The sequence below is a fragment of the Populus nigra genome, chromosome 19 (genome assembly GCF_951802175.1).
Source record: "Populus nigra chromosome 19, ddPopNigr1.1, whole genome shotgun sequence".
NCBI classification, from domain to species: Eukaryota; Viridiplantae; Streptophyta; class Magnoliopsida; order Malpighiales; family Salicaceae; genus Populus; species Populus nigra.
This window is the reverse complement of record NC_084870.1, coordinates 2520260-2592348: the sequence shown is the minus strand read 5'-3', so window position 1 is coordinate 2592348 and position 72089 is coordinate 2520260. Positions and strand designations below refer to the sequence as shown.

General features: G+C 31.5%; 5 protein-coding genes across 10 annotated transcripts in view; 1 reads left to right on the top strand and 4 right to left on the bottom strand.

Annotated features, from left to right (window-relative positions):
- Positions 1-1605, top strand: part of LOC133679292 (lysM domain receptor-like kinase 4) — a 2133-nt gene extending 528 nt beyond the window's left edge. Inside the window, exon 1 of the mRNA XM_062101835.1 lies at positions 1-1605. This exon is cut by the window's left edge and continues 528 nt beyond it. Coding sequence (XP_061957819.1) covers positions 1-1516 — 1516 coding nt within the window. The 3' untranslated portion in view covers positions 1517-1605.
- Positions 1606-2346: 741 nt separating this feature from the next.
- LOC133679910 (alpha carbonic anhydrase 7-like) lies at positions 2347-5163 on the bottom strand. The gene is made up of 7 exons (XM_062102643.1): positions 4549-5163; positions 3935-4152; positions 3463-3569; positions 3255-3357; positions 3004-3171; positions 2854-2907; positions 2347-2669 (listed from the first exon to the last, which is right to left on the bottom strand). The coding sequence occupies exons 1-7, from the start codon at positions 4637-4639 to the stop codon at positions 2586-2588; spliced, it is 825 nt and encodes a 274-aa protein (XP_061958627.1). The 5' UTR covers positions 4640-5163; the 3' UTR covers positions 2347-2585.
- Positions 5164-15170: 10007 nt separating this feature from the next.
- Positions 15171-21216, bottom strand: LOC133679547 (BEL1-like homeodomain protein 4). 3 transcript variants are annotated; one of them, XM_062102169.1, is made up of 5 exons: positions 21112-21216; positions 18740-20387; positions 16576-16967; positions 16442-16502; positions 15171-15884 (listed from the first exon to the last, which is right to left on the bottom strand). In XM_062102169.1, the coding sequence occupies exons 2-5, from the start codon at positions 20270-20272 to the stop codon at positions 15390-15392; spliced, it is 2481 nt and encodes an 826-aa protein (XP_061958153.1). In that variant the 5' UTR covers positions 20273-20387; positions 21112-21216; the 3' UTR covers positions 15171-15389. The 3 variants fall into 3 exon arrangements, with proteins under 3 accessions (XP_061958153.1, XP_061958152.1, XP_061958151.1); XM_062102168.1 differs by having other exon boundaries at positions 21016-21147; XM_062102167.1 differs by lacking the exon at positions 21112-21216 and having other exon boundaries at positions 18740-20982.
- Positions 21217-28248: 7032 nt separating this feature from the next.
- LOC133679721 (BEL1-like homeodomain protein 3) lies at positions 28249-33157 on the bottom strand. Of its 4 annotated transcripts, XM_062102401.1 has the most exons (6): positions 33017-33157; positions 31620-32122; positions 30412-31487; positions 29434-29840; positions 29298-29358; positions 28249-28968 (listed from the first exon to the last, which is right to left on the bottom strand). In XM_062102401.1, the coding sequence occupies exons 2-6, from the start codon at positions 31960-31962 to the stop codon at positions 28480-28482; spliced, it is 2376 nt and encodes a 791-aa protein (XP_061958385.1). In that variant the 5' UTR covers positions 31963-32122; positions 33017-33157; the 3' UTR covers positions 28249-28479. The 4 variants fall into 4 exon arrangements, with proteins under 4 accessions (XP_061958385.1, XP_061958384.1, XP_061958386.1 ...); XM_062102400.1 differs by having other exon boundaries at positions 30412-32122; XM_062102402.1 differs by having other exon boundaries at positions 28640-28973; positions 30412-32122.
- Positions 33158-48745: 15588 nt separating this feature from the next.
- Positions 48746-49564, bottom strand: LOC133679254 (kiwellin-like). The gene has a single exon (XM_062101794.1). It carries the CDS (start codon positions 49406-49408, stop codon positions 48896-48898), a length of 513 nt encoding a protein of 170 aa, XP_061957778.1. The 5' UTR covers positions 49409-49564; the 3' UTR covers positions 48746-48895.
- Positions 49565-72089: the final 22525 nt, after the last annotated feature.

Below are 72089 nucleotides of genomic sequence, written 5' to 3'. Positions count from 1 at the left end.
AAACAGTACAGTTGATCTCTCGGATATTGCTTGCAGAATTTTCGAAGGTTTAGCAAAACCAGGCACCCTTGTCGAGGAAAACACATCTGAAGGAAATAATGTTGAGGTTGGTACTAAGCTTCATGTGCCCTTGAAATGTGCGTGTCCGGATAATTCTAGTAACAGCAGTGGAGTCAAGTACCTTGTGACCTACCCTTTGGTAAAAGGCGATGAACCAAGCATACTAAGTGAAAAATTTAGCATCTCTCCCGTAGATTTATGGGTCGCTAATAATTTTCAACCTTGGCAAACTATATATCCAAACACAACTGTCTTAATTCCCTTGAAAACAGACCCTGTCATTAATTTCAGTATCCCACGCTCTCCACCTCCAAGTCCTGGTTTTCTTCCCACAATTTTAGTTCAGAAAACCACCAACACAAAGTTACGGAATCTGTACATTGCAGGATCAGTTGTTGGCTTTATTCTGCTACTAGCTGCATTGATTGTATGTGGGTTGCATGTGAAGGCCTTGCGCAAATTTAAGGTTGTGAAGTTACAGTCCTTCAATACTAGAAGTTCTCAACTTTCATGCCCAACACCAAGTTCTCCTAGATCAGGACAATTAACAGGTCGAAGCTCAGCAACTTCTTGTTTATCTCCTGATCTTCTTGCTGGCATTAAGTATTCCTTGAGAAACTATAGCATTGAGGACCTCAAGAGAGCGACAGATGATTTCAGCGAAGAAAGGAAGATTGGGGATCAAGCCTACAAGGGGTTGAATATGGATAATGCGGAAATGATGATCAAGCTGATGAGATTTGAACAGACCCGCCAAGTTATCGATATACATTCGAAAATCAACCACATAAATATTCTGAATTTGCTTGGTGTTTGTTATGGAGAGAATGACTATTCTTGGTCCTACCTCGTGTTCGAGCTACCTAGCAATGGCTGCTTGAGGGACTTGTTATCTAATTCATCGAATCCTCTGCGATGGGATAAACGAACTCAGATAGCTTTTGACATTGCTACAGCTCTTCACTATCTACATTATTGCATTTTTCCAACTTATGCTCACTTGAGTGTCAACAGTAGAAATATTTTTGTAACAACAGATTGGAGAGCAAAGCTTACAAATATCAGAACCAACCCTGCTGTTGGATCTTACAGAGGAAATGAAAACATAGAGAGTGTCAAAGGATGTGTTGCGCCGGAATACGTTATCAATGGCTCGGTTTCTGAGAAAGTAGATATTTTTGCGTTTGGAGTTGTTCTACTTGAGCTCATCTCAGGAAAAGATGACGTTGATGGAAAATCATTCAAAGAATGTATTGCTTTTTTGGGCGGGAAAACTACTGAAGGTGGCTGTTTCGATGGATTGAGGAGTTTCATGGATCCATGTCTGAAGGAGGATTATCCTCTTGCCGAGGCCTTATGTTTAAATGTTTTGGCAAAGGCATGTGTTGAAGAAGACCCTTTACATAGGCCATCTATGGATGATATCTTGAAAGTTCTTGTCAGAATGGTACGATGATATAGTATATCTTTTTTGTAGTAGGAATTAGTCCATGATTGATGAATTTTGTTGCTAGAATTCTCCCTCGTAGGCTCAAAATCAGTTTGTTTATGTTATGGCACATTTGGATTCTTCTTCATCTTTCGTTTGTTTCATGTTTTCCCATTTACGTGAAGAAACATTGACCATTCTTGAATGATGAGAACTTGGGACCATAAGTTTAAAAATTTTCCAGGTGATAGATGTTAAACTTTGACCATCTCTTAAGAGTTAAAAGGCAAATCAATACATGGCAGTGGGATTATCTTTCCTTCTGTAGTCATTGAAGACAGTGATATTTAGAAAAAGGCATCCCATGGTGACTTCACTTGTAGAAGTTTGTGGGATTTTATGAGGGAAAAACGTAATAGAGTGGGGACTGGTTTAAGATACTTTAGGTTCTTCTTGAATCCCTAGATATAGCTCTGTGGCCTTGTTAGCTACAACTAAAGAGAAGCAGGTGAGAATGGCAAGGGCAATGGCTCCTACATGTGAATTAGCAAAGTTGAAAGTGAGAGCAGGGATCATCATTTCTTTGATTACATACACGCCTGTTAAAGATATTATGGTGAGAGATTTTGCTGATTAGCAATATTATTAATAGGCTTGTTGATGATATGGTTGAATTTGGTCATGCAAAGCAATTTAAGCAGAAAAGGAGTTTCATTGCTAGCCGCAGAAAGGAACAAGAGAGTTCACAAGGCTCTCAAAGATCAACCATTAGCATGGTTTGCTCCAAGAAGCTAGCGGTAAAGGATTCCATGTCTTCCCATATTTGTAGAAGATGAGCATCACATTCAAATAAACGATAAAAAGAAAGATCAACAATATTGAAATTCATGAAGATAGAGTATATTCATGTATAAACATATAATAGTAGGCAATAAATGAACGAAGAAATTAAAATGAAAAATAACCTAGAGCTACAAGTAAAATCAGGTAATCTACTGCAAATAACACTGTTGGTGATCCATCCAACTCTCCTTTATTTCTATATATATAGCTGTAATCACTAATGCCGGGAAAAATGAAGCTTGAAGTAATTTGTTTAGTCATCCTTGTCTTCTGGTCTAAAAAGTTTCACCGTTCGACTATTTATTGGTTGTATTTGTCTTGCATTGGTGTCTGATTCCTGCAAAATGTTCATCAAATGATATCAGCATACATAATAGGTCAAATACCAATAATGAACAAGCAAGATTGGAAGTAAAGAGAATCTAATTGAAATAATTAATATTCAAAGAATTCTAATTTCCCATATAAATTTATTCCTGTTTTATATATGGGAAATATTCAAGGTTAGGATGGGAACTCACATCATGAACAGCTACACGAAGCATTCTAACTTGTTCTCTTGTGGCAGTCCTCACCTAACAGGGTATTTTGTAATATTTAGAACAAAATACAGTTACATCATGAACATAATTTAAAGTTTATCAATGTTTTTGATTAGGTAAGATCTAAACCTTTCTAACAATGGTCCACAGAACATTTTCAGTGCAAGGTGGAATTGTAAGGGAGCCAATGTATCTGTAATACTTTCTGCTGCCTATCTTGATGTTCCTTGGATCAACTACTCCCGCCACTGTATCTCGTTCATAGGTGCCAGCAACCGATTGTAATTGTTTTGTCAACTAATTAATGAAAAACATGATTAGAGAGAATTAAAGAGAGATAATTACGCAGAGGCTGGTGTGTGTGTGTGTATGATGCTTACAGATGACAGGAAAGAGTCTGGCCTTCCTATCATGTACATAATCCCAACAACAGCAACCTTTCCATCAAGGCTCTCATGAACCATGTGCAACTCTAAAGCAAGCCTGTATAGAGTTACAGGTGAAAGATTTTGAGTTAGTGCTATAATGCTGTTGCCTGCTTATACATAGAGAGAGGGAGATAAATTGGGAAATTAGAGAATTAAATACCTCTTGCCATTGATTGTATGTTCCGAAGGTGAATGCCAGTGGCACTGTTTGAGTAGATATTCAGTTCCATTTATTTCAATGCTTCCTGCAGCACCTTCCCATTTCAGCTGCATCCACAAACAATAATAAAATTAGAATTAAACACAGAAAGATGAAACTGTATATAGTTTTGTTGATTTCAACGCTGCCTAGTTGCTTATAGGTAGGTAAAAACATCTCGCCAATAGGGCACCTTATGACATGGTTTGTGAATACAATCTTGCAACTAATAAGATAGCTGCAATTTACAAGCCTGGAGAGATGAGACGATGATCATTTCTGGAAAATCTTTCTAATGCCTTTGGTATTTATTTTAACCAGAGGAACTGGAATCAATACTAGAATGATCCATCGTATTAATTATAGCTTTTGTTGTAGTTCTACTAGTATATTTCCTAATATATTACAGGTTCGAATATCCTTCCTTCCTTACCATCATATCATGGCCCCGATTCCTAAGAGTGGCATTAGCAGGCTTGTAACTTCTACTGAGTCTCCCCAAATGGGACACCACATCGACTCTTTGGCTCAGCAGATCGATAGGAGACTGCATAGATCCATTGCTACAAGCACCCCAATCAGGGTGAATCCTTCCCCAGTTAGCAGGTCCCTTCTCCCCATTTGGATCATAATTAAAGTCTGCCTCGTCCTCTGCGCCACAACAAATGGAAAAAACAAACAATTTATCAACTTGTAAGTATAAATTATTCTCATGTTTGGTACTTGGTTTAATACAAGTAAAGAATTGCATGCTTCACCAAATAATTTCAAAAAAAGTTGCGAATCTTGATCTGTTTCTTGTTCAAGAAATTGAATACTGTCTAGAATTCTTTCAACTTCAAAAAATCAATAATTAAAAACAAGAAAACAAAATACTTACACATGGTACTAATTTAAAATTTGTAGTTTATAGCGAAAATGAAACAAACCCCTCATAACATTGCTAAGAAATAACATGATAGTTTATGGAGAAGTTGAACAAAAAAGTATAATAATCAAGGCCGTGTTGCCCTATAACTAGTGATGCCATGAGAACTGCAGCCTCACCAACTTCTTGAGATGTTGCCGGGAGGATACGCGAAACAAGAACGAGGAAGAAAGTGATCAAAAAGAGGAGCTGGATTGCTAGCTTTCCCATGTCTTAGATCAAACTTCTTTGCAGTTCGAAGTTCTTTCTTTTCTGGTATTCGACTAATTTGAAGTAGTTGTGTGGAGATAAACGAAGAGTTTGCCATCGGCATATTTATAGAATAAATATGGAAACAGCCAACTGCGACGCGTTGACAGACGTTCTAAATTTCTTCCAAGAGCTGGCGCTGCCGACAAGTATGAACACAGGAACCTCAATGTGAAACATGCTACTCGAATGACTGTAGTACTTGTTTCTTGAGGGTCTTATTGTTACGAGTAAATATTCTTACAAGAAATTTCAGGTGGTCTTCTAGAGGTGTCAATTTCTATAATTTCATTGGACAATCAAATGTCAATGGTGACGAATGCTGGTTTTGGCAAAATTATTTACAATAATTGATAAGTCGCTGCTCCGCGATGCATGATGGCAATGGTGGTGGGTGGGAGGCGGTGGTTTGATCAAAGCTCGTATAATGGGAAGAAGAAACCTGATTATTTTTGTATTAGTTAAGGAGGCCATTAACACCTAACCAAGAAAAACAGAAGTCATTGAACACTCCTTTTCTTAATTTATGATACATCTTCTTGAATGCAAGGCGAACTATCGATCTCGCAATTGACTTGACTGAAGAAATACAAATATATAATAATATATAATAATACATGCTGAAGCGACGTGAATTTTGACACAATGCCGTCTTTTCAATAACACGAGGGAAATAGATATATTTTAATTAATTTTTTTATTTTTTAAAAGTTATTTTTAAAACAATTTAAAATATACAAATATTAATTTAAAACAAAAAAAATAAAAATATTTTAAATTTTTTCAAAATATCTAAATCTTTTTCTACCGTTTTCAAAATATGTTTTGACATTTTCTTCCATTCAGGAATCGTCTCCGATGCTCTAAAAAAATATATTTTTTAATTAGTTACCGAACCAAAAATCAATACAGGAATTTTCTTTATCACTGTGTAAAGATGAGCTTAATTATTTCTGTATTGATTAAGGAAGCTATTAACACCTAATTAACCAAGAAAAGGCAGAAGTCATCGATCTAACACTCTTTTTCTTAATTTTTGAATCTAGAAACTAAATGCAACGCAAACTATGGTAGTTGAGTTGATCTCGCAATTGACTTAACAGAAGAAATACAAATATTTAATAATATATGTTGAAACAACGTGCATCTTCAAATATTACCGTGTTTTTTCAATACGAGGTAAATGCGCCTTCTGCTACGTTATATTCTTTACTAATAATAGTTGAATTTGTTTTTAAAAATAATATATTTTTTATTTTTTAAACTTTATTTTTTATATTATCATATCAAAATAATTTAAAAATATAATAAAATTTAGAAATATGGTTGGATCGCAATACCAAAAATTATTTAAATTTTTTCTACCATTATATGCGTTCATGTCTAAAACTTTCGAATAATTCTCTCAAAACAACTTGTTTTGACATTTTCCTTATTTGAGAAATAAAAATAAAATAAAAACTAAAATGGAAAATAAATTTACTGTACACATAGACTGATTATTATTCACTGTGAATAGACTTCTTTTTCAGTTCTGGGTCGTCGAATTTTCTTTTGTGATTGTTTTTTTTATAAATTAATTATTTTTTAAAATTTTATTCTTTATTCAGGAATTTATAATTATCTTCTATTTCAATTATAGTCATTATTTTTTTTAATTATTATATTTAGTTTTTAATTTTTTTGTACAATTTTTTTTTTAATTTCTTCTTTCAATATTTAATTAGTTGAGGACTGGATTTTGTGACTTTTTAAATATAGAGCTTTTAATTTAATAACTTTGATTACGAGTTTAAAAAGTTGATGCTGATTGATTTTTTTAAAATTTATTTTTTTAAAAAAATTTTTTTTTGTGATTTTTATTATTTTTTTTATCGGATTATCTTAATTTTATAATTTAAATTGTAAATTTAGTGAATTAACACAGATTGGTTCACTCTTTATTACGTGTCATTTTGACTTAGACTATTTTGTTGTCTTTTGATATTTAATAAATGAAAAATTGAGTTGTATTGTATTTTTTGTTTGAAGAAACAGTTTTGTTTTTCTAAGTTATCGTGATAGCTTTCTGATCCTAATGAATTAATAAGCTCGATCGGTACAATTTTTGTTTTTAAGAGAACCTTCTACTGCCTTCAAGATTGATAAGCAGAAGAAATCAAATAACTTGGAAAATTCAATATTTGTATTATATGATGGTTTGCACCTGTGGATGACGACGTACGTATCTTTGAATGATGTATCGATCCTCAAATGACCTAAGCTCGTTGAACTGTGACTAGAAGGGGAGTGGCGGAGCAGCCATTATTGTCAAATGGAAGCTCAACTGCAAAACAAGAAAACTATGGTTTCTTGTTCGTCGTTGGATCTTCAAAGAAAGTTGCTGGCTGGAAATGTCAAGAGCCTACAAGGAAATTTTCAAATTTGTACGCGTATACGAGTCAGCACTCTTGTTGGTATTTGCCTTCTGATGCAATGAATTTATATATTTTGTGCATTGCTCGGAAGAACCACTTTTTATATCCAGATAGTTGAATGTTGAAACAAAGAGAAGGACGAAGCTGCCTTTCTAGCTTTCCACGTTACTTGGGGAACACATCCACGTGGAATTGTTGCCTTCTCTTTGATTTGGCTAAACACACAGCTGGTTCTTGAACACAGACAGAGTTGGTTCTTGAACACAGACAGAGTTGGTTCTTGAACTCCTTCATTCATCTCTTAAATGTGTTCGTGTCTGTCTGTGTGTGAGATGGTTTTGTACGCTAGGCTCTGTTTCTAAAATTGTTTTTTCGTTTTTTTTTTTTCAAAATATTTTTTTTAATGAGTTGTTTTTAGTATTTTTAGATTGTTTTGATGTGATGATGTTAGAAATAATTTTTTAAAAATAAATAAATATTATTTTAATATATTTATAATAAGAAAAACCTTTAAAAAACACCAACTAACTACCTAACTAATGAATTTCCAAACACCCTTTAAATAACTGACATTTTCTAATGTAACCAAACCACCACTAGATGGCAAACGCGTAAACTAGCACTCGGAAGAAAAGGTTAGTTCAACAATGTAAAATAACACACAAGTCACAAGGGGCCAAATAAATAACATATTTACGAAGTTTGTCATAGAGGCATTCGTTCCACCCTTCCAACCTACCAATAATTATATTGTCACCATTCCATCACTTTCACACCTTTTATTTTTCTATTTATCAAATACAAAAAAAAATGTTTTATGTAAAGTATTTCATTGGAAGAGAATTTTGATGTAAAATAAATTCCTTCCTAACTATTGATGGTGTAACCGTGCTGAATTTTTTTAAAGAGATAAACTAATTTTGGCATAGGATTTTTACTATTTCTATTACCATGAATTTACTGTTTTTTTTTTCTCATCTTTTGTTTTTTCTTTTCATAATCATAGTTTTTTTTGTTTTCTAGTTCAATCCTTTTACATTTATCTTATTGAGAATCGACTTTATAGTTTAGTATCAGTTCCTGTGTTAGACAAAAATCTTGATGGTGAGTTTATATTTGATTTGTAAAAATTAGTTTGGATTTTTCATTAGACAAATGATTGAAAATAAATGGATTAAAATTAAGCTTCAATTAAAAAGAAAACCTTTTTATGTGACAAAGAGGAAGGAAGCACGAAAATCAAGAAAGAGAAAGAGAAGAGGAAAAGAAAGGAAAGAAAAATTGATTGTCAAGAGGTTAATAGGGTACACACGCCGTCTTAATAGAACACTCATTACATCACGATTCCAATGGAATTAAGGAAGGAGTACTTCTAAGGTCGGAGAAGACTGTACAGATTTTCTTAATGTGACAGCTTTTCTCATTTGTTGACATATATATTGCACATGTCAGATCTTTTTTTTTTCTTCGTTCAATTTAGTCCTTAAATTTATAAATTATGAACCATAAATTTCTTGATGACTTACAATATTAATTTTTTTTTGTGACTTGAAGAAGAACACAACAAACAACAAATAAATTGTTTTATTTAAATCTAAGCGAACGAAGGCTAAAATATATAATTTAAAAGAATTAAAGAGTTTTTTTTTACCTTTCATAGTAGATAATATTTGGGACATCTCAAATTAGCAAGGTGAACAGACTCTTCAAAGAGAGGTAAAGTATAACATTTATCTTCCTTTGTTTCAAAGATTAGGTTTCGCAACAAACATTCCGAAATCTGTCCACTACCAATTCGCACCGTCATTATTGAATTATTAGGGCAACAATATGAACACATGTAAAACTTGAGCAAGCTATTTATCCCACTTCATCTCTTGATCTTCAAGCATGGCCTTCGCCGATAAAATTGTCGAGATGCATAAAAATCTGTCTAAATCTTAAATTTCCAAGCTTTCGAAGAGCACATGCCTGGTGTGTAGAATGTGAAATGAAAGCAACCAATTCCTCGGTGGTTTTTGTCAAATTAATATTTTCAAAGTTGAAGCCTTTTTGACTTTGACATACGAGTGAGATGACATGACAAGCAATCCTTTCCCCTTGAAAAGCAATCGAGTCCTCTTAATTTGAAGAAGGAAATTCTTGCTTAAAATGGTCTAAATATCGTGATGCAACTCTTGACCACAAGGTGGAAAACAAGTGCCGTTTCTTTTTCACCTCTTTATTTGTTTTTTCTTCATCATGTGGGAGAGAGTAGATATTCCTTCTTTAAGCCCGTGATTTTCATTTTAGAGTAATATCTGCTGTGTATGTTTGATAATATATTTGTGGTATGTTTTTTTTTTTTTTACATGTTTATTTTTGTGTTTAAAAAATATTTTAAAAAAAATTTAAAATTTATTTAAAATTAATATTTTTTGAAGTTTTCAGATCATTTTAATGTGTTAATATCAAAAATAATTTTTTAAAAATAAAAAAAATATTATTTTGATGTATTTTTAAATGAAAAACACTTTAAAAAACAATTATAACCACACTCTAAACAAGCACTGGGTGGTTTCTTATTCAAAATGCTGAATGATCTCTCTTGTACTCTTTCCTCACATATGAACAAACAATTTCCTATAAAAAATCATTTATATGGAAAGAAAGGTAATAATTTCTTATGTCTTAGGATTGATTATAGGAACAATTGTTTTATATTTTTGAATTTCAAAAAACGTTTTTACCAAACCACTGGAATGCATTACCACCCCCAATCTAATATCTTTTGATATAAGAAATAAAGAAATCACATCGCATTACTAAGGCAAACGTCATGCTTGACGAAAAGTGGCAGGAGACCACGAGCCAGGTACGGCATGAATGTTGAAAACTTCCGGGAAATTCTACAAATCTTCAAATTGTGTTTTTGATGCTAAGAATTGCCCGGTGTGCTGCACTCCATTTTATGAGTGACGGCAGGCATGACGCTTAGTAATCTTGAGAGACACCGGCTACTTTTTAGCCCAAAAAGAAGAAATGACATGTTGCAGAACCTACTGGAGAATATTTTTTTTAATGGTTATAAAAAATATAAGATTATTTTAATGTGTTGGTGTAAAAAATAATTTTTTAAAAATAAAAAAAATATTATTTTAATATATTTTTAAGTAAAAATATTTTAAAAAATAAATGCTATCACATTTCCAAAATAAAAAATAATAAATGTTAAGTGATTTCTAGTTTTTGGAAAGATGACTATCAAATAAATGTTAATAACAAATGCTATCAAATAAATAAGAATAATGAGATTCGAACTTGTGATCGCTTGGTCATTAAAACTTTGATACTATGTCAAAGAATCAATTCAACCAAAAAGCTTAAGCTATCAGGTGAGATCCCAAGATATAATTTATATTATTCTCTAACAAACATTAAAATTTTAAAGAAAAAAATGCTAAAAAAATAAGGACAAAAAGGAATAGAACCCACAATAATAAAACCATAATTGTATATGTGACTTGCTGGCTTCCCGACTTTGTTTCTTTTTTATCTTTATATATACTTACATTTCATCAAAAAAAAAAACCATAAACAAAAAATCTTTAAAGATTAAAAAAACCCTTAACCATAAAGTACATATATAGCTACAATCACATGTATTGTTATCAATTGACTTTCTTTTACCTCACTTTAACTTTAGTTACACCTGGTCTATATTATCATAGTTGGCCTGACTACCTATTTAATCCCTAATACCCGGTGCCTTGTGTCGCACATCCCCGCGTGGTGTTTGTTGGCGATTTTCATTTGTTATGTTGATGATTTGGGAGTCGTCACCTAGTATTTCATTGAGGGGTTATTAAGAAACCCAAGTGTATTGGTCTTATCAGAAATTCACGGGTACGAGACTGGTTGTGACTAGGGAAGGTATTAGCACCTCTAGCACACCCTACCTGAGGGAAGCTGTTTCATGATTTGATGTGATAAAAAAGTTTTAAAAATTTTGTCTTTTCATCGGATATTAGGAATACGACTTACATGTAAGTTCATAATCCTTAATCGTGAGTAATTAATACATAAAAGTGTATTTTTATCAAGGTTTTATATCATCATTTTTTGCACTTAAAGTATCAATAACTCCTTAACTAGAGTATGCTTTACAATAACAAGTATGATAATATAAGATACCTTTAATTTATGGTAAATGTTCATTTTAAATGCAGGCCTATCACATAAATCAAATGATTGATTGATGAGTTTAACCACTAAAATTGAGAAGACAAAGAGAGGGTTAAGCTTAGAAAAGAGATGCTGGTTGAATTCAAATTGGAACACCATTCGGTTATTGGATCATAACTGGATCTTTAGAACTTGAATTTAGGTCTGGTTTACATGGATAGAAAGTTAAGACATATGCCTAAAACTTTCATGAAGAGTCCAAGATTCAAAAGGACTGTTTTCAAGTTCGAATTGTAGCAACAACAGAGAAGTTGGAATCTGTCCTGTAGCCCAGACACTGTTCCATGTTCAACCCATATCTCGAGTTCTAGAAGTCCAAATGACCTCATTCTTGTTTTGTTGGAAAGCTGAGACAATTCCCTAGAACTTTCATGGGGACCATCTGTTCAAATTCTGATGTTAGCAATGATATTTTCTATAGATAAGAAGATAAGGCTGGTTACCAAGTCAAGAGGTGGTCACCCACTCAACAATTAGTCATCAAATCAATAGTTCTGAATTTTGGCCTATAAAAGGAGGCATTTGCCATGTATTTAGGACCTTGGTTTTTAGATCAAGATCTTGTTCTTGCGCTCTCTCTCTCTCTCTCTCTCTCTCTCTCTCTCTCTCTCTCTCTATATATATATATATATATATATATATATATATATATATATATATATATATATATAATGCTTAAGTTTTGCTTTCATTAATCTCTTGTTTATGCCTTTCATTTCCTTTAGTATACTTATATAATCATGTTCTCCTTTTGTTTATCTATATTTCTCTTATTCTTAATGTTCAGCTAAGTTTATTATGTCAAGGTGAAAAGGTTACACTAATGTTGTAAGAATAAGTATAGTATAAACTCAATATGGACTTTAATGTTTGATACTAACATGTTTTGTATTTATTATCTTACTCACTCTTAATACCTTGCTTGTTAAATAGTTAATTTAGGAAACTCAAGTGTACTGGTTTTGTTAGAAATTCACGGGTACATGACTGATTGTGACTAGGGAAGATATTAGCACCCTTAGTGCACCCTACCTGAGGTAAGCTGGCTTCGTGATTTGATGTGATAAAGAAGTTTTAAAGATTTAATCTTTTCATCGGATATCAGGAATGCGACTTAATTGTTTCCAATTTATCTTTATATTTTATTTTATTTTTCAATATATCCTTTTAGTAGATATTTTTATGCAAATTGATGAAAATGTCCTCACTTGGCAAATTCAAACCTCCACCTAATATATTAAAAAAAATAGAAAAAATGATTGTCATATATATGATGTTAAAATTCATTTATTTTCTTAGTTATTTTTTAACAAATTAGGTTAAATTAATTCCTCACATAGTATTTTTATTAATTTACATGAAAATATCTGCTTGATGATAAACTGGAGAATAAACTAAAATATAAAGACATATTGGAAGCAATTAATCTTGTAAAGATAGATTGGAAAGTAAACCTAATATACATGGACATATTAAATTAATATAAAGATATATCGGAAGCAATTAAACTTGTAAAGATAGATTTGAAAGTCAACCTAATATACATGGACATATTAAATTAATTTCCTTGAGAATATCTCTAAATTCATGATTATTTAACTATCAAAACAATTGATTTTTATATTAAATGATTTCATATAATGATAGGAATTCAAATTAGATGTTTCTTTACCTTAAAAGCACATAAAAAAATTTAAGCTCAGAAATTTTTTTTATTTCAAATTAATTTTGGGTTTTAGGGTGTTTTTTTTTGTATTTTTTGGAGGCCATGAATTGGTTTGATAAGGTTTCTAAGATGTTTTCTAGGTATTTTAGGTTAAAAATAGATTTTTTATTAAAAACAAGAATCTCATTTTTTTCGACTACTAGAAGTTCCAGACGACGCATCGTCTATTTTATTTTTAAAGAATTAGAATGAATAACATGTCATCTACTCCTATTAAATTAAAAATAAATAAATAAAGGCCCCAACACGGGCCGTTTCTTGATGAGTCAAGTGCTTGGCTTGATTTAGATGGCTTAGCAAGGCCTAACCTCATTATTTTCTTTTTTAATTAATACTTTTTGTATGTTTTTTTTTTAAATTTATGTTTTAATTAATATCATTCATTTATGATTTTATTTTGTTTATTTGGTCTTTTTAAGATAGCAATTATTTTTTTAATTATATTGAGTTTAGTTTTTTAAGAGGTTAGTATGATTCATCTATATATATATATATATATATATATATATATATATATATATATATAATATTTTTAATATGTATAGCCTTATATTTTTTTTTTCAACAAATTTTATGTGTGTTGGTTTCTATTACAAATCGATTTTAATAAACAAATTCATTAAGCACAACTAGGTAAATAACCTATGTTGCGATATTAAATATTTTGATCTATATTTGTCTCTTAATGTTTTCCAATTACATTCTTATATTTCGGTGATGACTTTTTTTTATTTATTTACACAATGGTTCATGATTTATTTAATTAGAAGCATGCACAAGTTTTTCGATTTACATTTACAGTTTTTTATGTAAAAAAACACTTTGAAAAAAAAATTCATGTTCAATTGTTTTTATCATGTATTGGTGTTTTCAATTTGATCCATATTATTTTGATTTCTTTTTTTTTCCTTGACTTTTTTATAAAACTTTTATTGTTTTTAATTTTATCCTTCAATCCAAGTTGATTGAGTAATGTTTTTTCATTTTAGTTTTCATTCTTTTTATTTTTGTTCTATTTGTTAATGTTTTTATTCTTTTCAATTTAACTATCATATTGAAAATTTGTTGTTGTTCTTTAATTTATTTTTTATTTCGATTTTAACCGTCATTATTTTGATTGCTTTTTTTTGGATTTTTTGTGTAATTTTTTTTTTATTTCATCCTTCAATGTTTCATTTTCTAGGGATTGGGCTTCATGATTTTTTCATGTATAGTGTTTTTGGTTGATGACCCGAGTCACGGGTTGAAAAGTTAACAAGGGTTGATATTTTTTTTTGTCTTATTTTCTTTTCTGTTATCATTGTTTAACATTGTTTTTTATATAAAAAAAATAGCTTTGTGATTTTCTTTAATTTCTTTTTCTATCAAATTATCCCGACCTTACGACCTAGGACTTTGTTTATCAAGTTAATCCAGACTAACTCATCTTTTAATGTCCAAATTATATGTGTACCGTACTAGCTCGAATTGGCTCATGCTATTTTTTCCTTCTATGTTTAATTGGTGAAAAATTAAACAATATCATCTATTTGCTCTTGGATAAAGGTTTTTTCTCATGTTATCGTGATTGCTTTATATATATATTCTTGTTTGTTATCGTTGTTTCTCTTTTTTTTTCCATATGATTCAAATAAAACCAACTTTTTTAGTTGGCTGAGACTATAACCTAATTTATTGAATTTCTTTTTTTTAAAAAAACACTCTAGTAACACCTTAAATATTTTAGTGGAATGATAGTGCAGACGCGACACCAGTCTACTAAGAACTAAATTGCAATGTTTTAAAAATTATAAGGACTAAATCATTTTAAGTTCATGGGATTCCAATAAAATAGCCAAGAAGGATGATGACATTCAAAGAGTTTTGAAAGGATTAACTTCAAAGTAGAGAACAAACTTGTTATTTATCATTTGTTTCCAGTTCCGAGACTTTTTAAATATTATTAAAAGCCTTCTTCTGCCCCCTTGGGTTTTCCTTCATCTTCACAACTTGAGAGTACAAATGGCGGCGTCTTCTTAAACTCCTGGGATTCAATATCTCATTCTTGTTGATGAAAATCTTTATTTATGCCGACATTTCTTAGTTTCTCCGTTCTATCAGACTAATTAAATTGGCTAAGCAAATGTAAAACCAAACTAAACATTTATTCAAGCTATGTATTGTTTGATGGCAAAATGGCAAAAAACCCGCCACCATGTATTGAAAAAACTGTAATCTTCAACAGATATTAAACTGTAATTTTCCTTGCCAGAGCAGGACACAAGGTGGCAAAACAAGCTTCCTCTCACCACCTATTTTCTTTCTACTCCCACTAATCAGAAGACACTTTAATCAGCCCACAAAATCATGAATCGTCTGGCCTCCAGTAATGCCGTCTAAGCTGATTCTCACTGTGTTGCAATTGTTCATGTTGAGCATTTTCAGCACCATGTCTGAGACCCAATGTAAGTGAAACTGCGCCAAGGCCCCCATTTTCACTCCCAGGTTTTTGATAGAGCATAAAATTCATCAACGATCTATCTGCACGTATCGGAGCCTGAGATTCCACTCTCGATCTCTTCTCTTGATTCCACTGCTCTGCATCTAGTTGATCTCTACTGCCCCCTGAGGAGCCAATATTACTAGAGCATTCCAATTGTTTACTAGGCATGTAACTTGTACCTAGCTCTTTGGAGGCTCGGTGATCACCATCTGGCTGGCTGGCACCCTCAGCAGAATTCCCACCATTCTTCCCGGAACTTCGATTGTTTTCCAGCAAACCTTTGGTTTCAAGAGTGTGTATTTCTTCAACCATTGGTTTCCAAAGGCGCACCCGGGCATTTATGAACCAATTTGACACCTGAAGCAATCAACCAACGTTTTTAAAGGGTAACAAAAAAATCAAATAAAAAGCAATCCAATCGATGTTTCTCTATCAAATAATAAATTTTCATTGAACTTCGTCATTGAACTTTCCGGACCAAGCAGGAAGGTGTACATGTAAATAATAAATTTTCATGTGATAGAATGTGACTGATGATACCAAAAAGCTTAATTTCTTTAACTTTGATGTCAATATTATTATGAACATCACGTTCAACTTCATGAACTTGCAAGAATTATTATAAATTGAAGGAGTAACAGTTCAAATTAAGGGGACAATAATATTCTCCTGATAAACGTCCATGCTCAATGAGATAAAATGGGGATGTGAACTAATATATGAAGGTCTAATGTATAAAAAATTAATATTTTGTTTTTGTTTTGTAATATCCAAACTTAGCTGAGATTTCCGTTGCTGTTCTACAGGAAAATGTTCATGCAGAGCCTAGCTAGAAACGTGTTACTTCAATCATCCAAAGTGCCTTAGATCCTTGGAAAGAAATGATTATAGAGATGATGAAGGAGCAGACTTACCTGGTATCGAGATAGACCTGTTTGAGTGGCTAGCATGTGCTTATCTGTGTCAGTAGGGTATCTGCACAAGGAAAACTTGATTTAGTAAATAGTTCACACCAAACTACAAAATATAGATGAGAAGGGGGGCTCACGGGTGAAGAAAATGCTCAAACAGCCAAGCTCTGAGAACCACTACTGCACGTTCTGGTAGGCCTCTTTGAGGCCTCCAGATGTGTTCTTGGGGCTCAAGGTAACCCACGTTTGTCCCACCAGAGTTGTTCTTTTGAAAGCTTTGATCCTTGTATCTTAAGCTCCCCGCGGTTCTGCTTCCATATGTATTTGGGGAGAACAGATTCTCTCCTAGGGCTTTTGTGACATGCTTGAGCTGATCAGAGATGGCATGTTTCATGGACCTAAAATTCCCTGAGACTGCCTTAACAGCCATGGAAATGTACTGGGTGGCAGCACTAAGACCAGCAACTGATTCAAAAAATGAAGCAACCATTTCCATCTGCTGATGATATTGCTTGTACCTTCTGAAAACCTTTTAATAAGCAGTGCAACAGAGTCACTAAAATGCTTTTTAAAGTATGAATGGCAGCAGGTGTTCGAAATTAGTCTGAGGCAAAAATGCTTCAATATCATTAAAAAGCACATGCCATGTACTTCAAGCACGGCAATGATTTCAATAACAATTAAGAAACAAGTGAGAATTAAATTAACTACTCTTGAATGATCTTTGCATAGAATCTAAAGTCCAAATCAACAGGTAACTGTATATTAAATTTGATTGTGAACTCCTTTGTAGCAGTTGATGTATAGAACTGAATTCATCATTCCATTGTATATATTCCAAAGACAGAAGAAACAGTATCAGAGTAAGGCAGCAACCAGTAGATACTTTGCTTGAACCTAATTGAAGAATCATTTAGCGGGTAGGTGTCCCAATGTGCAAGCAAATGTCCGAGTAGAATCCAAGGCAGTCAGCATCAGACATACCAGAATCAAATGATTAAAAGGACTTCCCAACTTCAGGACTGAATTAACATATTCGAATAAAACAAACAAAAAATATTTAAATTGAATAGTATAATTAAGACTTTAAGATGAAGTATTTGCATCTGAACTTTTCTACTGTTCCTGCAATGGTTTAGAAAACACCACCGAGCAAAGTGAATATAATCCAATCCAATGTAAAAAAAGACTTGGGACAAGGTCATTTCAAAAACAAAATCTTCAAAAAGGTTTTGAAAGTAAGGAAGAGCATAACGGCCCTTACTATTTGCTAACATAAATATATAGTCTTGAGACTAGTTCATAAGGGTAGTGAAGTTCTGCTGGGAGCATTGACTGAGTTGTCTATATAACCATCAAGATACTAGTTGCCTCATTGATTGATAAAAATACCCAGCGCAACCTATGACATGAACAATCATAGAATATTCTGTGTGAAGAAGATTGTATTCGAAACTGATCCTCAAGTTCATCATACAAAGGAATGTCAGATTTGATGTTGAAATTCTTAGGAAAAAAAAGGTCTCATAGGAAACGTTTCCAGATTTCCAGCACATAATAACACAATATTCTGCCTTCAGTTTTCTATAACCATCTCATAACGAATTAGCATTGACTATATAATCAGAAGCTTTTGCTTTACTAGAAATGAAACTAATTTCCACTTAACAGGTTTATTTTTCAGCTGAGATTTGTTCGTGTTCCTTACTGTTTAATAGAGCTTGTGACTTGAGTTTTATCCAAAGTTAAAAGTTCCCAACATGTAAGTTTTGAGCATATTTTTTTATACCATTATTAAACACAATTTATTTTTTCTAGTGGTGTTAGAATATTAATTTTATACCTATAACATTATTGGTAAGGTGGTACAAAGTCATGCTTCCTTCTAAAGGTTTTATAACCAGTTCATCTAGCCTCTTAACCAAGATAAATGTGATATTTCCAAGTGCTCGGAAAATTGAACTCTTAGAACATAGTCTCATGGAAAACCTTCTGTTCATTATATGCAACAAATGTAATATCAAGCAAGAAGTAAAGCAGTAACTCAACCATCTCCAGAGAAGTTACAGATATAGTTAAGCGAAAGAGACTCCAACAAGCTTGTGTCATCCTTCTTCTCATAAATGTAATAATCTTCCATTTTGCCAGAAGAGCAAAAAGGAAAAGTATGATGGCACCATTATTCTATATATATTCACTTAAGAAAAAAGACCGTGTGTGTGTGTGTGAGAGAGAGAGAGGGAGGGAGGGAGGGAGGGAGGGAGGGAGGGAGGGAGGGAGGGAAGCATAGATATAACCAACCTCATCCTGCAAATATAGGAGCTTTGCCTTCATTTGTTGGTACTCTGGCATATAAGGTTTTGAAGAACTGTTTCCTACGCCACATTGACCAATTTCTTCATTTGATCTACGAGAAGTAAAGGGTGAGGCACCTAAATTATTGTCATCATTAGCTTCGTCCCCTGTATCAGCTTCATTAACAGAGTCTCCCAAAGCTGGAGGACTAGCTTCTCCACCTATCCTCTTGGGCAACTCAGATGTTCTTATGAGCCCCAGACCCTTAACACCACAGAATTCGTCCATTAGCTCTTGAGCTGGCTTTAAGAATCTAGAGCTACTTAGAATAGTTGCATATCCAGTGAAAGGTCCAAGAGGACCAGCATTTCGAAGAATATTTGTAGCATCTCCTGGTAAGTCATGTAATGATTTTCCGCAACCTTTACTTAGAATTGATGGCCTTGGCAATGGACACATATAACTTGCCTTGGAAACTTTTGAAACATGATGAGGTTCTTTGGAAAGACCATTCTTTGATTGCAAACACTCAGATTCATATGCTTCTCCAAACCGAGTTTCATTGACTTTAGATGACTGATTTGACGAAAGAGACAAAGATAAGCCTTGAGTGTTAGCATCGTTTGGAATAGTCCTCAGCTCTTGGGAACTCTTCCTTGTAATAAGACCCAACTCACAACTCCACTGATGAGAGTTCTCATTCGGCCTTCTTATCCAAGCATTGGGGTCATTAAAATGTAAAGTGGATGATTGATTTTCAAATGATGGATGGAGAATAATTTCTCTAGTTCTCCCAACCAATCCTGATGTAACAACATCTTGCAGTGTATTTTGGTTAAGTGGATGAGTGGTAAACTGCCTTTCCCTGAGCTGCTTTTGGTTATCTTGACTAGAAAACTCATCTGAGGGGTCGGCTAGAGAAGATTGAAGCTCAAAATCTCGGTATTCATTGTAACTAGGCTTGAAATATTGTGTATACGTAGAAATGTCGGTTACCCTTGCATTATTTGACAGGACTTCCACAGCAGACATCAGTTTCTGATTCCTCTCCCCAACAACTGACCCACCTGTGTAATCAACAGTCAAATCATAACCTTGCTCTGAACCTAGCTTTGTCCAGTTGCCACATCCCTGAGCATCACCATTACTGGCTGTAGGTGAAGCGTTTAAATTTGACAAAACTGGGTGAGGCATGTTGGTGAACGAAGAATCCTCAGCTGCAATGGGGCTATGGAGGTGCGCTGGACCTAGTTCTTGATCAACCATTCCACCCCTTTGAGCTGACAAAACATTAGAACTTGTTGCAAAATCCAGCATTGCAGAGGAGAGAAAAGTAGGGTCATACAGCATGTTTCCGTTCCTAGAATGTCGAACCTGGACAAGATCTGGGGTTAGCAACGGATCAACTGCCAACTGATCCAAATCATTACCGAAGTCCTCTAGATGCTGGACTGAAGCTAAACTTTGCTGAAATCTCAACTTATCTCTCCGGCTTCGCTGTGCTACATGTGTTTCAGGCTGAAAACTTTTTGTTTCCATCCAATCCAAGGAAGCTACTCGCACTCAAGCCTTAATTTGCCAACCTTGACTCCAATCACTTAATCAGTAACCTCATTAAAAACCTAATTAAATGTCATGACATTCTATCTACTTCCTGCAATACAATCACATTAAATCATCACGCATTGCTCTATATGCCACCTTATTGGAAGATAAGATTATTCTTCTAAAACACCCACACAGCAAGGGACACGGTGCTGACATAGATCATACAAATAAAAAGAAAAGCATAATGATCAGTCAAAAAGATCACATAAATCTAGAAGAAAGGAAACTAAACACAACTGGAAGCAATCCACTGAAGGAGCTTCAGCTTCATCGCTTAGATACTACAAGAACGTGTCCACTTTTTTTCTCATTTTTTTTTTCCTTTTTGTTTTCTTTTTCACATCCATATTGTGTTACAGTACAAGAACTGTAGACCTTTCCTCACCAGAGCAAACAGTGCGAAAGTTCTTCCACTTTCAGTTCTCACCAAAATGAACCTTAAAAATTATTCCCCGAAACTAAAACATTACTCGAATATCATTTTGATTATACTTCACGTCAACTAGTAATAACCCTAATCCCATAAAAAAATAAAAAATAAAAAGAAAACCTTCTTGCATGTCATGATCATTTCACATAAAAAGAAAGAGTAGATATATAAATACAGACATAACGATGGAGGTGAAGGTCGATTCAAGAAAGAAAAGGGTAAGCAAGACTGGAAACACACTTACCCAAGAAGCTTAGACAGTAAACAAATTACCAGCATCAATCATTAAAAAAAAAAATATATATATATATATATAATAAATAAGGTGGTAAAGTTGTACCTGAAGTAACTATATATATATATATATATATTAACGTCAAGATTTTTGAGAGATTCCGGTGAGGGTTCTTTTTGGTAGGAGTAGACACGCAAAGAGCTGAAGTACAATAATTGCCAAGTTTTTATGATTGCCGGTAGCTTTTAACGTTAAAGCGTGCTTTAGCTTCGTCCAGTAAAATTTTGAGGGTAATTTGTTTTCTTAGCAATAATTAACTAATTATCAATGAAACTAATACGTTTTTTAGTTTAAACTTAAAACTTGTCCTAGTATTTTTTTTTTAAAAAAAGGTTTTTATTCAATTAAATTACCAATATCAATTCTTTTATGGAACTAGCACCTCTTAAGAAAATTGGGAAGGCAAGAGTGTAGAACATGCCAAAAAGAATTTTAAAAAAAAATCACCATAAAAAAAATAAAGGAAAAAAAAACGTTGGTCCAAACAGCAATTTTTTCAGTGTCTCATAACTTTTAAACTCCTTATTTCCAGGGCTTTTTTAATATCTGATAGGTTTAAAAATAACTTGCAATCACAATACATTTAAAAAAGTCTACATCCGTGGATTCTACTGGATCCAAAGATTTATGGTTTGGATCTTTGAAAGTAAATTAAAAGACCCAACAGATGAACAAAAACAAACATTTTTTAAAAATCAAGGGACAAAAAAATTACATCAAAATCAACTAACGTAAGAATAAAAAATCTAAATCTATAATTATTATAACTAAAGCTAAAAGGTAAGGGGAAAATATTTTTTATCCAGACCCATTAGCATTGTACAATATTTTATTTTTTGTATTTTGATCTTTTTTTTATTATTATTGATTTATTTTTATTTTAATCCTTATATAATATGTTTATGGGATTTAGAGTTGATAATTTATTTTAATTTGTTTTCTATATGATTGTTGCAATATTAAAAAATATCTTAGCATCTCAGTTAGTATTAAAAAAATATCTCAGTATTGTGATATGATTTATTTTTCAAAAAGTTTAGTTAAATAAAAAATGATTTAAAAAAAACTAGGTTAATAAATTTTGTGGAGTCAATGATTTGGTTTGTGAGTTTGACGAGGTTACTCTGGTTACCCTGGTTTACAGGTTTAGCGGGGAATTTTTTTCTAATTAAACTTGATTATGTGATTATTTATTTTTCTTTTTATCATATAGTTAAAAAAATAATTTAAAAAAAAACATGTTATTAAATTTTAGAAAGTCCATGAGTCTGTTGACGGGTATAGCAAGTTAAACTTTTTTATATATATAAATTCATTTTTTATTGATTAATAGTACATTAAAAATATCAAAAAAAATACCTTACAAAGTATTAATTTGAAATTTTTTCAAGTAAAAAAAATTTTAAAACAGATTATAATGTAAAAACACTTAGTCACTTTGTTGAAAACCAACCTTATATCAACATAGAAAATGATGGTTCCGCCGGTGTTATTTTAAAAAAAAAAAAAGAAGACAATTTGAACCAACTTTTTGTAATACCCGTTTGATGGTGTGGTTGCACTTTAAAAAAATATTTTTTAAAATTAATATTTTTATGTATTTTTTAATGTTTTGACTTACTAATATTAAAAAAATTATTTTAATATATTTTCAAGTAAAAAATAATTATTATTTTAATATCAAATATTACCAAATAATATTGGTCTCTATAATATTTTTTTTAATTATGATATTTTGTATAAAAAAAAATTATTTCATTGCTCCTTTCAAAATCTATCGCTTGTGATAAAAAAAAAAAATTTAATTCTCAAATCATACCCATATACTTTTCACAATACAGTGACCATAAAAACAATTGAGTACATGTAGTGAAATTTTTAAGAAAAGTTAACAGGTAATTAAAAAAAAAACATAAACCCCATCAGCCTTTCACTGTAAAGAAACATATAATGCAACCTGTAGCGGATGCATGCCAAATTGCGAATCTCTAATTTAATTTATTTGGAGGTAAATTAGTCTTTTTATATTTTTATTAGACAAGTTAATTATTAATCTATCCATTAAAAAAAATAACTTGGGGACAAGGGGGTTTTTGGTTTTTTAATTTTTTAATTGTGTAATTATTTAAATACCCTTGCAATTTTGGTTTTCTTTAACTTAGATCTAGAGATGTTTTAGTCATTTCTCCTTAGCTTTTCTATAATTATCAATTTTGTTTTTATCTATTTTATTTTTTATTTTTTATACATTAGTTTTTTTTTTTCAATTTCATCTCTCATCATCTAGTTTCATTTAGTTTTTATTTCAAATTTAGTCCTTATTTTTTTAATTGATATTTATTTAATTTTTAGCCTTTTTCTAATTCCATTTTATTTTCAATTATATCTCTCAATATTAGGGATCGCAATTTGATCTGAACCCAATAGATGCTGCCTCGACTCGCCTTGAGCGGGTTGGTGTTTTTTAGATTGTTACATTATCTAATGAGTGATGAATAGGATATGAATATTATCAAAACATACCCGGAACCCACCCAAACCTAAGCCAAATTATATATTTATATTAAACAAATATAATTGTAAAACATTTTTAGATTCTTTATTGATTTTTTTCCAATCTAATCTTTCAATGTTTGATTTATTGAGAATTGACCTTCATGTTTTTTTTTTTTTGCTCTTTTTTATTAGATTACCCTAATCTTATGTCTATGATCGCAAGGTTAACATATTGACCCAACTTGACTAGGATCTGTTTTTTTTTTTAATTTAATTTTTTTAAGTTTTGCCTTTCAACATTGGATTAATTGATAATTAAGCTTTCAATTTACTTTTGATGGGGTTACTTTAATGTTATAACTAAGTCGCAAATTTTACGTACTAACTTGAATGAATTCGGATTGTTTTTTTATTTTTTTTTATTTTTTATTTTTTATTTTATATATATATATATATATATATATATTATCAAAATTATACGATTTTATTAACTTGAGTCAAGACAATAACTCAAGTTTTGGGTTTTTTTATTTGAAAATGCTTGTGTTGCATTAGCTTTCTTTTTTATGTTATTACATGAAAAAAAATAACACGGGCTAGCCACCTATTTAGGGTATATTTGGGAACACGGTTTGCACCGCATTCTCTCAAATTTAAAAAAAAAAACATATTTTTTTGTTTAAAATAAAAATAAATTTATGTTTTTTTATAGTTTTGATGTGCTGATATCAAAAATGATTTTTAAAAAATAAAAAATAACTTTATTTTGATACATTTTTAAATGAAAAGTACTTTAAATCATCACCACTATCATAATCTCAATAATTGAACAGGAACACATGCCCATGTTAAATAGCATATTGGCTATTGTCATATCGATTATTGAAGAGTATGGTACATCTTAACTACTCTTGTAGGGAATAAAATTTGACTCTTCCCATTAAACTTTAATTTTTTTCATATTAAAAAAAAGACAAACATGAATTTAGTGGGGTAGGATACAAAGGGATTAAAGGTTTAGGTTAAACATAATAATTAAAATTATTGCCTTTATTTCAAAAAGAATAATACTAGAAGCATTATGAGGTTATTTTCTAAATCATATAATAATTGAATAACCTCTATATTTATTTTACAAATGTCTTGTTGATGATACTTTTTTATTAATGTAATTTCTAAAAAATCACCATTAAGAATGTGTTTGTTTTTTCAATTCAACTTGTTTTTTAAAGTATTTTTTAAATTGTTTTTTTATCTAAAAAGATATTAAATTATTTTTTAAGTATTTCAATGTTTTAATTTCTTCATGTTAAAAACTAATATGTGTGTGTGTGTGTTATTTTAATTTATTTTTAATTAAAAAATATTTTTACAAAAACATACATTACCAAAAACACACTAAAAAAATGATAAAGTAAAATTAGCTTATCTATCATATTACTCTTTAGTGGAAAGAATTATCTAAATTCTCAATTTTTTTTAATTCTATCGGAGTATTTTTTTTATGGAATTCATGAGATGTGTTTAATGTTTATATACTAAAATTGATCCTAAGATACTTATAATCATAATTTTTTTGAAAAAAAAACTATTCAAATATGACTAAGTAAATTATCTAAATTCTAACTTGGTGTACCCGTTAAATTTGACTGACCGTAATGATAATATGTAATCATGAATTTTCTAGGAAATCATTTGTCATCACATTGAATAATCTTAAAATATAGATATAATCAAGTCATATTCGAATTTAGTTTTAAAATGGTTGTTGACGAGTTATCCAAGATCACACACACACACACACACACATACAGGATATAGCTGAAATTTTATAGAAAGATATTAGATAAGTGAAATTATATTTTAATATATTTTTAGGTTAAATAGAATTTAGGAACAAATTATTTTAAAGAATTAAAGTTACAATATAAATCTGATTAAATTTATCAAACTAGAACTCCGTGTTATTTTTTGAACATATCTAGAGATACAAGTGAAATTTTGTTGCGACTCAAGTTAGGCTAGAAACTAGATATCTCAAGTTTTCCAACCATATATGGTAAGCCTAGTAATTCATTCATATAAGAGAAAACGACATGTTTGAAGTCAGGACTGAAATTTACCAAGAATATACGTAAATTGAAGATTCAGACTATATGAAAGAGTTTTAGCATGAATATTTTATTTTTATTATCCTATTTTACTTATTTATTGAAGGTTGAATAATTATTTTTAATTTGGATTTGTTCTGGCCCATTAGACTATATTATTTTTTTTAGCTGCAAATTTGGGCAGCAAATGAAGAATAAACATGAGTTTTTCTTTTACTTATTTATGGCAAAACAATTTTTATTTACCGGGATAAAAATCATACTATCAAATATTAATTGGCTTCGTGGCGTCATTCGCATACTTAGAGTTCTTAAATAGAATGTTATCTTTTAGTTCAAGTCTTTTTTCAATACCTTTAATTCTTAGGTACAATGTTACATCTAGATCAGGATTGTATCAAGCCTGATTTTTAGCTTTTTAGGTTATTATTTACTTTATTGCGGATTACTTGACAACATGATCAAGAAGTTTGCATCATTTTATATCAAAACCAAGCTCTAAATTCATGTTATATACTTTATTTTCTACTTATTAGTTTAGGTTTCCTTAGCTTTAGTTGTTTTCAATTTGGTTTTCGATTATTTCATGTCTGGAACTTAGAATGTCCAAAGAAAAACAACTAAAATTGAAGTAGGGAGGGATGGTTGAGAAGGAGAGCTTATTTATTAGAAGGATCTTTTTTGCTAACAAGGTTCTTCTTGGTTTTAATGATGATGATAATTTTCATTTTGGTACTAATTTGTTAACCATAAAAGATGTTTTTCATGATACAAATTCGAGGTTGAATCTTTTTAAAGAAAGGAAGGATGATACAAATCAAGTCATGTCTGAATTTGGCTTTAAAATAGTTGCTAACCAGTTTTAAGAGGTCATGCATATCTCTCAAATCATTTATCGAATCGAGTTGTAATTTTATAGGGAGATACCAGACACATGACTATATTTTGGTAAATTGTTAGGTCAAATAGAATTTGAGAACTTATTATTTCAAATGGTCAAAATAACTAGATGAATCTTGTTACATCTGTCAAATTAGACCTTTGTGTACTGTTTGAGACATATCTGGAGCAATAAGTTGAAAAATAAACATAAGTTTTTTTTTATTTGGTTCTGAGAAAACAATCTTTCTTTATAGGGACAAATATTGTACACTGACATATCAAAGATTAACTAGCTTTATGATGTCATTTGTATATTTAGGGTTCTTAAATACAAGGTTATCTATGGGTCCAAGTTTTTTTTCCAATACCTTTGGTTCTTAAATACAGGGTTACCTCTGAATCAGGGTTCTATCAAACTTGATATTATGTTGCTTGACCACATAATTAATAGATCCGCATCAGTTAATAATAAAGTCAGAATCCAAAATTAGGTTATTTTATTTATTTTCTTCTTCTTAGTTTTGTTTTTCTTAGCTTTAGTTGTCTTTGATTTGTTTTTCAATTATTTCATATTTAGAGTTGACAGTTTGCTTCTAGGTTTCTAAAAAGAAGGATTATTTTAGTTTATGTTGTCTTAAAATATACAAGTATCATAAATATGAGCAACTAAAATTGGAATGGAGGATGGCCGAAAAAAGAGCACAAATATTAAGAGAATCTTTTTTTACTAATAAGATTCTTCTTGGTTTTAATGATGATGATAATTTTTAACTTAATACTAATTTATTGATCTTAAAAGATGTTTTTCATTATTTAAATTCAAGATAAAAATTTTTTTTTTAAAAGAGAATGATACAAACCAAGTCAGGTTTGAATTTAACCTTAAAATAGTTGTTGACTAGTTTTGTGAGGTTAGACATATCTCTGAAACCGTATATCGAATCGAGAACTATATTTTGATAAAGTTTCTAGTCAATGGATTTTGCAAACATATTATTTTAGAGGGTCAAAATTATTTAATGAATCTTATCAAATCTATCAAACCAGACATTTGTGTATTGTTTGTGACATTTTTAAAGATACAAACAAAATTTTACTCTGATGAAAGTTAAACATTTCAAGCTTTTTAATTTTTTAATTTTATATTGTAGGCCTAATAAATCATTCATACCAAAAAGAATAACATAATTGAAATTTGCTAAAAACATGCAAGAATTAGAAATTTAAGCAACATGAAAAACATTTTCCATAAAAACTTAATTTTTATTATCTTATTTTGTTTAATTAATTAATGTTAAATAATTACTTTTAATTTGAGTTTATTTTAGTTTATTTAGAAGTTTATACTATTATTGCAAGATTTGGTTTATTGCAAAACAACATTTTTTTATAAAAATAAAAATCTTACCCTTATTTATTAAAAATTAATTGGTTCCATAACATCATTTATAAATTTAGAATTTTTAGATACAAAATTATTTCTAAGTTTTTTTTTAATATTTTTAGTTCTGAAATAGAAAATTACCTCTAATTCAGGGTTCTATCAAATCAAAATTATCTAATTCAGAGATCACATCAAATACCATCCTCACTTGACTTCCCTCACCATCTTTGCTTCATTGGCTGGACACATTAGACAGCTAGGTGCTAGTGGGGAGCTCTCCCCATATCCATCCATGATTAGGGTTAAATAGAACGTTCAAGAAACAGTTAGCCATAGAAAACATTTGCCACCAAGCAAGCATTAGTAAAGATACATGTAAGCTGCAATTTAAAGCCTGAAGAAGATATTCAAGTATTATCCACTTGTCACTTGCCTCGTCATTCGAGATAAATGGTGGAAAAACGAAGCCATTCTTCTGTGGCTAGCATTATTCAATTTCAACTTCCATTTGAAGATAAAAAGGATATATATGTGTATATATCAACCGACAAAATCATGAATCATCTGACCTCCAAATGACTGCTTAAACTGACCATTGTGCTGTTGCAATTGTATTTGGTGCTGCGCACTTTCAACACCTTGCCTGAGACCCAAAGTAAGGGAAACAGCTCCACCATTATCAATCCCACTTCTCTGATACGGCAGAAAATTCATCAATGATCCATCCATCGTGGTGGGAACCTGAAATTCTACTCTTGACCTCTTCCCTTCACTCCATTGCTCCTCATCCAGTTGTTCACCGCTGCTTCCAGAGGAACCAATACCAGAGCATTCCAATTGTTTATTTAGAATGGAATTTTTACCAAGTTTGTTTGAGGTTTGCTCATCATTTGACTGGATATTACCCTCTGCAGAATTTCCATCATTCTTTCCAGAAATTTCTGCCAAGCCTTTTGTTTCAAGCATATGTATTTCCTCAACCATAGGTTTCCACACGCGAACGCGGGCATTAATGAACCAATTTGACACCTGCACTGATCTGCCAACTTATCAAACATCTAAATCTAAAGGAGTATATCTCATGCAGCAAATGCAGTTGACAAATTTCTAACCAAATAGGAGCACATGAATACAATATCATTGAAGAGCTCTAAAAACGAGATCATTGAAAAAAGCAAATGTGAAAGAAGAGCTTCACGGTCTTGGAATACCAAGACAGCAAGATATCTAGGCTAATTCATATACTAACAACTCCAATTAAACCAACACATGATTGTTTCAATCAATCCAATCAGCTAAATTGAAAGCGAGACCCTTGGCCAGAAATGATTAGAAAGATTAACAAGCAGCTGACTTACCTGGTTTCGAGATAGACCTGTCCGCGTAGCTAACATGTGCTTATCAGTGTCTGTGGGGTACCTACAAGGGAAAAAAGTTGATACAGTAAAATATTATAAGAAAATTACGTATTTCGAATGGTGATGGGAAACTCACGGGTGTAGAAAATGCTCAAACAGCCAAGCTCTAAGAATTGCAACTGAACGTTCTGGTAGGCCTCTTTGGGGCCTCCATATGTGTTGTTGGGGTTCATGGTAACCCACACTAACCCCACCAGATTTGTTCTTTTGAATGCTTTGATCCATGTATATTGACCTTGATGTACTTGTATCACCCTTACTACCCACTGCAACTGTATTCCGGGAGAAGAGATTGTCTCCTAGGGCTTTCGTCACGAGCTTGAGTTGGTCTGAGATGCCATGTTTCAGAGACCTGAAATTGCTAGAGACTGTCTTGAGAGCCAAGGAAACATACGGGGTGGCAGCACTGAGACTAGCCACTGATTCAAAAGAAGAAGCTACCATTTGCATCTGTTGATGATATTGCTTGTACCTTCTGCAAACCTTTTGGTAACAAGGTGCAGTACAGTCACCAAATATGCTTGTTTTAAGTAGCAGGTAAGAATTAATGCAATAAAAATCTTGAAAAATAGACAGATTATAGGCATGCGTATTCTAAAAAATTAATCTCCACAAGCATAATTGGTCATGATGTAATCGTAGTATTGGTGAGGTAATTACTGAATGATAATAATTAAGTGCATAAACAACTTCGTTGGATGTCAAAAGGAGAAATTAACAGCGATTACACTGTGCATTCTTTTTGGCTTACCAAACTTTAGCTAAACTTGGAAAATCAACAGTAGGAAAACTAGCATTGTGAAGCTGCTGATCACACTTTTCTTTTGACAACAATAATGCTGTCATTACAAGATAACAACTTGTTGGGTTTTGGCCTTGTGTACGATGAATTTTTTTAATCAATGCCATCATCTTGCCTTTTCAAAAAAACAAACATGGACACACAGAAGGATATTTTCCTTATAATTAGTGGTAAGGAGAAGATTGGATGTATATTAATCTAAAAAGAAATCCTAAAAAGAAATCGAGAGATGTGTAGAGTAGACAAACCAACCTCCTCTTGCAAGAACAGGAGCTTTGCCTTCTTTTGTTGGTATTCTGGCCCATAAGATCCACAAGAGCCGCCGCTTCCACCTTCATCATCACCACCACTTGCCTTATTTGAACAGTAAAATGAAGAGGATGGGATGCCTGAGTAATTCTTGGCGTTAGTTCCAGAATTTTCATTGGCTTCATTAACAATGTCAGCCAAAGCTGGAGCAGTAACTTGATCTTCAGACATCTCAAATGTTCTCGTGAGTCTTGGACCCGTTCTACTAGAGAATTCTTCCAGCAGTTGCTGAGCTGGCTTCAAGAATTTTGAACTCTTTAGAATAGTTGCATATCCAGTGAAAGGTCCAAGAGGACCAGTGTTGCGAAGAGCATGCGTAGAAGTCCCCACGATGTCATGAATCGATTTTCCACAACTTTTAGTTATAATTGATGGCTTCGCCAAAGCACACAGAGAACTTGACTTAGAAAATTTTGAATCTTGATGAGATTCTTGGGAAACACGATCAGCCACCTTCAATTGCAAATGTTCAGATGCATATTCCTCTCCAAAATGGGTAACTTCAACTTTAGATGGTGGATTAATTGATGAAAGCGACAAAGATAAACCCTGAGTATTAGCATCACTTGTAATAGTCATCATCTCTTGGTCACTCGTCCTTTCAACGAGACCCAACTCACCAGTACTCCAGTGATGGTAGTTCTCAAGTGGTCTACTCATCCAAGTACTGCCATTATTATCAAAATGTGAAGCAGTTGATTCAGTTACAAAAGATGGATGGAGAATGCGCTCATTCATTCTGGGCCTAAAACAACCAGAAGGAATGACATCTTGGGCTGCGTTTTGGTACGGTGGAAGAGAAGGAACCTGCATCACCCTCAACTGCTTGATGCTATCTTCACTTGAAATTTCACCAAAGGTATTTCTTAAAGTAGATGGAAGCTGAACATTCTGGTTTCCATTGTAACCAGGCATCAAATATTGTCTAGATGTTGAAATGTTGCTTACCCTTGCATTATTTGACAAGACTTCCCCAACAAACATAGGTTTCTGATTTCTTTCCCCACCTACTGATCCACCTGCATAATTCACCATCAAATCATAACTTTGCTGTGAGTCAAGGCTTCTCCAATTACCACAACCTTGTGGGTCACAGCTACTGGCCTTGTGTGAAGCATTGAAGTTGGATAAAACTGGGTGAGACGTCATACCAGTGAAAGAAGAATCCTCGGCAATTATAGGCTTATTGAGCGGAACTGCACCTAGTTCTTGATCAACAATTGAAACTTTAGGAGCTGATAGAACATGAGAACTTGTTGCAAATTTGAGAATTTCTGAGGAAAACATAGTGGAATCATAAATCGTATTGTCATTCCTATTATTTCGAACGTGAACAAGATCTGGGCTTAGCCCTGGATTGACAGATATACGTTCCAAACTGTTAGGGTAGTCATCTAAATACTGAACTGAGGTTAAACTTTGTTGACCTCTCAACTTATCTCTCCGGCTTTGCTGTGCTACATGTGATTCAGGCCTAAAACTTCTTGTTTCCATCTAATTCTTGGAAGCCACTATCCGATTCTGCTTATTTTCACTGGAATCTCTCTAGTGAGTTCACTAACCAACTTAAGGCCAAGATTGCCTCCTTGTACAAGAATCCGTAGCTTCGAACACCCATCAAACTTAGTCCTGAAACTCTATGAACTTAAAATCCCTGCAATACCATCATGTTACAGAGATTACATTACATAGAATATCAATTAATGCTCTACATTTTACACACACTAATGACGGCATAAATCTAGAAGGAGGAAAACACATTCATCAGACTAAGGAAAACAAGAAAAGCATTAACAATTCTAGAGGTTCATCGCAACTGAGAGAGAGAGGGAGGGAGGGAAGGAGGGGTCTCTGCTCTCAAATCTGTACAAAGACTTTTTTTACTATTCTCGTCGTCGTCGTCATCATTTTTCCTTTAACTTTTGGAGTGGTTACAGCCAAACGGTAGGGCTTTCCCAACCAAAGGAACAGTGCAAAAATCTTGCAGACTTGATACTCAACAACTTGAATCAACTCAGTCTTGGTCTAAATAAGAGGCTAAACCACAAAACTTGTCATTAATCCGTAACGTTTCACCCTTTTCACTGCATGCGTATATACATATATATAACATAGAGTACATGAGTATATCATAATTATATCTCACGTAAACCACTGTAACCCTAATTCCAAAAAAACACCATAAACCCTCATGCATGTCCGCCCTCTAAACAGGTAAAGAAAGAGACTGAATGATAGAGATCCGATTGTTGAAAAACATAGTGGAAATCTCTTGTCACTTTAAGCCCTTCAGCTTTAGTTACTTCTTTACAACCCGCATAGAGTAGGAATAAGAAGAAGAAAACAAAAGAAAAAAGCATGTTGACATCAACCAAAAAATTCGAAACATACGAAAAGAAGAAGAACAAAAGGAAAGGAAAAAAAAACGTAAAGAGTTTGCATAAAAAACAAAAAGAAAAATTTCTGAACAAGATTTTGATCAATTTTCAAAGAAAAAACTCGAGGAATAATCAATCTTTTATCTAAATAGACAAGTAGTAATAATTACCTTTAAGATGTTGAAATCAACCATAAATAGAGGAGATTGGTACAATTTCCGGTAAGATTCCGGTGAGGTTAATTTCTTGGGAGTATATTTTGGTGGGAGTAGAGTTGGAGACGAAAGAGGTGGAGGACAATAATTGCCAGGTTTTGGTATTCACCGTTAGCTTTAACGCCTAGCCCGCGCTTTAGCTTTTTCAAAGCAATGTTTTAACGTGCTTTGGACGTTAAATTTGACGGATAAAAAATGTCACGCTCGTGAATTCAATTTGTGTCTCCCCGGTATGGGTCCCTTTCCTTCCCTTAGCCAAATTTCACTATTTTTCCTTTTTTATGCCTGGGTAAGGGTATAGTTATCGAGCCAAATTTCAGTATTTTTCCTTTTTGGGTGCCTAGATAAAAAGTATATTCATTAAACTCAATTTGTTCTCATTTTGATCTAGAAAATTTATTATTAATTTATGTTGTAGTTGGGCTTATAATATCACGTAATTCTTAATAGTTAGGTGTGAGTCTGCCACAACTAGATAAAAATCTGTACTAGATAGATTATATAGATGGTTTAGTAGAGATATTCATGGACCAATGGGACAAATCTAGATCCAAGAAGAGTTTCTAGTTGAAGTAGGGTTTTTGGTCTATTTAAGGCTTCGTAAATCTTCTAAAGAGGAGACTTTATCATTGTTATTCTAGAGAAAATAAAACCTACGAACTTGGGGTTCACATCGACAGCCCATTTCGCTCATTAAAATTTTTGTGCTCTTTCTTTGTTTTGCTAGCTTCAGCTTTCGCCTCTATCAATTGGTATCAAAGCCCAATGATCTCAAGTTTATTGCATGTTGTATGTTGCAATCTCGTGGAAGAGAATTTGTTTACCATTTTGTGCGCTAACAAACTATGGTAGGAAGAGGTCGTAGAGCAGGGTGTGGCCAAGAAAGTGATAAGAATGAGCATCCCTTTGAGACAAGAATGTTTGGGAGCTTATCATTGAAGACATGCAAAGGCAAATCATAGAATTAACTCGCAAGCTGGATGAGAGGGACTTGCGAGACTAGGGACAATGTGACCAGGACCGGGAGAGTGATCTTGGGTACTTTGTGAGAACTGAAAATCTGAGACAAATTCATAGGAGACCACCCTTTGAGCGAGAAGAGAACATATATGAAGATTTTGAATTTTGTATCAAAATTTCTAAGTTTCCAGGAACTTTACAAGTAGAAGAATAAATTAACTTGTTGAATTAGATTGAACGGATTTTTGAATACAAAGATGTGGCTAAACAAACGCAAGTAAAGTTAGTTGTAATCAGATTAAAGGGCAGGGCATCTGTTTTGTGAGCAGATGAAAAAGACAAAAAAGAACCAAGGAAAATCTAAAATCAATGACTAAGACAAGATGAAGAAGAAGATAAGAGAATACTTTTTTTTTCTTGGCTGCTCACGGACTTTATATCAGAGGCTCTACACGCTAAAACATTGAGGTAAATCTATCAATGATTACACCGATGAGTTTTACCAACTGGTTTCAAAGAATGATATGGCAGAAATAAAGGAGTAACCGATGGCACGATTGCTTTGTAACTTGTGACAGTCCATTCAAGATGTACTGTGTCTTTAGTTTTGTGATTTATAACCAGTTTTGTTTATCTTTTAAAGCAATAAATGAGTTTATTGAGGTTTATAAGGTGTTTTATTAAGTTTGTTTAAGTGAAATAATTGGTTGAAAATATATTTTTTTTTATCTAAAAGTCAAAAGCTCAATTTTTTATCGATTTTTCGGCCACCTGAGGTGGCTTGAAACTGAGCAGTAAGAGACTTATCGTCAAGCATACAGGCCTAACTCTCTCTTTTGTAAAAAATTTAATTAATACCCTGTGCTCCTTTATATATGTATTTTTTAGTTTACATTATTTTTTTAAATTTAAATTAATACCCTATCTCTGATTTTTTTGTAAGTTGTTTTCTTTATTTTTTAAATAGTAGTTATTGTTTTTAATTATTTTATATTTTATATAATATTTCAAAGAGATTATTGCAATCTATATTTTCATTTTTTTTATTTGATATTAATCTAAATAAATTGTATTTTTATGATGTATTTAAAAAAATTTCTTGATTAGAAAACATTATCTCTAAAATAAAAAAATGCAAACACATAATTGGTTTTTAAAAAATAGATACAAAATATTTGTATATGCATGTCTTTCGTTTTCAAAGAAATGTTAGGTTAACAATTTAGTATTTATTTAATTTGAATAATTTTTTCAGAGTTTATCGATTCATTTATTTTTAATTTTTTCATGTTAAGCACAAATAATATACTCACATTTCTCAATTAAAAAAATTATAATACAATAAAATACATTTATAACATTGATATGTTTTTTTATTATATTAAAAATTAACTTGGTATGACACGTCACACGCTCTTGCCATACAAAAATTACACCACCAAAGAAAGTCCACTCCAAGAGCAGATAAGGAAGATAAGGAAGTTTGAATAACTATGGCAACAAATAAATAATTTAACCAATTAATTTGAGCTCTCATGAATGATTCAAGATTTGGGGACATAGTGAAAACTATATTCTTTTAAATTTTAATTTTTTAAAAAATAATATTTATTTATTTTTTCAAATCTTTTTGATGTATTGATATGAAAAATAATTTTTAAAAAATAAAAAAATATTAATTTAATATATTTTAAAATAAAAAATATTTTAAACCATAATCATTATCATAATTTTAAACATGAAAACAACCCGAATCTCATTTTTCTTCACTCTACATGATATTTACTAGGAAAATAAATTATTCTTTATTATAACACTACTTTACTCTCTAGGAGATAAAATAATTTGATTAAAATATATAAATACTTCACATTACTAGATAAACACATAATTCAACAAGTTTATACAAGGAAGACTCCTACATTATTTGTTTTTTTTTCTTTTACATTATTTTTTCTTCTATAATTACTAACTTAAATATAGAATTATCTATAATTTCAATTAAAAAAAACTTGTATTTACAGAAGAGGGTAGAACGAGTGAGTTCAGGCACCCCATTAGCTCGTGAACAAGTGGTGGAATCTAATCATTCTAGCAAGCCAATCAACTAATGTCAAGGCCCCCTCACGCTCTTTAGCTCAAGACACAATCATAAAAAATAAAAATAAAAAAACAATTTAATATGAAATTTTTACAATTTCATGAGAAAACATGACAGACGAGAGAGAATTTGGTGGTGTTTTGTGCATAATGGAATGGCATGAAAAAAAAAATATTAATTTTTGTACGGAGCCATTGACGAAGCTCATTCGTTCAAATGGATGGTATCAATTGATCTTCCCCATTTCCTGAAATTTAATATAATAAAAAAATAGTAATATTTGTACTACTTTACAAGATTGACCTTCTTCTTATATGAAGTTTTATTAATTATATATTTAAATTTTGTTGATTAAATCTCTTTGCTATTTTTGTTTAATTGAATCCATGTAGGCTATGCAATATTTATTATGATATAGTACATCAATTGAACTTGATTGTTGATTAGAACATAATAATAAAAATTAATCAAGATACGGTCTTTTGGGTACTTGAGTTTTAGGACATGTTTGTTTTGTAAATTAATTAATCTAAATAAAAATTACATCAGGATTTGATAATTAAAAAATAAGATTTAAGATCCAATATTCAAAAAAAAAAAAAAAGATAAAGTGATGTCGTAAGAAAGAGACATTATAAATAATAATAATAATAAAAAAAATCATCGAAAACATACTGAAACTCTATTTTCAACATATCTAATATTGATAGAAAGATTTTGATGAAACGATTTCTACTGTACTATAGTAGAATACAAAATGAAATTGTAATTAACCCCAAACAAATTATGATTATAATTGGTGGTCTTTTAAGGTGTGGTTAGAATTATTTTATCAAGATTTTTATAACAATATTGAGTAAGTTAAAAAATGGAGCTATGTTGTATTCCTGATGACTTATTTTTTTCTTAATTATTGGATCTTGAATTTCATTTCTTGGTGATTTAGGAGGTGTTTGAGAGTGTGATAGTAGTTATTTTTTAAAGTATTTTTTGTTTTAAAATACTTTAAAATAATATATTTTTTAAAATTATTTTTCATATCAGCACATCAATATGATTTAGAAATACCACAAAAAATTAATTAATTTGAAGTAAATAAAAAAATAAATATTTTTTATTTTTTTAAAAAATACTTTTGAAATACAAAAATAAATAGGGATCTTTATAAAATTTTGGATTGATTTTTTATATATTTTAATTAAATTAACATTACTATTTTTAATAGTAATTATATTTAAACTCTGTTATTTTTGTAACATGTATATTTTTCCAAATTTCTAACAAAATGTGCTAGAATTCTAAAATACCCGAATTTGAAATGGCATAGTCTGACACGTGGTTGGTGATGCATTTAATGCAGCGTTCACACTCTTACAGAGGTGGAAAAGACGTTCATTGGACACAACACAGACTATTTACGTACGGACAACTGGAGATTACGTCACCTGGAGCTCATAGTCGCAGAGCCCTAGCTAGCTAGCTAGCTAGCTGGCTAGCTACCTACCTATCTCTAGACAACTGACTCCTTCTGTCCCACGCTATGAATGTCGACCGCCAGATGATCTTTTGCTTGGAGGCAGTAGTTTTGTGACCGATTATCGATAAAAAAAAAAAAAAGAAGAAGAAAAAGCATAGATACACTCCACTTTGTTGCAGTTTCCCAGTCTTCCATGTTCCTTTTAACGGAAGGAATACTACGTGTGTTTGATATTAATTTCTTAAAAAAACAATTATTTGAAAGTGTATAATTTTTTTTTCATTTTTAATATGAGTATATTACATTATAAAAATATTTAAAAATAAATTAATTTAATATTTTATCAAAGCAAATAATCCTTTTATAAAAATAAAAAAACAAAAGTTACCGAACAAGTTCTACTGTTCTAATTTTACACGTTGTTTATTATCATTATGAGTTATTTGAACATGTTGAATTAGGGTGTAATTGTATTTTTGGTTGAATTTATTTTTAAAATTATCTTTTACTTGAAAATAAATTAAATTATACATTTTCATATGTTCTTTTATGGTTTTGAAATATTGATATAAAAAATAAAAAAATCTAAAAAACTTATTTGATGTATTTTTTATTGAAAAATACTTTTACAGAAGGATCTTGCATTTTAGGTGTGTCTGTTAATGTTAGTATGGTGTAGGTTACTTTTTAAAAATACTTTTCACTTGAAAATATATAAAAATAATTTTTTTAGTTTTATTTTTATTTTTTATATCAGTATATCAAAATTATCAAAATATATTAAAAAAATTAATTTAATGTTTTTTCAAGTGAAACATATTTTTGAAACACTATTAAAAATATAAGCTACCGCAATTCCAAGTGCTCACTTAATTTGATGTTTTTTCAGCTAAAATACATTTCGAAAGCTATTATACATCTAATTATTTTCTTAGTGTATATTTGATATTATAATGCAAGATATTTTTTAAAAGTATTTTTTAGTTGGAAATACATTAAAATATTTTTATATTTTTTATTTTTAATATTAACATAGTAAAATTATATAAAAAAATAAAATACAATAAAAAAATAGTAATTCCATGTTTTTTCAAAATAAATATGCTTTGAAAATAAAATAAGTATAGTTGAAAACATACTCAAATCACTTACTGATATGAGGCGGTCACACCAAGCTAATTCATTGAAAAAACTTATATCCGATTATTAAAATAAAAATATATTTATTTTTAATATTAATATATCAAAATAATTAAAAAATATATAAAAAAATAATTTTAAATAAAAAATAAATGATTGCAAACCTGTATTTGCACTGACTGCTCTCCATAACAGGATATAAATTAAATTAAATTAAAATCAATTGAGTGTACGTTGTAAAAAATATTGTTGCCTGAAAAAAGGAAAAAGAAAAAAAAAGGGTGTTTAGAAGAATATCTCCAATACAAAATACTATTTTGAAAAGTTAAATTAATAAAATAGTATTTTTAATAGTATAAATATAATATTTTTTTATATTGGAGTAGAAGAAACAAATGTTTTATTATTTTTTAATAAGTTTGATGTTATTTTTTTTTTACATAACTATATTTAATTGGTTTATGTTTTTAGTGTTATTATTTTGTTGGTTTTAGTCTTTTAAAAAGATATATAAAAATAATATTTGTTAGAAAAAAAATTTTAATATTTTTTTTAATACTTTTCAGATTAAACATGAAAAGATTAAAATAATATTTTTTAATATAGAGCTTTAGATTTAGCTTTTTCATTGAATATGCTCTGAGGAGGCATAAGGGACTCTGCTGTGGGCTGCTAGAAGTGGAGTTGGGGGTGTTGTCATTCACTATATTCACTAGGCAAACTGAGTGACCCACGTGGTTCAGGGGATTCTGTGATTGGAGAATATAAGATTGACGAAGATAGGCTTCACAGGCTGACACTCTGTCTTTCCTCTTTACAGCATGGGAAAAGATGCGAACGCAGTACACAGCAGAGAGGCGTCTGTGCTACCTCCACTTGCCAGGTAGGTACGTACACGTTGCTTTTTCTTTCGGCTTTCTTATTGGTGGAGAATTGCCCCCCCCACCCGCCAAAGGTGCTGCTTCCAGAGGCCAGAGTTGTCCCTCCATCGAATGGTTGTCGTATGGGTTGTCGTCCATGGTAAGGCCCAATATGAATCGTTGACGCAGAATTAACGGATTAACAAAAACACGTGAGGCCACCCACCACTGTACATGGATTGTGAGTGAAAAAAATGTGGGTTGTAATTCTGATTCTATTTCTTTCCTCTTTTTTTCTTTGGTTACTATTGTCACAATGTAAAAAAAAACATTTTGAGCTTAGTATAATGCTTGATTTTGTGACACTAAAATTTATTAATATTAAGGGGTGGATCTTAACTGTTCAGATCCTAAGTTTACTCTTCAAAGATCATCAGTTTGAGTGTCACAAATTTTAAAGCTACTGAAAACTTATATGGTCGTTAACTTCAAGCTCTCGGATGATTAACAAAAAAAAAAATTAATTTTATTATTTGTAAAAAAATAAAAGATAAAAGAACCAAAATTAAAAATAGATGAAAAATTATTTTTCATCTATTTTTAATTTTGTGAGGGTGTTTTGGGTCGAGAGATTAATTTATTTAGATTTTAATGGTGTTTTTATGCATTATCAAGTAAAAATGAGTTGAAATAAATTTTTAGGTAAAAAAGTCAGCATTCAGTTTCTAATGACCTCTCTGGTTGTTGAAATCTATACCGGTAAATAACATGTTTTTTTTTGTTTTTTTTAAATATAAAAAGTTTGACAACTTGTTGTCTGCTCTTTAACATAAAAAATAAGACCTTACACGAAGTCAACCATCGTTATTTATAGGCCAAATGTGTAGGCCCATATAATTGGCCTATTGTGTTCTTTATTTTTCAGTTTTAGATTTTTTTCAAGATTTTTAAATTCAATCCATTAAAATAAATTACTTAAAAATTAATTTTAGAACTCTTTTAATAAATACTATTGGATTTTTTTTTAATTTTTTACTAAAACAATAACCATTTTTTATTATATTGGCAGGTACTATTTGTCTTACAACTCTTCATGATGTTTTTTTCTTAATTTTATTCGGTGGCTAATTTTTTTTAATATGTTTGATTGAATAACATTTGATTTTTTTGTTTGTTTTAAAAAAGGTTACATAATTTTTTTTTAAATTAGCAAATGCTTTTTTTAGCCTTTCATTATAATTATTTTTTGAATTATATTTAGTGGCTTTCCCATGAACGTCAATTTTTATTGTAGTATAGTTAAATAAAAAATAGATTCCCAAAACATAAGTTATTAAACTCACCAAGGCTCATGACTCAAGTAATAAGTTTTACAAGTAAACCAAAGTTGATTCGATTCAATCTAGGTTGTCATTGTCTTAGTATATAAAAAGAAATGGTTAAAGTGACGTTGTCAATATATCTCCTGTTTAAATTATGTTTAAATTTTTATAAATTAAGTATATTATATGTTTGATATAGAATCTTGTCATTATTAAACTTGTCTCTACATTCACATCAGAAATTTGTATACTTTGTGTTTTATATTCTCTTTTAAAATCAAATATATTGACTGGAAAATATTATCTTTAAGAATTAAGTATATTGACTGGAAACCTGTAACCAGATTTTAAAATCATTTTCTGGTGTAACAACACAACGTACATGTTTATCTTGGTATCATAGCCTATTAGGACTTGGGTAGTATTATTCATACTAAGGGTGAGCCAAAAAACTGATTAAACCAAGAAAACTAGAAAAAAAAAACCGAAAAAACTAAATTGTGAAAAAAAACTAATTAAAATTTTGAAAAAACAGACTAGTTTAGTTCCGGTTTATAAGCCCGAAACCGAAAAAACAAACTGAACCGAAAAAGCCTGAGTCAAATCGGAAAAAACCGAGTCAAACCGAGCCAAAATCGAGCCAAACTGAAAAAACCAAACCAAACCCGTTTGAACTAATTTTTGTCCAAAAAAACTGAACCGAACCAAAACTAGTCAGTTTGAACCGGTTTTAGTTTTTTGTTTTTTAAATTTTTTTTGGTTTGGTTACTTCTTTTTTTATAAAAACTGAACCGAACCGAAAATGATCACCCCTAATTCATACAAAAGTTATAGAAACCTAGTGAGAGCAGAAACCTTAAAAGTATAGATGAATAATATTGAATGATACAAGTCCCATTTAAGAGTGATGATAGGACAATAAATCCATATAACTTGAGTTTGTTTTCTAAATTATCTTTTTAAAATATGGATTCTGTTTTTTATAAAACAACTTCTATTTTACCATCTTTTACCTCTGATTCTTTTGAAAACAAAAGAGTTATAAATAGTAAATAGATTATTATTGAAGATTTTACAAAAAAAATATTAATGATTAAAAAATTCTAAAGGTTTAAAAGAACCAAATTTACCAAACTTCTTCTTTCAATATTTTCAAAATTGATTTTACAATAAAAACTGAAGAAAGAGATATTTAGCTTACAAAGCTTTTTGAAACTATTTATTCCAAAACATCCCTACAAAAACACATAGACAGAAACTACAAATATATCCATATTGGCCTTATACAAGTAGAAATCAAATCTTTTACTAAAGAAGGTTTAAATACTTCTATCCTAGTTGTTCTTAAAGATGCTAGATTCCAAAATTTTTAGGTTCATTACTCAGTTCCATTGAGTCCAGTTTGTGTTGTGGTCCCGTTTGTTTTGATTATTATCTAAATCTAATTATATATCTCAAAAACAAAAACATCCTGCAAAGTATTATATTACAAATAAAAACCCATAATTATAACATGCTTGAAGGATTAATTTCTAAAGCATTAAACTTTAAGATCTATTATAAAACCATGTTTTCTACTTTTGCCAGTAAACATAAATTCCAATCTCAGAAAGGTGAAACTTTACTTCTCAAAATAGACCTTTCTAGATTAAATACAGTTGTATCTAAATCTATCAAATGAAAAGATGTTACTTTATAAGAAGACTGGATCCTTAAACGTGTTACCCAACTTAAACCCTTACAACCATCACAATCAAATATCTAACTCAAACGAATAACTAAATATAACGATGGTAAAATTAGACTATCCTTCCATAGACATTTAACCAGTTCTAGATTTTCATATGAATCTTCTACATGTAGTACAATAAACAATGAGGGAATTTCTGAAATTCTCTTAGTTATAAATATACCTTGCCACACAAACTTATCTAGGAAATTAACCTTTGATATTCCTAGCATCAATTTTCAAAATGTTGATTATACCATAAATATACCCAAACCACTATATACAAACACTGACCAACTTTCTCTATACTCCTTTCCAACATTCTCATCTGTAATCGAAAACATCTAGAATGAGTTGAATATTCTTGAAACAAATCTTATTATAAACAAAAAAATATTTTTATAATTTTATTGCATTATATAAAGTCCAAATCTTGTTCTTTGATTGGTTCGAATCATTTTATGTATTGGAACAATATATCATATATCCATTTTTAAAACATGCATGTCCCATAATATCTAGAAGTAAAACCTCTATTTGGGAATTTGCGAGTGGTACTTCTATTGAGTCTAAATATCCATACTTGAGAAATCTCAAAATTCCTTATGATAGTCAGATTATAGATGCTGCTCCTTACAAAAACTCAAATGAAGACATCACCATAAACACTAAACACATTATCCAGTAAACTAACTTCACTAATACCAACCTGATACCATAGGAAAACAATTGTTTAGAATAGAAAAATAAATCCAAAACACCAAACATATTATCCAACAAAATAACTTCACCAATACAAACCTAATACCATAGGAAAACAACTGTCTAGAATAAAAAAAATAAATCCAAAGAACTATTGTTTCTCTAGTTAAAACTACAAAATTTATAGACTAGAAACTAAAAAATCCAGTATTCAAACTATACCAAATTACAAGAACTAGCCAAACTCAATTCCAAAATAATAAAAATGACTTTTTTAAAGCCATTAAAGATCATTTTAACCACCTTGAAGTTTTGTCCTCTATTTTGATTACTCTTGACACACCCCATAAGTTAGTTACAATCCCCAAATCTCTATAAGCAACATAAATGTTATTCAAAATTACCAAACTTAGACCATTGATGAAGAGGCCTTTCAGGAAGAAACTCTTAAAATTAATAAACTTGTCTTGAGAAATTATACTCCTAAAACAACCATTGCTCCTGATATAACCCTCTATAATGAACCGACCGTTATAAACTAACATAAATTCAATGCCTTTTTCCTCTATGAATGGAACATAGATGGAATATTTGAATACAATATCCTAAACACCTTATAACAAATGATCATGATTGCTAATGCTTACAAAACTCAAACTGGAACTTCAGACAAAGCTATAATTGAACTCTTTATAGCCAGTTAAAAGGATGATGGGATTATCATCTCATTAAACCTAAACCTTGAATTCCTTAACTCCATCCAAATGATTGAAGACCACATATTTATCTTTGACTTTGATGAAAACACCATCCAAGTTGCGGTTTCAACTTTTATTTTAACCATTCCCTACATCTTCTAAGAGATGCCTCCCATCTCATAGATAAAGATATTGAACTTTATTTACAACTTTAGATTTTAAAAAACTGAGTGACTTTTAATGGTATAAAAACACTTTCCTTACCCGTGTCATGCTCTAAGAAGATTCAAACCAACCTTTCTGGAAAGAAAAATTCCTTGTTGGTTTGCAAACCCTCATGAGAGAAAAAGTTAGGAACAAAATCAAAGACACTTTGTCTCCAAAACAATCCCTTATAACAAATTAACAAATGATGAGCTTGTTAGTTTTACCAAAAAAGATAGTTTTAAGAGTTATCAAGACAACTCCAAAAACATTTTCAGTGAAAAACAAGAAAAACTAGACAAGAACTATGAAGTTTTTATGAACAGTTTGACCTATCCCTACCAAAGCAAACTTATAGTGATTCATGCTCTAAATCTACCACCTCAAAGCCCAAAAAACCACCTAACAGAAGATCAACCCATAAATATAGAAAACATTTCTATATAAAAACTAAACCTTACTGCAAAAAGACCACTAAAAAACCCACAAAACCTCTTCGGTCAAAATCAAAACCTAAGCCCAAATTTGATCTAAAAAACATTACATGGTACAAATATGGCCAGAAAAGCCATACCTCTAGATTTTATCAAATTAATACAAAGTTACATGAACTATAATTAAAAGAAGAAGTCATTCATGATATCCAAACCTTTTGGTTGAAGCATTTGAGACTAAATTCAGCCCATCAGACATTTTTAAAGAACCCTTCCAAATTATTAAGTTAGCAACATCCAATTTTAACTCAGATACATCAAACCATAACACTTCAAAACAAATAAATGTCTTAACCCAAGACCAAAAAATTATTCTTAAAGATATCTAAATACTTAATGACCCTCAATTAAAAAAAACATATATGGAAAAACTTATTAGTTCCTTTGATAAGCTAAAGACACCATAGTTTATTCAAAGATAGTTATTATTGCTATCAACTAGTACAAATACCTATGACCTTACCAAAATTCTCGAAAAAAAATAATCTAAACTTGTTGCTAGTATCCTAGATCTATGATCTGAAATCAAAGCTTTTAAGATTGAACTACAAAACCTCAAAAAGCCCAATAAAAATACTATTATTTTACAACACCTTCTTACAAAGTTAGAAAGCCAGTTTAATTTGAACTAGATTTAGAAGATCAAACCCTAAAGAACCATGCATTGGATCATGCATTATCAAATATTGAGCACATTCCTTAAGATTTTCTACATTATTTAACTCAAATTAATTTTTAAAAGTACATTATAAAAATTACATTAATCTTTTCAAATGATTTTCAAATAGATATTATTTCCTTGTTTGATATAGATGCATATTTGAATTGTATTAAATAATGAATAGTTTCAAAATGATTTTTACAAAACACTCTTGGAAAACTTTCTACAATAAATAATACTAAATTAATTATTGAATACAAAACTCAAGCATTAGTTTTTAATAATGAGTTTTATCTAAAAAATTTCTTTGTTGTTATTAATGATATTAATCATATTATTATTCTTGACACTCTTTTTATTGACATGATTACTACTTACAAAACTGGTCATGAAAGTAATATTTTAAAAACCAATAGTTTGAAACTTGTTTTTTCTTTCTTAGAAAGGCCAAAGACTAGGAATTAAAATCTGATCACGATATTTTTCTATTCACACTTATCACATCAATGCATTGATTCGAGGAAAGCAAACTCATCTCATACGGATCCCTTATAAAACTGGTCATGAAAGTAATCTTCATGCATTTTTCTTCATGGTATTGCTCATCTTCACATCTCTAAAATAAAATCTCTATTTCTCTATATGAAATGGACAACTTGACTGTCTATTTGGACAACACCCATTCGTTAATTGGCCTTCACCCAAGCAGACCACCCTATCCACTAAGTATCAGGCTTTATCCCAAGAACAAATTACTATGGATCGAATCCCAAACCTATGTAAATGTATTGGTAGCCCACGTCGGCACACACAATAATGTAGTGTTATAACCTTTTAGAGGCTAGTATGGGCACCTGACTTTCTTACTAATAGCTATATAAGTACAGTGTATGCCTTGTTAGTACAATGCCAATTATTCTCGCTAATCACTGACATGCACCAACCTTTCTCACCAATAGTCATGACACCTAACCTTTTAGTATGACACGTACATAACTTTACCTATGTGGAGTAGATAATTGTTTTCATAATTACTCCACACGATGTCTGTAACTTCACATTTCATGTGGTAATTTCATGTGATTGGGGTAGATAAACATCTCAGGTCACTAGGTAACAAAATAAAAACATAAATAATATTAAAACATAAACTCTTTTAAGCTTTTTCTTTCTTTGTTATATATTTTTTCTCTCCTACAATTTACTATCTTAAGTATCAGTGAGTTTTCTATTTTAATATGCGAATTTTTTTTATAAGAGAGTTGGAAATGATCAAGCCTAGATACCATAGTCTAAGACATAGTTGTGAAAAGCCCAAATTTATTATAATTTTTTACGACTTCATCAATTCTCGATATCTGAATTTGAACAGAACTCTTAAATAATATCAAGACATTCTAAAATTATAAAAATAAGAAAAAGGAAATAATTGGCATCTAACATTTAATTTCACATGTATTTTTGCCATTATGTGCTTAGTTGTGAAAAAGACTAATTAACTCCTTGATACTCCAATGCTACAAAGAAGTCCCATCATGTAAATTGGGACAAAAAAAATAAAAAGAGACTTCATAGATAAAATCTTTCAACGATTGAATCGTTTTGCGAGTCCCCTTCTCGTGTTTTAGTATCTTCTTCAATAGTTTTTAATTTCTTTTCAAATAAAGACTTTTTTCAGCACTTTTTAGTACATTTCTTCCATCTCCAGAAGTTTTCTATGCGCTACATACCGCAATCTCTTTGTACCATGATTTTAACTAAAACACTTTGTTTGTTAGATGGTGGTGACATAGATAAACAATAACCTAAACCATGTTTGCTTTTAAAATTTAAAAATAGAAAGATGCATAATATTAATAATAATAAAGGGGATTATGAAATAAAAAAAGAGAGAGAATTAGAGGTTCACAATACCAACATTACATAGTAACAAGATTAATGCCTAATTTGTTACTTAATTAGTACTAGGTATGAAATGAGCGTTTGAATGTGATATCAAAAATAATTAATACCACAAAAATTAAGCTTCCTTGCTCGTATTACAATACAAATTTATAATTACTATACAAGTTGTTTGGTATTTTGTTTTTTTTTCTATTTTTGTTTCTATCAAGATATGACGACTTGTTTGCTTATATTTTTTGTTTTCGTTGAATTAAATTTGGCAACAAATTTTGAGAACTTTTGAAAAATAAAAAAAAAAGTTTTCAAAAGTTTTCTGTTAGAGAATAATATAAATTATATTTTGGGACCTCACATAATAATTTAAGTTTTTAAGTTGAATTGGTTTTTTGACTTGGTATCAGAGCCTTAATGACGTCACGAGTTCGAATCTCACCATCCCTATTTATTTGATAAAAATTAAGCACAAGGTAGTGTGGACTATGTAAGTTTCAAGCCCAAAAAACTTTCATTTGGGGGGTGTGTTAGAAAATAACATAAATCATTTATTGTAATGTAACATGCTTAAGCTTTTAAGTTGAATTGATTCTTTAATATTTTTAAAAGTAAATTTGAGAGTAAAAAAAAGAGTCAAGAAATAAGCAATGGATCATGCATGGGGTTTGTGCCAGGATCAAATTTAGGGTGTATATGATTTATTTCTAGACCTGGTCAAATAACTTTTTTAAAAATTAAGAATTAAGTATAAGGTAATGATAAGTTTATTTTTATTTTAAATCTAAATAACTTTTAATTGAAATTGTATTAAAAAGTAATATAAAATTTTATTAAATAACATAATTTTTTTTAATTGAAATGATTCTTGAAGCGTGAGATTTTGAAGATTCTAAATAGGATTTATTACAACTAGAACACATGAAAGACACAACATATGTTTTCATGTTTAAACCCAAGAGAGGTTTGGAATCATTAAATGATCTATGACAAAAACAATAATAATTTTAGATTATACTTAAATCTTATCAAGAGGTTTTACATGTCTTTTTATCAATTTATACTAAGATTGAGAATGCCCTCATATTAGACCTAGAAATTACTTTTTTTTATAGTTTTAATACTTTCCTATTTCGTTTTGAGTTTTGGCCTTTTGTTTTTATTTTTATTATCTTCTTCATATTTTCATTTCCTTTCTAGTTGAGGTTGGTGAGAGATCTATTTATACTCCTGTGATTATTATTATTATTTTGAGATAGTTATTAGAAGAATAATTCAATTAAAAATTAACAGTACAGTCAGGGTTTGTGTTTGATTTTTTTTCGTGATTTTCTGTCTCCTTATTTCTTTTGACTCCTAGTCTGGTTACTTTAAGCTGCACAAGTTCTATGAGATTCATCAATAATATGGAATACTAGCTTAATTAAAAAAAAAACAAAATCTCGTGCAACAATTTGGGCTTAAGGACCTGGGGAGGGAAAAAAGAAAAAAAGAAATCAACGAAATTAGGAAATGAATTACTAGTTGATCACTTTATGACGAAACGATACGAAAGTTCTTCATTCAATTAATCAGCCCAGGCTAGCGTACCTAAGCCAACGACCAAGTGACATCCACAACACCCAAATCTTTGTTCAGTTTCAAAGCTTCCCAAACCGCATCAGACCCATCGACAATATTGTTCCTACAAGGTGGCAAGCCAGCATGTTGGCTGTCGCACCCATTCTTCGAGTCACACTCATCCACCACCTTAGCTAGCACGCTCCTTCCATTTCGTGCTGTAATCTTTATCATCTTTCCACATCTTGATCCTCCAGCATACCAGCCGGTAGACAGCGCCACCACGCGCTCCGTCTTCTCATGAAAGTTCTCGTCACACTCCGATGGGGCTCCACCTTCCCCTCCTTCGCTAAAGTCATTGGGTGTTAGGCTAGCTTTAGTAAAAGATGTGACTGGAGGGGAACATGTGAACCGGGGAAAAGATTTTCCTTTGCATGTAAGGGTTCCGGAGGGTTTGCAGTCGATCGATGTTTGAAGGAGGTGAAGGACTTTCTCCAGTGCAAGTGTGAGTCCCAACATCAGGGTCATCATTGCACTTTCCATTAATGCAAATGAGGTGAAGAAATGGCAGTGCTCGAAGTCAGTGGAAAAGAGATGATGATGATATTAAACGAGGGAAAGAGACACAAAAGGCATTGTGTTTTCCATGTTTGTGTATGTTTCAAGCAAGGAGTGTGCATTTATTTACAGTACAGAGGCTTGGATTCTACATCTTACAAATTAACAGTATATCTGGAAAAAGATCAATTTTAGGTTTTTGACTCTATTGTCTGTAACACATGGATGTCTTCTTCTGTTTAGCTTGATCCACAATCAAGATTCTTCTTATTTCCTTATTTTTCTAAAATCAAGGGTACTTTTTAAGAAAAACGTGTTGTTTTTGTGTTTGTTTTGTTTCTTTGTATTTGTTTTTTCTATTGTTCCAAAGGTTTTGTGATGCTGACTGGAATGAAGAATAACATGATTGTTGTAAATTAAAACCCTTACTAATAAAATTTCTTTATAACTATGGAAAAACTTGTAAAATACTTAATTTATTCATTTTTATTTTACGTCCTTAATTTATTCATATATAGCATGTCCTTAATTTATTCATAAAATACTTAGTTTATTCATATATAACCTGTCCTTTATCATCATAAATCATATAGAAATGAACTTAATCTTGATTAACATGCAAATTAATTTTAAAATATATTTACTATCAAATCTTATATATTCGGCAGTAGATTTTAGTTTAAAAAGGAGGGCATAAATAGATTTTATTTCCTGTGTCCTCCAAAATGATATTGGAAAATCTTTTTTCAGCTAAATTTCCACGGTAAAAAAGCAAATATAAAAATTAAAGGAAGCTGAAGGATCACTCTATATTCAAAGTACCTAGCTAGATTTTAATCTTGGGGAAGATCCAGGTGAGGTTTTGGGCCTATAAGTTTGTCTTCAAATATAGCTAATCCAGTGCTCTACCTGTAAACCAAAATTATTGACTTTTTTTTCCCCTTTCAAAATCCACTTTTGTTTTGCTCATTTTGAAACTTATTTTGTTTTTATTCATATCATTATTTCAGATTCTACGTGATTCCAATGCGCCCATGAGAGACATCGACTGAAAGCGAAAAATAGTTTTACTTTATATTGTAAAAGAAATTAATTAATCATATCTTTGTATTTTATTTAATATCAAAAAATCATTTCAACTCAAAAACCTAAATTGTTAAATAAAATCTCAAGATATGATTTATTTTATTCTTTAATACACCCTTAAGTAAAAATCATTTAGACTCAAAATTTACACCGATCATCAACTCGTGACCACTTAATCATCAAAGCTATGATATCATGTCAAAGAATCATTTCAATTTAAAAATTTAAACTGTTAGATAAGGTTTCAAGATATGATTGATATTATTTTTTAATATATACGAGTCAAAATTTTTAATCAGAAGAGAAAAAAAATGATTTATATTCTTTTTTAATATATAATTTAAAATTTTTAAATTTAAGTATTTTTTTTAATATAGTACCACATCTTTTATTATCAAACACTCAATATATAGTCTAAATCTCATCACTGATATTCTTTCAAATTAAATTAAATCTCGGCGTCATTTAATTATTGTTTTTTTTTAATTTTATACTGAAACAATAGTGTTGTTGTCTTTTAAAGATTTTTACAAGGTTCCAACAAATCTCGTTATGTTGACATATTCAACAACCTTGGGGAGTTAATCAGAAGAGAAAAATGCATTGTAAAAGATGCCTCACCATGAACCAGAAGTTGGTCTTCTTTACCAGTGACTATTTAGTATGAGATAGTTTTGTGTCTCGTTTGAAAAAATAAATTAAAAATCAAAATTAAAAATTATAGTTTTCTCAAATCCAAGATTTCATTAGAAATTTTATAATAAGACTCTGTTCAAAACTATAATGTAGATTAATTAACTATAATTGAGATAAAATAAAGTTTTAATTATATATTATCAAATTAATAACCAGTTTAATCTAAAAACTTATGCTATTATGTGATGTTTTAAGATATGATTTATATTATTATTTAACACTCCCTCAAGTAAAAGCCCTTTAACCTTGATATTTGGATAGATCCATGCTACCTTATGTTAATTTTTATCAAATAAATAAGGATGAGATTAGAATTCGCAATCACTTGATTATTAAGACTCTAATATCATATTAATAAACTAATTTAACAAAAAAATTAAGTTATTAGATAAAATTTCAAGGTATAATATATATATATATATATATTACCACCACCACAACGTTACCCTAATTAAGCATAACCTAAGCCTTGACTAAATTATATTAACCTAAGCCTTGACTAAGTTATATATGTATGTTTGCACGTAAGCCCACTTGCAATATTATTTGCTTGACGGGGTCCAACGATCATCAACATGTTTTCAGAATTGACAAGATCAGTGTGTTATATATGCTTGTTGCATCCTGTTTGTTTGTGTTTTAAAAACAATTTACACTATTTTATTCGTAATATACTTACTTAAATTAATAATAGTTGATTACTTTGATTTACTACTCTAAAACTCATAAGATACAAACATTCAAAAAGAAAAGAAAAGAATAATTCTTAATTTAAATTAACTATAGAATTATATATTTACTTTTCAAATTTTAATTTTGCTTCAATAAATATAAAATATCAATATACCATCATTAGAGTAAAATTATCTCAAGTTATGTTATTATCTACAAATTAAAGGTAAACAAACAAGAAGTGTTATTTTTTACCTTCATCAAAATGAATGTAGAGTGATATATTCATAAATATTGTATCAAATACCTCTTGTAATAATTTATATAAGTTTTATTAGAAAAAATAATAATTTATTTCGATTTTTCTTTTTTTGAGCTCATGGGATTTGCAAAATGGTTAATGTTCGATCCAAATATCCTTCTCGAGTTGGGTCATGCTTAAATCCAAAAAAGTCCAAGTAAATAGATCTAATCCAAAATAATTGGAAACGAGCTTCGAAGTCCAAAATTTTTTGCCCGCCTCTATCTTGTTTGGATTCCAATTGCCCAAACTAAAAGTAAATATAATTATTATTATTAATTTGAAAATCAAGCACAAAAATTAAATTAACCTAGGAAATATGGATCCAATCATAATATAAGTCAAAAATAGATATTTTATCAAACCAAAATTAACTAAACAATCCACTACTGAGTTTGCTTCTTTAAAACCAAATATTATTACTTAAATACTCCTATTTAACTACAAAATCACGTCTTAGATAGATTTGAGCTTTGATAATAATAGAAATCCATCAATAAGAATAAGATTAGAAAATAATTGACAAATAACTTTACGGTAACGAGGATTTAGGGTCTATTTGGGATTGTGATAGCGGTGACGGTTCAAATTGCTTTTCGCTTAAAAATACATAAAAATAAAGGTTTTTTTAAAAAATTATTTTTGATATCAGTACATTAAAATAATCTGATATATATATATATATATATATATATATATATATATATATATATATATATATATATATATATATATATATATAAACATTTCTAAAGGAAGGATACCTTTGAGTAATTGCTATCTTTTTTTAGACATCACATCTTTTTTTTTTCTATAAATACCATTTTATTTTTTGGTTTCTTAATTTTTTTAAAAACTAAGTGGTGACCCTATACAACTTTCTTATTTTAAAAGTCTTATATCTAGGATATATATCACTTTATTTCTATTTTATAATTTTTTTAATTAAAAAATCATAAAATATATTTAACAAGAATAAAACTAGCATACCTACTCCATGATTAACCAAAATAACCATTTTTTTTGTCATAATAAAAAAAGCCCCTGATGGTCTAAAAATTATGTTTTGATAAGAGATTTAAACCTATTATAACTCAATTTTGGGTTTTCCTTAAAATCATCCATTTTCTTTTAAAAATAATAAGAAACAAAATGAAAATAAATAAATAAGGACTGGTCGCTTGGCTAGAACAGGTTGAGAAGTGTTTTATACACACGGAGAAACCAAATTGGAATTTTAGAAAAAATTAGTAGCACAATTATACTCCAAAGGATCTAAGATTGAAAAACAATGCAGATTTAAGATTAAATTAAATGATTATCAAATGAATTTGAATAAAAAAAAGTATGAGAACTTAATTAGACTTTTAATAGGTCAATTTGATTTAATCATAGGCCCAATTAAATGTTTAATTAAGTTTACTAATTAATTTGGGTCAAATTAAAAGAATTAATTAACTACAAGGACTTAATTAGACTTTTAATATGTCAAATTAATTTTAATAGGGACTTAATTGATGAAAAATTAAGTTTGAAAGCCTAATTTAGGCTTAATTAAGAAAATTGAAATTTTAAAGGATCAAAATTATTTTTTAGAAAATCAATTGGGTGAAATTAGAGATAAAATCGCTAAAAAATCAAAGTTTGGGGGTTAATTAGGAGCCAAATTGAAAGAATTCAAGACCAGGTATTTTTTTGCAAAAGAAGTGCATATTCAAGGGCCAAATTCAGTTGAAAACAAGGGTGAAATTGAAGAAGTTAAAAGTTTGAAGGTCAATTAAAGATGAAATTGAAAAGATTAAGGGTTGAAATTAAAAGAGAGATTTATTACATAATTTAGATTATAAATACCAAAACAACATCGTTTCATTTCAATGAAACGGTGTGTTTTATGAAACGATGTTGTTTTGGTCAATGCACAATACAAAAAATAATAAAAGCCAGACAACATGTTGTTTGGTATGCCTTAACATGGTTAATGCCATGATGTTGCCTGTCACACCCGGACATCGTGGCGACCAATTAAAAATAATCTCTCGATTGAAAAAGGAACAGATATCTGGCATCTTGTTTTTTTAGGAGAAAAGGTTTTGTTCAAGGAGTCGCCACCTAGTATTATGGTCACTAGGAACCCTAACTAGTCAACAGAGATTCTATGGTACGGAACTGATTACGCAAAAGGAAAGATGCCATCACCCCTTAAGTGTCTCACCTAAGGTAGGCTGCATTGCTGGTTTTGTCTAAAATTGCTAAGAATTTGTTCTCCTTTTTTCCTTTTTTTATTCTTCCTTTCATGTTCCTAACTCTGGCTTCAGTGAATAGTTCCTACGAATATTTCCAACTTTGGTATTGGTAAATATCGCACAAATCTAAAAAATACGATACTCCTAACTCTAGCATAAGTGAATATTTTTCACAAAAAATGAATTTGAAGAAGAAATTTTGTATGTCATTTTTTTTCTTGTTTATCCTTTATTATTATTTGTCCTTTTTAGATGGAAGTAAAAAAAACATTGCACGACATATTTACATTTAACAATAATAGTCCACAGATTGAGCACATCTACAAAAAATACAAACACAAAGAAAAAAAATAAAACAAAGTGCAAAGGGTCCACAAATAAATCAATGAAGGCCCTAAATATTTTTGAAATTTTCTGTTATCGAAAAGGGGTTCGTATGGTCAAATATCAAATTAGAATGGGCATAAAAATTATAGTCAAGGCATAAGGGTGTGTTTTGCCAAGCACACCCTTAGCAAACACAATTTGGATCGGCTAGGCCTAAATCCTAGACCCGGCCCATTTTTTTCTTTTTAGGCTGGATCTAGCCCAGCCATGCGTGAAAGGTTCACACATACATGTAACAGTAACCAGTTAATTATTTTAGCAAGGAAGGAAAGAAACTTACCTAGGCGTGCGGCTGCTGAAGGCGAAGTCGAGGGAGACTGGGCTAAAAAAAAGAGTTGAGGGGGACGGCGGCTTGTATAGGGTTCGCCGCCCTCTTTTTTTTTACGTTTCTCTCTTTTAGGGTTTCTAGTAATGGCCTTCTCTTGGGGTCTCTTGTTTTAGGGTTTCTCTCTCTAATCGTCCCCTTTTTTCATACCCTGAGATCTGTATTTATAGTGCCAGAGTCCCTTCGCAAGTGAGAAACTAAGTTTCAATCAAACTCACTATCTTCTTTAAGGTTTGAATTTGATTAAGAATCAAATTTGAAAGCGGATAACTATCATTATCTTGAAGACAAGGATTATCTCGAAATAAATCTCTGATATTTTAATTTTTCTTTTTAAACCCTGTAAAAATTAAATTAAAAGCCAATGGGCTGAAATTGGGCTACAACATTGCCTTTGAAACCTCTACAATACAGGTCCAAAGTCATAGACTCAACCAACCTTTGACAGTCTAGTTTGAGAGTATCGATTTGTTGGCATGTTATCAATGGTTGTGATCAATCCTAGAGGGCTTAATGGTTGAGATTTGACTCCAGATGGGAGCCCACACATCTTACCCACCTCATATAAATAAGAGCGGCCATTTCCAGCAAAAAAAGAGAGGAGAAAATAGAGAGAGAAGGGAGTAAAAAAAGAAAAAAAAAGGAATGACCATACCTCAACACCATAACCAACACTTCTTCCTCTCCTTTGTTCCAACTGAGGGAACCAAACCTATATTCTGTTATCCAACCCAAAATACCTCACAAAACACCCACACACTATACTTACAAACATCTAGCCCTAGAAACACCCATCCCGACATATTAACCAACTAAGAACAAACAACCAAAACCATCAGTAAGCCACCATCACGAGTTCAAGGTTGTTAACATTGGAAAAGAGAAGAATATCCATCCATTAGGACTGAAGAGACATCAAGAGTTGCTCATGCTTTAGCATTAACAATGTCTTTAGCACATCGACATCATCATGCCCATATCTCTAAGATTCCAACCACTAACAGCATCGACGATGCCATCACTAGTGTTTTTACCCATTTTAGGGGGCCCGCATATAAAAAATAGAAAAAAAAAAGAAATACAAATAATTGGAAAAATTAGAAAAAAATAAAAAAATATATATAAGTAGGGAGAACATGAAGAATGCCCATCAAATTGTCAAAGACTGGCTGAGGAAGATCAAAATATACAAGGTTAAAGAATTTACAATTTAATCTTGACTAATGAAGACCCTATTGATAAGAGAAAAATTAATTGGGGAAGGATAATTCAAAATTGGATGTTTAAGAACTCAATTGGAATTTTTTAGGGTTTAATAGAATTTATTAAGGGCTTAAGTGTAAGAAAATTGATTTTTGAGTTCAATTTGGGCTTTAATTAGAAAAATTGAATTCTGGGGGTTAAATTGCAATTTTTGAAAGTTAATTTGGTCAAATAAGGAGCTTAATTGAATAAATATCAAATTTTGATGGGTAATTAGGGATTTGATTAAGGAAATTCAAGTTCAAGGACCAAAGTGCAAAAGGCATGTGAATCCAGGGATTGAAATCAATAAAATCAATGGCCAAAATTAAGAAAATTGAAATTTAAATTGTCAATTGAGGGTCAATCTGCATAAATCAGAAACCAAGGACCAAGATGAAAAAGGCGCTGAACTTTAGGGTTGGTAATTAAGTTTAACAAAGGTGAAATTGCACAACATTAAAAATTGGAGGGCAATTATGGGTGCAATTAAAAGAAATCAATAGATCAGGGACTACATTGAATTTTAGTCAAATCTAAAATTAACTAATTAATCAAAACAACGTCACTTTATTTAAATGAAATGGTGTGTTTTGAACAAAACAACGCCGTTTTGATTAGTCCTAGACAAAAAATAATAATAAAAAAGAGCCAGACGACTTGTCATTTGACCATTTTTGATTTGCTTCCTAAAAAAACCTTGAAAAGAGGTTGGTTCCGCTGCAACCTTGCAAAGACTATTTCTTCCCCATGTATTCCCCAAACAAGACAAGGAATATAGCCCTTCACACTGCATTTTGTTCTCCTACCCAGACAAAACAAAATCTCTTTTACAACTCTGAAGGCATTGCCATAAGAGGCTAAAACCTACACCTCAACTAGCCTTGTCTGTTAGTGTACTTCTTTTGTAGCTCTAAAACATTGCAAAGCCTGATCCTCAGCCTCGATGGATGACTTGGATTCATTCTTTGACATCAATGAGTGAGAATAGTCCAGATCATGGCCTCTAAATAATCTCCATTGCCCTATAAAAACTCATGCCAAAGGCCATATAAAAGAAAAAAAAACCAGGGAAAATAGACACTCTTACATTGCCAAAGCCAAAAACTTTTAGCCAAACCATTAATTAGCTAAGAAAACAACACAAAATGTTTAATTTGCCACCCTTATAAATTTAAAGTTGGTTAAAAAAATTCATTAGCCTAGAAACAATTTTGTTAAAAGGTATTTTTAAACTTTGATGAGGGGGTGAAGCTCAATTAGCACACCCCCTTTTATTTTGTGTTTTAAATTATAGTTCAAATGTTTTTTTCAGCCTCTGAAATCACTTCTAGTTTGAAAGCTATGATTCTTGTTTTGAAATGTGTAAGCATGTTTTGAAGATAATTTATATATGCTTAAGTTTTATTAGATTGTTTTGTTTAATGTATTAGAATGTGATAATGGTAGTATGTGATAATGTTTAATGTTGTTTTAGTATGTTTTAATGATTAGTTAATCATTTTTAAAGTTATGACAAGGTGTGTTAAGTATTTATTTTGCTTTGAATAATGTCGTTTTAGAGTAGTTAGTTGTGTTTGCACAAGTTGTAAGTATGTTGCTTGAGTTTTGGGGCAATGATATTAATCAATGGAATAATGTTTATCCATAGAAATATGTGTTTTGGTTGTTATAGGTAACATATATTTTATTTATTGTTTTTTTCTTAATTTCATTTTTTTGGTTTTGTTAGATTGTCTAAGTCGGTTATAGGAACATTTTTAAGCTATGGTTGCTAGGTTTAGGCTATTTTCTAGGCTCTTAGTTCTTGTTTTTTAGTTGGTAGCTTGTTCTTTTTTTTGGGCAATTCTGGTTTTTCTAGGCAGTGTTTTTGGAAAGAATATTTTCTTGGCTCTATGATTTAGATCATTTTTGTCCAATTCTTTGAACTAGCATCTTTGCATGACAGCTTTAGCCAATAATATAAGGTTTTGTTTTTTTTGTTTGCATTGATAACTTGTTTTTCAGTGTTTTAATCTTAAAACCGAAACTTTCTCTAACCAAATCATGATAATTTAGTAATAATCAAATTGAATAGATATTAAATTATTGATCCTTACATGATTTTCAACCTCCCTATATCTCTAGATTTGTTATATCTAGTCTAAATCAAACCCATAATTTTTTGTTGTTTTTATGGTGTTATTCGTGTTCTTCGTCAGATTGCAAAAACTCTTGTTTGATCTTTGTTTGTTTTGTTTTTGTTTTGGGTTATGTTAATGGACTTGGGCTTTGAGCCACGTGGGCCGGGCTAAGCCCATTATTAAGATAAAGGCATGTTTGGCTAGTCAAGCTTTTTCTAAGGAATTTTTTTTTTGTGTGTACTTAAGGTGTGTTTGCCAGACATAGACTTAAAACAATTTTTAAACCTCTGAATTTTATTTAAGGGTGTGTTTGGCAAATACATCCTAGTAATTTAGCAAGGTTTATTTTCTCCTTTTTATGACTTTGCCCAAACAAGCCTAAACAAATTTCCAAAAATTCTTAAAACATTTAGGGACCAATTTAGAATTATTTGTGGTTTCCTCGTGTGTTTTTCTAGCAATTTCATTCAATATTGTGTTGTAAACTTACATTATAAGATACAAACTTGGTATTAAAAATACATGCTTTTCTCTTAAATTTAAAAAGATTAAAAAATTAAAAAAATTCATTATTTCAAAAATACAAAAATATAGTTTTGTTTGTGTGCTTAAGACCAAATTCTAAAAATTTTATATTTTTGTTTGTGTGCATACAACCAAATTCTAAAACTTTTCATGCATATTGTTTTTATAAAAAATAAAAATTGTGTTTTTATCATACTTTGAAAAATACAGAATCAGTTAATGGGTATCATACCTACATTTTAAAAACACCAAAACATTATTTTGTTTTTTTTTAATATATGAAATTATAAACTTCTATGTAAGATGTATTCCCGATATTAAATAAAAAAAGTTCCTTTTGTTTTTATGTTTTGGCTTCAAAATGATTATGTTTTAACTTGATAAGACAAGGACTTCTATACTAAAATAGACTTTTCTTAAGTTATTAGAAAGACTACCAGTTAGAAAACATAACATTACCTTAGTTTATTTTAGACAAATAAATAATGCAGTTTACCTTAGGTAATACATACTAAGGGTGCTAAAACCTTTCCTTTACACAACCAGTCCCCTTATCCAGACTCTAATACTAATAAGAGTTTATAAAGACCAAAATACTAGGTGGTGACTCTCATTTTCTTTTTTTTACTGACAAAGGAGAAGAATTCCTTATCCTGTCCACTCACATCACACTAAAGATCCCGGATCTAAGAGGATTTTTGTCGCTACACCGCACATGTGCAACAACCAGTAAATCAACATCCCCCCAATCCAGGTAATCTCTCATTTTTTTCCCTTATCTTTTTGGAACATGTTAGTCCCTATTTTGAGCATGTAGAACATGAAATAATTCATGTTCTATTGCTGGCATTTTCCAGCAAGAGTTTATGTCACTAGGTTAAGCAAATGACAAGGGAGAATGGGCTTGACCCAAGCCCAGTCTGTGTGGCTAGGCTAGGTCCAACAACACACACACAACACATGTGTGTGTGTGTGTGTGTGTGTGTGTGTTGTTGGGCCATCTGTTAGCCTAACATATCAGGGTTGGGTCGGGCTAGGCCGAGCTTAAGCCCAACCATATGGCTAGGTCAAGCCCAACCATATGGCTAGGTCAAGCCCAACCTAGACCTAAGGGCGTGTTTGAAAGCTTCTTTGAACATCTTATCTCTAAATCTTATAACTAGAACAACTGGAACCTCTAACGGAACTCTTGATGTTGTTTGGATCGTATTTATGAGTCATTTCATTTATTAATGTTAGGGTTCAAGAAGCAAATGAACAATTTGATTCAAAATGGATGTTTATCATTTGAAAAGAAAAAAATGAACATAAAATACTCATAAAAGCTCTTGAGACCATAAAAAATAATAACCAAGATAGGATCTCGATGATGAGCAAGTTAAGAGGTTTAGATGGCCTTTGATGAAGTGAACAAAACAAAATTACTATCAGGAAATGGGTGCTCAAACCTTACAAATGTAATCATATTATCCTTTTGTACATATTTAAAATTTTATTATTTTTTAGATGTTTTGGGACTAGATTGTATCTTTTAATGAAGTGTGTCTTTCTTTGTCTCATTATTATTTTAAAATCAAGAGATGTTTTTATGAAAGTAATATCTGGTATTTTATTTGCATCCATGATTGAATAAATATAATACCAAATTGATATGAAAACTCTCATAATTAATTAAAATTCAAGACATGTCATGTAAATGCTAGGGAACAATCCTTCATTTTTTTAATCCCAAAACCTCCTTTTCTAATATTAACAAACCTTAAAGATAGACCTTATCTTATTGCTCCATATAGAATTCTAAATGTTTTCTCTTTCTCAATAAGACTTAAACTGTTGAAATCTTGTTTCAAACCTTATTTGTATCTTAAAATACCAATTTTATTCTCAACAAACTTCGAAAAGGTAAAAATCTTACTTAAAACATTGTTTTTCCCAATATAGAATCAAATGACTTTATAACTTAAATAATGACAAGTAATGCATATTCAGGTCATGATCCCACATGTCCTACCACTTATTCTTTTAGGCTAACCTTATGGTTTTCATGATTAATGATGAATTTTTAATAAGTCTAAGATTTATCAACATGATCATATTTGGATTTGAGATAAAGAAAGGCCATCTTTGATATACCTTTCACAAACAAAAATTTATCATTTGATGTCACTCTTTAAGCCTTAAATATATTTTAGGATAATAACTAAGATTACCCCTCACATTAGGGCATGTTTTGGAAGTTTTCAGATAATTGATGAAATTCTTAAAGTAGAAAGAGATAGTGAAAAATGTAAAAAGGATAAAAGTTCTATAAAAAAAAGATAACAGATAAAGTAAGAAATTAAAATTGAAAAAAAAAAGATGGAAAGATCTCCAAAGCATCCTCAATGATGGTGCGAATTCAAAATAAAAGATAAAAATGTCAATGACAAAGCACAAGATAAAACTTGGAAAATTGAGATTGTAGTAAGTTCAATAACAAAAATAATCAAGCCTAAAAGATCCCCCACATATGAACAAGTGATCCTATGTCTTTTAACCTTTAAACACCTTTTGAGCCTTACATATCCCATTCTTTCATTAACATAAACCTTAACCTATATTATCTACTTTAAAAGCTATTTTTTATAAAAACAATTTGTGTTGTTAAGTTTTGGCCTCTAAAAAGAGAAGAAAAATATTTATGAAGCAAAATCATGACTTTCTTATATGTTGTATATCATTTCTCATATAATTGAATAATGTACTTTTATATATAAAAAAAAGAGGCAAGTTGTCACAAATAAGAAAGACACTTCTTTTTTCAAAACAAAAAAAAAAGAAAAGCTAAAACTCCCTTTTTGGAATCTAACCCTTCTTTTAGAAATAGCCTTTGTCAAAAAATCCATTTCAACTATTTTTCAAAAATAGCTAAATATTTAGGATCACCATTCTTCTTTATGATCTCAACCAACACTTATTTCATCATCCACTAATAAAATATCTAAAAATTGGATGACATATTTTTGTCTTTTGACTAGAAAATCAAAAAACAATTTTCGCTTAGTAAAAGTAATTTCAAATTTACATTTCAATAATTGGACCTATATGAACACAATCTTTAATAATATTAGCTTAGTCTTAGAACAAAGAAGATGATTAGCAATAAAATTCTCAGTGATTGCATTTGCAAAGTTAGTGATGATGATGCATGTGTGCTTAATGATGGTTACTTGAAAAAATGAACACAATCATATCAAATTGAGATAATTTTGTTTGAAAGAATCCATGGTAGTAATAATAGTCAAATAATAAGCTAATGGCTATGATAAACAACTACTAAATTATTGTCTTAATCGACTCTAAAAGCACATATAATTTTATTTATCTAAAAATAGAAATAAAGGTAGAAATTTATATAGCATTTTTTGAGCTTATGGGAGTGAAGATTTCTAATTGTATAAGAGTTCTAAGTGAAAGAAGCTCTTCTTATCATAAATTCATAATACAAGGGTTCCAATTCAAAATCCAAATATTGGTGATTCAATTTGGTGTATGTAATATGGTAATTGAAATTCACTGGATAAGGGGCTTAGGGCCCATCCTGTGGGATTTTTTAGACTTGATTATGAAATTTCAGCAAAATCTAAGAGTTCAACATTGATTGTGGGCCAAGATTTATATGGGACCTAAAAAGAATGGATTAGGCTTACTACTTCAGATTTGAGGCCTAAAGGCTTAACCAAATATCATAACAAAAATGCCGACATCAATATAAAGTTTGTTATAGTAATTTGTGAGGTTTTTTTTTGAAGAATTTAAAAGGCTGCCACCTCATGTGAATCTCATGATCACATGGTTATACAATCTACAAGAAGATTGACAATGAATCCTAAAAAGCCAAAACAAGTCCGATAGAAGTGTGACACAATGAAACCTATCCCAAGGCACCAATATTATTAGAATAAGAACATCCAACCTACGAATACCAATTCATGAATAAGAAGTATAAGAAAGACATCACCAAGCTAGTTAATCTTCGATAAGTCAATTTAGTTTGTTAGATAACCAAAGAATACGAGAATCTCTATCACATAAGCTGAATGAATTTGACATCAATAGTAGTATCAGGTCTTAATATTTTGTGCTTACAAAGAGTATTTATACTCTTGAAAATAACAAATCTAATAGATCTACCCTTGTTGGCTAAATTGACCCACTTACAAAATTGACTCAAAATCTATACTAATAAACCTGAATTTATGAACCCAAACAAGCCTTGGACCATTGATGAAAACTAATTATTAATTAAGCCCAAACAAGTCTTGAGCCTTAGCTAATTAATGAAACCTAAACCCAATATGAACTAAGCCCATTGGAAACAATGGCAAGGCTGTTGCCCTATTAGATAGCTCAAATGGAAGTTATTACAAAAATAAAACCCATAAAAACAAATTATCTTTGATACCATGAGAAAAGAAGAAGAAAAAATAAATTTGAATCAAGGTTTTATATAGAGACTTGTTGTCCTCACTATTGTTCTTGAAAACAAGAAAAACGTGTCGCCTCTTACTTTTTTATTTTAGAGGAGAAGTTATTGTCATATTGTTTCCTCTTCAAGCATGGACTCCTTAAAAAGCTTTCTATAATATCTCTTTTGAATAAGGAAATCCTATAAAATAAAGAAAAGAGCAATAAAAGAATCCCAAGCCTCTTTTCCACCACATACATTCAATAATGGATATGGAATCCTTACAAACTATAATCCTTACAAACTATGGACAATAGTTGTTGCCATAAATGTCTCCTTATTTGACTTAGAGCCCTTGTAGAATAGGTAAGCCAATAGCTACCACACATGCTTCCAAGAGTATTAAGGAATCCTTGTATTGAATGGAATCCATCATACACAAGGAAATAATGTTTCTCTAATTTTTGCACATTCTTGGCAGATTTTAGTTTAGACTTCAAACACATTGTTCTCACTTGTAAGGATGAATTAGCAGGCCTCCATATATCACCAAAAACATATGAATGTCTAATTTTTAACCCATTCAGAATCTTAGCAGAATTCCTTCCATAGTTTTAGATAAAATCCAAATAGTAGATGAAGGTCCAGATAGATAGATTTGACAAGAATCGTCCAGTAACTTGACCCTCAGAAATAATCTCTTTCCTAACTTTGATTGACCTAAAATTTTAACCTAGTGTAGAACTGCTGTTTAGAAATGCATGTAAAGATCTTAGCTTAATTCAAAAGTTGAATTGAAAGTTATGATTGATAGTGTATAACTAAACAGTAGAAAAGTTTACATAAAAAATCTGAATCTAACCTTTTTTGGATTGTATCATTCCCTCTCTTTTTAAGATGATTCATCATCGCATAACCAACAGGTATAATAGGCAATTCTTTTAGCCTCTTGTTGAAGCCTTTAAGGTTGTTTTTTTTCTTGTACTTACCTTCATCAATATTGTATGAAAATAGTATATGATAATAATTTCATATATGCACACCTTAATAACCATTTTTCATACATATTTTTGCATGGTAACCATGACCTCACATTGTTGTATTAGCATTTCAGCTTCATTTTTCTTTTTCAATTTCAATTAGTCTAAATAAACCTGTTTAGGTGACAGTTATGCAAATGTGTATGTCTTTCCATTATTCTCAAAAGAATATCGATTTTTAAACCCTTCATGCTTAATCTTCCTATCAAATTACCAAGGTCTTTCCCAACAAAATATGACTTGCATGCATTGGAACCACGCCACTCAGAACATCATCAATATAATAATAAAAACAAAACCAAGGCCTGCTTTCTAAGCCCCTGCATAAATGTATGATTAGGCCAAGATGAAAAGATATAGCTTATGCATTAATGTACTTTTGAGCATAATAAAATTAAATGGGAAACTAGTTAATGATTTGTTTCATTAATATGATTTGAATACCTATTGAGTTGAAAATTGAAAGCTAACATAGATAACAATTTTACAAGATACATTACCATTACAATGAAGCCAAGGCATGAGAAATTCCCAATATAAAACAAATTCTTACAAGTTATTCACGAGATGTATTAAGTTCATTAGACAAATCAACTAATAAATGTATTATAGTCTAGTGAGCTAAAGACTTCATAGAGATATCCTATAAAAAAATCTACCTGTTTATTTTCAAAAGTGTAATAAAAATTCTGAGTTGTTACAGTTGTTATCAGAACTGAAAATATGAATAATATAAGAAATGAAAAATGTGTACTTCATGAAGGTGTTGTTATCGATGAAGTATGAATTGATATGCTTTGATTAATAAATGTTAGGAAATCATAAATAAAGTAATATCTAAAAATAAGGATTATGGAATAAGCTATTTATGATATCAGTCAAATGAAAATAATATGGAATTATGTATAATGGTAGATACAATAAGCCGAAAGGCGACCAAGATATTAATATTGTGTATTAGGTTTTAAATATATATAAAAAAGAAAATGGATAGTTCATTTGGTCTGTGTTAATGAGTGTTAAACGTTTTGAGGCTAAGAAATAGTATAAGTAACTATGATGAGGTAAAAGGAATTGAAGGAGAAATAAAGAGAAAATAAGGTTAATGTTGCGCCTAGACAGGGAGTATAAATTCCAGGGATGAAATTTTTTCAGGAGAGGAGATTGTAAACCCTCGTGTAAATGTAAACTAAAAATAGTAAGACTTCGACGAGTAACAAAAACCCAAGAAGAAAAAGAATGGATACATGATGATGATAATAATAAGTGTGATATGTAAAGAATGGGATGACCTCCATAAATAAATAAAGAAGCGTTGTTAAGGTTAAAAATAAAGATTTTGAGTTTTAGCTTAAAATTCATAACGTCAACGAAAACGATAACGGGTTCTGGTGGGTAAAGAATAAGGAAAATGAGGAAATGATCCCAATAAATTAGTGTGGTAATAGATGGTAAGCTATAATAAAAGATAATAGAAAGAAAAAGGACACGAGTGATGGTACAAATATCCCTAAAAAAATTGGTAATGTTACCGTGAGATGGTAATAAGCCTGGTAAAGAAATAATAAATGGAAAATATAAGATAATTACATTTAAAAAAAATGATTAAATAGCCCTGAGAGTTTAGAGAAATAACTGATATGATTTATGTAAGGATTAAATAACAAAATTTGGAATTCTAAGTAAAATCACCTACTCACTAGTTTTATAGTATAGAAAATAACTCTTGATTTAACTGTTGGATCGAGCTGAACTTTCTTGAGTAGCCTTCTAACATGTTGTTCTACCTTATAATACAATTTTAGAGTAATTGAAATTCGAGAGGCCTTTATAAGATTTGTAGTAGTCAGAAAAGAAAAAACACAATGTAGACTTACTTATGGAAATTTCTTAAATAAATGGAAAATAGGAAAATTCAGTTCTTCCTCTCTTTATAACAGATAGGTTTGCTGGAAAAAAAAAGAAAAAGAAAAAAAATAAGAGGAATAAAAAGCTCGAGTGAAGAGATAAAATTCAAGGAAAAAACATAGAGGTAGGAAGTAAATGAGTGATTTTAACTACAAATTCTCAAAGAAACAAAGGAGACAGTAAGAGAGTTAGGAATTCAAAGAGAGGTTTTAGTGAGAGAAAGTAAAAATTCTGAGGAAGAAGGTGAATAGTAAAGTTGTTAATGCAATGACACTTAATTTGGGTTTAAAACATCTAAGTAAGTTTTTTATGCAAGAATTTCATGTTTAATTGTGTTTTTAGAGTAGAGAATAGAAATTCCTAAATTGTGAGGAAACTAGAGTTTATGGAATTGTTGAAATTATGTAAAGTAAATGTGTTTCTTATGATAAATGATGATGATGGGTTTAGATGGTGTTATTGAAGAAATATAAAATTATATGAGATGAAAATTGTTTTGGGAGTGGCTGGCCAAAAATAAGTAAAAAGAGGAGAATTATGGAACTAAAATGAATGTTAATTTTTGATATATTTAGTATATGATGATGTGTTGATGGTGATTAGAATTGGATTTAATAAATTATAAAATTTTTCTTGCTAGTTTATTGTGATTTGGAATATATGTATAAATATTGAAGGATTGTATTTGTAACAACCTAGTTTTTTTTTGAACAGTAACTGCGTCACTGCCGATGCAGAAATTGACAGCGAAAACTACGTCGCTGCCGATCATGAAATCGGCAGCGAAAACTGCATCATCAATTTATATATATACCTATATTTTCTCTTGGGTGTTTACATTCTCCCCCCCTTTAATATGAATTTCGTCCTCGAAATTTAAGGGGTTTCACACTTCATACCTGGTAGTTCAAATAAATCGGGGTACTTTTTCCTCATCTCAGCCTCCCTCTCCCAAGTTTCCTCTTCTATTTGAGCATTTCACCATAAGATTCTGACGATGGGGATCTTTTTGTTTCGTAGCTCCTTCACTTCCTGATCTAGTATCCTTATGGGCCTCATTTCCAGTGTTAAGTCTTCATTGACTTCTACTGGGTTTTGGGGTATAACTCGGGCGGGATCCACGTCAGCTTTCCTTAACAGGGAGACATGGAACACATCATGGACCTTGGCTAACTGTGGGGGCAAGTCCACTTTGTAGGCTATTGGTCCTACTCGCTGTAAGATTTTAAAGGGTCCGATGAAGCAGAGAGCCAACTTCCTTTTCAATCCAAACCGTAACATGTTCTTCCATGGGGCTACCTTCAGGAACACCTGGTCCCCCATACTGAACTCAAGAGGTCTTCTCCTCACATCAGCATACTTCTTCTGTCTATCCTGTGCGGCTTTGATGCGATCCCTGATACTTCTCACTTTCTCCGTGGTGACTTGGATCAACTCCGCGCCATATAACTTCCGATCCCCAATTTCCTCCCAACACAAAGGAGTTCTGCACCTCCTACCATACAAGGCTTCATATGGGGCTATCCCTATTGTGGCTTGGTGACTATTGTTATACATGAACTCCACCAATACCATGTGTTCCTCCCAGTTTCCTCCAAATTTTAGCACACAGGCCCGTAATAGGTCTTCCAAGACTTGGATGACTCTTTCTGATTGGCCATCCGTTTGAGGGTGAAACGCAGTGCTCATATCCAATCTTGTCCCCAAGGCCTGTTGTATGCTCGGCCAAAGTCGAGAGGTGAACCTGGGATCTCGATCCGATACAATGGACACCGGAATCCCATAAAGCCGTACCACCTCATTTATGTAGATCTTGGCAAGCTTGTCCACCGAGTCGGTCATCTTTATAGGTAAGAATAGTGCGGATTTTGTCAACCGATCTACGATGACCCATATCGCGTCATTTCCTTTCCTCCCTTTGGGAAATCCTGACACGAAATCCATGGTGATCATCTCCCACTTCCACTCTGGAATTTGTAATGGTTGTAATGGTCTCGCAGGCCTTTGGTGTTCAACCTTGACTTGTTGACATATCCCACACTTTGACACATACTCAGCTATTTCCCTTTTCATATCAGGTCCCGATACATCTTAGTGCTGCCAGGATGTATGGAGAACTTGGACTCATATGCTTCTTGTAGAACCATTCGTTTGACTGTTTCGTCATTAGGCACGTACAACCGTTGTCCCATCATCAAGGATCCATCATCCGCCACTCAGAATTTCATTTCTACCCCGGCCTCCACATTCTTCCTCATCTTGGACCCAACCTTGTCATGGAATTGGGCTTGTAGTATCTGTTCCCGATACGTTGGTCGCACCAATAGTGGGCTACCAACCCACCTCCGGCATTAATGTCCAAATCTACACCCATCTCTTTCAATTCCACCAATTGCCGCTCCTTTCCCACTGTTAACCTTCCCAGGGTGGCTCTATTTTTACGACTGAGGGCATCTGCCACCACGTTTTCTTTTCCCAGGTGGTATTCTATGGTGCAATCATAATCCTTAATGAGCTCTATCCACCTTCTTTGTCGCATGTTCAACTCCTTTTACGACATTAGATACTTCAGGCTCTTATGATCAGTAAAAATTTGGGTTCGAGACCCATACAAATAGTGTCTCCATAGCCTCAAGGCAAATACTACAGCAGCCAACTCCAGGTCGTGCACCGGGTAGTTCTTCTCATAAGTCTTTAACTGTCTTGATGCATAGGCGATCACCTTCCCATGTTGCATCAGAACACACCCCAATCCCTTCCCCGAAGCATCACTATATACCACAAAACCTTCGGTCCCTGAGGGAAGGGTTAACACTGGAGCAGTGGTGAGCCTCCTCTTCAATTCTTGGAAGCTTTTCTCACATTCTTCCGACCACACCCATTTCTTATTCTTCCTAGTTAGCTGGGTCAAAGGGGTAGCAATCAGGGAAAAACCTTCAATAAACCTCCGATAGTATCCTGCAAGTCCTAGAAGCTACGTATTTCGGTGACCGAAGTTGGTCTTTCCTATTTCAAGACTGCTTCGACTTTTTGGGGGTCTACGAAAACACCTTCATCTGAAATGACGTGTCCTAGAAACGTCACTCTCTTCAGCCAAAATTCACATTTACTTAGTTTTGCATATAATTGGTGATCTCTCAAGGTTTGTAAGGTTTGCCTCAAGTGCTCTTCGTGCTCCTCGAAAGAATTCGAGTACACCAGTATATCATCAATGAATGCCACCACAAACTTATCAAGGTACGGTTGGAAAACCCGATTCATCAAGTCCATGAAAAGGGCTGGGGCGTTTGTCAACCCGGACGGTAGCACCAAAAATTCATAGTGTCCGTAACGAGTTCTAAATGCGGTCTTTGCTACATCCGCTTCTTTAATCTTCATCTGATAGTACCCTGATCTCAGATCTATCTTCGAAAATGCCCTTGCCCCCTTTAATTGATCGAACAAATCATCTATCTGAGGTAACGGATACTTGTTTTTCATTGTTATTTTGTTCAACTGCCGATAGTCAATACAAAGTCTATGGGTTCCATCTTTCTTTCTTACAAATAGGACCGGTGCTCCCCAAGGGGAATTACTGGGTCGTATAAACCCTTTGTCTAACAATTCTTGTAGTTGAGTCTTTAACTCGTTCAGTTCTGCTGGACCCATCTGGTAAGGTTGTTGGGCTATGGGTGGGACTCCAGGAAAAGTGTCTATGGACACCTCTACCTATCGCTCTGGGGGTAGTCCCGATAGTTCTTCGGGAAACACATCTGGGAATTCCTTCACCACGGGAATATCCTTTAGTCGTGGACCTTCATCATCAGAGTTTAAGATGTATGCGAGGTATCCCATACATCTCTTTCTTAAAAGTTTTTGGGCTGTTACCACCGATATTAAGGCAATCGGTTTGAGAATTCTCTCTCTTTCAAAAATCATCCTCTCACCCTTAGGGGTTTGGAAAGTAACAGTTTTAGCATAACAATCTATGAGAGCCTTGTATTTACTCAACCAATTCATGCCTAGGATTATGTCAAAATCATGCAGCTCTAAAGGAATCAAGCCTACTTCTGTTTCATACCCAGATAGACTAACCCCCACATCCACATACACAATATTTGTTTCCACCATGTTTCCCATTGGAGTTCTAATTAAGAATCCCTTCTCTACTATTTCTACTCCCTTTCCCAGTTTAGTGACAATTCTCTTAGCAATGAATGAGTGGGTGGCACCCGGATCAAACACCACATGCACATTAAAATCATTTAATAGTAGTGTACCTGCCACCACATCCGATGCAGCCCTGACCTCCTCCTGTGTCAGGTGGAAGACCCTCCCCGGGGTCCGATCATTTTATGCTCTCGGTCTCCCTCGACTGGAGTTTGCTCCTGATTGAGAAGATCTCACTGGCCTATTCACGGTGACTGACTGTTGGTGGCTCTGACTGGGCTGCCTATAGCTTTGTACCTGTCCAGTGTTCCTTTTAGGGCAGTCCCTCTTGAAATGACCTCTTCCACCACAGTAATGACACCCTTGACTCAAATACTGGCAATTCCTCCACCTATGACCTTCTCCTCTACACACAAAGCATCGCCCCAGGGAAACTGAGCAGTCCCCAGGGTGTTTTTGTCCACATTCCCTATAAAAAGGGTAGTTAACACCCTTGCGGTCCCTGGTCCCAGTTGAAGAGTTTTCCCTCGAGTGCGACTGTCCAACCATCACTCTCCCACTTGACTGTTGGTGAGGCGGAAACATCAAACTCTCTTTTTTCCTGCACTGCTCAAACACTCCACGTTTTCCTTTCTTCGGGAGGTGGTTTGCCGCTGAAATAGTCCCCCTCTCTCTTTTTGCCTATACCATGATGTCCCCCTTGGCTTTCTCCAATGCAAGCCTCCAAAGCTTGGGCAGCCTCAATCAACTCTCTCACAGATTTAAACCGTAAGGCGATCAATCCTTGTCTCAAATCCTGTCGCAAACCATCTCTCAACTTCTCAATCATATGTTCCTTTGTCGGCACATAGTGTGGGGCGAACAATGAGAGATCATGGAACCTCCTTTCATACTCCAATACCGACATATCCCCCTGCTTTAATGCCAAGAACTCTTGTTCTTTCACCTTGCGATGGTACCTGGAATAAAACTGATTCTCAAACTCTGTCTTGAAATCACTCCAGGTTAGTGTCTCGGTTGCACGCCTCAACTGAACTATTTCCCACCATGTCATGGCCCTTTCAGACAGTAACTGGGTTGCACAATTTACCCTCAAACCCTCGGGTGTGCTTATTTGAATCATGGTCTTTTCTACCTTCCGAATCCATCGTCCAGCTATCTCTGCATCTTGTTCCCCTATATACGGTTCACAGCCCATTTCCCTCATACTCTTGACTAGTCGTACTAGTGGCACCACGTTATCCGTGGTCATGCTAGTCATAGGGGCTGCCTGTGGAATTTGTGTGGTGGGAGTTGTTTGTGTCGCCGAACCAGCCATGCCCTCCATCACTGCTTTAACTATTTGTACAAGGAGTCCCGCATCTACATATTGTGGGGGCACACCAGTTGGAATAGTCGATGGTGGTGCTTCTGATCTTTTCGGCTGCTCTGCTGTAACTGGGGGTACTCCCTCTGTCTGGTTAGGCCTCTCGCCTTCCGCTGCTCCCGCAGTTTCCCCCTGCAAGGTTTCGGGTGGTATTAT

Excerpts from the sequence above, each read along its gene's own strand:
- LOC133679547 (XM_062102169.1), bottom strand. The coding sequence starts at position 20,272 with ATGGAAACAAAAAGTTTTCAGCCTGAAACACATGTAGCACAGCGAAGC. Across the intron at positions 16,503-16,575 it reads TTTGAGCATTTTCTTCACCC|ATACCCTACTGACACAGATA; the intron begins GTGAGCCCCCCT and ends TTCCTTGTGCAG. Across the intron at positions 15,885-16,441 it reads CAGGTCTATCTCGATACCAG|GTGTCAAATTGGTTCATAAA; the intron begins GTAAGTCTGCTC and ends TGATTGCTTCAG.
- LOC133679721 (XM_062102400.1), bottom strand. The coding sequence starts at position 31,962 with ATGGAAACAAGAAGTTTTAGGCCTGAATCACATGTAGCACAGCAAAGC. Across the intron at positions 29,841-30,411 it reads TCCTGTTCTTGCAAGAGGAG|GTTTGCAGAAGGTACAAGCA; the intron begins GTTGGTTTGTCT and ends TGTTACCAAAAG. Across the intron at positions 28,969-29,297 it reads CAGGTCTATCTCGAAACCAG|GTGTCAAATTGGTTCATTAA; the intron begins GTAAGTCAGCTG and ends AGATCAGTGCAG.
- LOC133679910 (XM_062102643.1), bottom strand. The coding sequence starts at position 4,639 with ATGGGAAAGCTAGCAATCCAGCTCCTCTTTTTGATCACTTTCTTCCTC. Across the intron at positions 3,172-3,254 it reads CAGACTCTTTCCTGTCATCT|TTGACAAAACAATTACAATC; the intron begins GTAAGCATCATA and ends TTCATTAATTAG. Across the intron at positions 2,670-2,853 it reads TTCGTGTAGCTGTTCATGAT|GAATCAGACACCAATGCAAG; the intron begins GTGAGTTCCCAT and ends AACATTTTGCAG.
- LOC133679254 (XM_062101794.1), bottom strand. The coding sequence starts at position 49,408 with ATGGAAAGTGCAATGATGACCCTGATGTTGGGACTCACACTTGCACTG.